Here is a 60,948-nt window from a genome sequence, read left to right on the forward strand (position 1 = left end):
TATGAACCTGAGAGACAGGCCTCAAGAGAGACCAGCTCTAGGGACCTGGAGAGATGGCTCAGCAGCTCAGGGAATGTAAGCTTCTGGAAGAAACCATGTCTTCTTGCCTTGGTTTCCCTCAATGAAAGATCATGATAAGAATGTGTAAACAGATAAGCCCTTCCTCCCCGGCTTGGTTTTGGTCATGGTGTTTTATGATAATAATAGAAATCAAGCTAGGACAGACACAGTGGGGGACAGACTGCAGGACAGACACAGTGGGGGACAGACTGCAGGACAGACACAGTGGGGGACAGACTGCAGGACAGACACGGTGGGGGACAGACTGCAGGACAGACACAGTGGGGGACGGACTGCAGGACAGACACAGTGAGGGACAGACTGCAGGACAGACACAGTGTTGGACAGACTGCAAATTAGAAGGGGAAGTGAATCAGGGCAAACAAAGCAAAAAGCTGCAAACACCAGAGAGTGAGAGACAGCCCTGAATACTTGACTTGGTGCTGAACCACGGCTCACTTAGCCAACCGACCCACACTCAGACTGCTCATCCACCTTAGTGCAAGCCTGACTTACCCACAGCCTTGTCCAGCAGCCCACTGCCCTCTGGGAACTCGGCTTGGCTTTGTGTGCATCCCAAGGCCAATGCCTCCAGCTTGCTGCACCTGACCACATACAGCTAGCTAAAGTCGGAGAACAGGGCTGGATGGCTCTGCTTGCTACCAGCCCTCCTGGACATCAGAAAGTGTCTATCCTGGGTGGCCATCTTATGCCTGGAATAAAGCTTCCCTCTGAGCACCTGTCTCTGCATCGAGGACCCAGGAGCAGAGAGTGGCCAGAGCGCTCCACTACTGGGTAGCTTGAGACTAGATGTCAAGTCTTTGTGGGGACGGGTGTCCTGGCTCTCTCAGAGCTGCCAGGGTGGGCCCAGCAGGCTCTGTATTCTCACGAGTGGCCATCTATTAAGTGTCAGAGGTAATGAGACTGAAGAAGCAGCATTGCCAGCACACGCCACCCAGCTCCCTCTGGCTTCCTCACCAGAGTTGCCAATCCAAGTGCCAATTTTCCAGTTAGGTGCCAGGGCTCAGTTCTAGAGAGGTTTGAGCATTTGGGGTTGGAAATAAGGCTTTATAACTATGTCTCATCATCAATGGGGATGTTCTATTGGGAACTCACCAAGGCCAGCTGGCCTGGGTCTGGAAAAGCCTGGGATAAATCCGGACTCTCTGAACATAGCGGACAATGAGGACTACTGAGAACTCAAGAACAATGGCAATGGGTTTCTGATCCTACTGCACATACTGGCTTTGTGGGAGCCTAGGCAGTTTGGATGCTCACCTTACTAGACCTGGATGGAGGTGGGGGTTCCTTGGACTTCCCACAGGACAGGGAACCCTGATTGCTTTTCGGGCTGGGGGGAGACTTAATTGGGGGAGGGGGAGGGAAATGGGAGGCAGTGGCGGGGAAGAGACAGAAATCTTTAATAAATAAATAAATTAATAAAAAAAAAGAAAAGAAAAAAAACTATGTCTCATCATGAATAACTTACATCAGCCTGAAGGGTACTAGGCGTGAGGGGAGAGGCACCATGACCTGCCTGCCCCTTGCTAATGAGCTGACATGCCACACTGTCCTCAGTCCCAAAGGCAGGCTTGCACTAAGGTTGCTGAGCAGTCTGAGTATGGGTCGGTGGCTAAGTGAGCCGTGGCTCACACCAGATCAAGTATTCAGAGCCGTCTCTCACCCTCGGGTGTTTGCCGCTTTTTGCTTTATTTCCCCTGATTCAAAACCGCTCAACATCATGGTAGAAAATTCAGCGGAGTGTACAGTTTCGCGGCCAGAACGCCCTGGGTTCACAGACTGCTGATGCACCACGATCCACTGCTATCAGCTCTTCCTGGAACCCCTGTCTCCCCAATATCAGGGCTCTGCTCTCTGTCTCATGGGCCACACCCACCACAGCATGGGAAACAGTGGGAAGAAATCTGCCCCTGGTGGCAAAAGGTCCAAGTGTGCCTAAGGCCCTGGCCAACTCCCAGGTATCTGTGTCAGGCAAGAGGCAGGCACATATGACCTCTGCCCCAACTCATGAGGCCGCAGACACTTCTAACCCGACAGTGTGGCAGGAAGGAGCAAGACAATGGAGGACCACACAAGCTTCAAGTAAAAATAAGGACAGTAAGGAAGCCTGTGTACCCCATCACACCCCAAAAGGGCCACTTCCACACCTCTCCGCGCACTTAGTGTACTGTATTCTAGTGCCGCAGCCTGCCACTGGTCCAGCCTCAGGCCTAGTTGGGATAGGGTCCGGGTACAGCGCCCCAGGCTGCTGCAGGGGTTAACAGAGGATTTGTGGTTCCCAGTGAGCATTTCCAGGGTGGAGGCAGGGTGCAGAGACACTTAATGCTGCCTGGTCCACAGGCAGAAGGCTGTGGTGAGCAGAAACTCCACCCCTTGGGCCAGAGAGAGCACCAATGGGACAGCAGCTTCCTGCTCAACACATGGCCACGGTTGGCTCTTCAGCAGCCTCAAGGCTGCATCCACTCAATGTTCTTCCAATTAACACTTCACAAACATCTCTGCTTGAGGGGCTCATGGCATGCAATGTTTTACACACGTGCACACAATGTGTGACCACTCTGGGACATCCGAGTGCAGAGGAGCCCCTACACCAAACCAGCACCCTGTCCTACGGGAGGGAGGACGTGAGCTCAGGCTGCCATCCACAAACTTGCTGGCTGTCTCTGAAAGACCAGAGTTAGAGCCAACAGCCACACCCATGTGGCTTTCCACACTTCAGGCCCTGAATCTGCATCTAAGCAGAGTTCTTTGTGTCCATGAACTCCTGAGCAAAATGGGGAGACTAGAGAATGGGCCCATTTCTGCCCTCACCCCTCAGTAACTCCCCTCTGTGGGGCCTTGCATCTGTCCACCTCCCCTGCTATGGTTGTCTCCCCTCTCACACCACTTCCCCCACTCCGCCCTGAACTGCAGGAGGCCAGGGGTTGAATCCTTCCTAGACTCTCTAGTGTTATTACCTCTGAGGACCTGTGTAGGGGGCCAGCAAATGGGTAGGTTCTTAGCACCTCATACACCCCCTCAGGGCCTCAGATTGTCACGTAGAGGTCCAGGGGAGGTCCCCAGGGAAGGCCGCCCAGCCACACCCCAGCCAGTGCCAGCAGAGCCCTGCCAAGACAGACGTGTGATTTACGTGTGAATTAGGGAAGTGATTAGCACTAACAGCCTTGAGCTGGAGTTGGGTGGCTCTGAGAGAAAAGAACCCTAATTACCCACAGTCACGAACCCTGCACTGCTTAGTCCAATGCTAGTCCTCCAAAGAGAAGCTTCTGAGTGGTCCAGGTACCCTCAGGATTGCCACCAGGGCTGGGCTTCCCAGAGGCTAGCCCTCTCTGACCTTACATTCCTGAGTGTTGACAGTCCTTCCGGGTGCATAAAAGGATCCTTTAGAGCGGTGTGCCTCCATGACCTCCATGACCCACATCCCCGTGCTGAGTGCCATCCTCTGCCCATGGCATCCCATCTGTCTTAGGGCTGATATTTCTTTTTCTTTTCTTTTTTTTTTTTTTTTTTTTTTTTTTTGGTTTTTCGAGACAAGGTTTCTCTGTGGTTTTGGAGCCTGTCCTGGAACTAGCTCTTGTAGACCAGGCTGGTCTCAAACTCACAGAGATCCGCCTGCCTCTGCCTCCCGAGTGCTGGGATTAAAGGCGTGTGCCACCACCACCCGCCAGGGCTGATATTTCTATGACGAAACACCATGACCGAAAGCAAGCTTCTGTAGCCTACACTTTCACACCATCCTCCATCACTGAAGGAAGTCAGGACAGGAACTCAAGTTGGGCAGGAACCTGGAGGCAGGAGCTGATGCAGAGGCTGTGGAGGGAGGCTGCTTACTAGCCTGTTCCTTATGGTTTGCTCAGCCTGCTTCCTTAAAGAACCCAGAACTGGCCCACAAGTGGCACTACCCTGAGTGCATGGGGCCCTTGGGGAAAGTAGCCTTAGACTGGAGCTGTGACAATTGGTGTCTTCGGTGGCCAGAGACCTTCTACCCACACAGCACTGCTGTCAGGTCCCAGAGACAATTCCAACAGAGACCCAGGAAGTGAAGTACGTGTAGCCCCGCACCCTGGAGTGAGCAGAGTGAGACATGGGCGCAGAGGCAGGATGGGACAGGAATGAGTCCCGGCTACGATGCCTTGTGGTTGAGATCGCATGTTAAGGACCAGGAAGACTGGAGGCCCATTGAGTCCCTGGGTCAGAACTTCAAGGCACATGCTTGACTGCATGGCAGCTCCTCACCAGGAGGTTCAGCACCTGCTTCTGACAAAAGTCCTGAGGGAGCAGGGTGCACAGGTTTGCTTAGCAGAGGGGAAGTGAGGAGCAGCCGGACCCTACGTGAGGAGGACATGGTTCCCACAATGTCAGATGGCCACGGAGGAGGCCAGCTGGACCAGAACACTAAGTGCCAGTCAGAGGGTTAGATGATAATTAAGGGGTGTTCTGGCCCAATGGCAACCTCTTCCAAACTTCCCTGTCCCCAGGACCTCAGCACGGGAGTATACGGAGAGATGAGGCCTTTAAAGAAGTGACCGAGATAGTGTAATGACTGGTTGTGTGTGTCAGTTTGACACAAGCTAGAGTCTTCAGAGAGGAAGGAGCCTCAGCTGAGGAAAGGCCTCCATGAGATCCTGCTGTAAGGTATTTTTTCATTTAGTGATCAATGGGGGAGAGCCTGTTATGGGTGGTGCCATCCCTGGGCTGGTGGCCCTGGGTTCTGTAAGAAAGCAGTCTGAGCAAGCTATAAGGAGCAAGCCAGTGAGCAGCACCCCTCCATGGTCTCTGCATCCGCTCCTGCCTCCGGGATCCTGCCCTGATTGAGTTCCTGTCCTGACTCCCTTCAGGGGTGAACAGCAATATGGAAGTGTGAGCTGAATAAACCCTTCTCCCAGCTTGCCTTACGGTCATGGTGTTTTGTCATAACCATAGAAACCCTAACTAGGACGGACAGTGAGGTCCAAGGGCAAACATCACCTAGTCTGTACCCTCAAGAGAAAAGGAGAAAAGAACACATGCACACAGGAAAATTCAGTGGACACAGAGAAAAGGCAGAGAGGCTTCCGGAGCCAGCCTGCCAACACAGTAAGCAGCACCCCTCCATGGCTTTGCACCCACCAACACTACAGTAAGCAGCACCCCTCCATGGCTTTGCACCCACCAACACTACAGTAAGCAGCACCCCTTCATGGCTTTGCACCCACCAACACTACAGTAAACAGCACCCCTCCATGGCTTTGCACCCACCAACACTACAGTAAGCAGCACCCCTCCATGGCTTTGCATCCACTCCAGCTTCCAGGTTCCTGCACTGACCTTCCTCAGTGGTGGACTGTTACCTGGAACAGAAAGCTAAAATAAACCCTTTCCTCCCAAGTTGCTTTTGGTCGTGGTGTTTATCACAGCAGGTGTGCTAGAAGGATAGTCCTTCATTCCCCAGGCTGGCAGAGCTGGACATGGTGGACTGTTTAAGGTATGGGGGGCAGAGACTCTGCCTCCAGGGGCATCCCTAGCGCTGTGGGCAGCACAGGGAAGCTATGGGTGTGACTGTGGACCAGTGAGAGCAAGGATTGGCTTGATTGGCACCAGGATGGGAGAAAGGGAGAGGAGGTCACTCAGAAGGGGCACTGGCTCCTCAGCCAGTGTGAGAAATGGAGGGTCACCAATGCCATCCTCCTGCCTTCTGCCTGCCAGCTGGCTTTCGTCTCAGCCTCACCTCTTAGAACCAAAAGCCTACTTAGTGTCTGGGACTGCCCCGGCACAATGCTCCCCATGCCTTGCCCAGACTGCTTTCTTAGAATACCCAGGACCACGAGGCCACGATGGCACTGCCCACCCTGGCTAGGCCCTCCCACATCGCTCACCACAGGCCAGTCTGATAGGGGCATTTTCTCAGTTGAGGATCCCTCTTCCCAAATGACTCTAGCTTGTGTCAAGTTGACATAAAACTATTCAGGGTACCACCCAAACCTGGCTTTGCCAAATAGCCAATAAATTATTCAGTTTGCAAAATGCCATTATGTGTGAGTTTACTTAATTGAATAGAATAATTTATGGTAAAACCTGGGGAAAGGAAGATCGATGAGGAACGGCACCGAGGAATGAGTGTCAGTGAAGGCAATTTGATTTTTATCCCTCATTATAATAATGTTAAAGGGGAGGCATCAGCTTGGGTCAGAATCAATATTTGCAGAGTGTCTGGGCCATGAATTTTAACTGGAGGTGGCGAGGAGGTAGCTGGGCGCATCAATAATTAATGCTTCGTCTGCTGCCACAAATAACGCCTGGGTTTGGGTACAGATGCCCACCACCCACAGATTCGCTGGTGATCGTAAAAGGTAATTTAGGAATGAGTCTGTTGGTGATGCGTGTTCAACACGCCCAACATGATTCAGGATGTGGCTTCGCACAGGGTCCCCACAAATCACCGAGACAGACCAAGTGCAACTCGGCTCCTTTCCAAAGCCTGTATCTGGGAGGCACACAGCCCACCTTCTGTGCAGCCCAGGCTCCCAGAACTCTCCCTGCACAGCTGACACCCCACTGATCCCCCTGCACCCCTACCCCAAAGGGCAGTGGACAAGCATCTCAGGGAATGGCAGGTTCCAGATATGAGACACAGTCACCCCGAGTAGAACCCTGGGTACATCAATTTTGCTTGTAAAATTTGGTCACCCCCTTTACACGGTGTCTTTGGAGCAGCCCATAGGCTCTGCTGGAGGGGCTGCACTTTCTGCTCTGCTCTCTCTCCTGTCTCCTCTGGTGCGGGTCTGCTAAGACACTCCCACCCCAGCAGGTGTGGACACACACTTACACAGAGGCTGCTGACTCTGGCCCTGTGGGCCTGGGAAACACAGAGTCCAGGTTCCCTGAGAGTGCCTCGCTGAGCCCAAGTCCTCAACTGCCTGAACCCTGGCATCAGAGGAATCCTGAAACCTCCAGGAAGCTCTTTCCTGCCCACTGTGGTCAGCCCTGGGGCTGGGATCTCTGAATGTAGACTCCACCCTGGCAGAGCACAGCCGGAATCCCCTGAACTCCAGCCTGGAGGGTTCTGTGTTCAAGGCCATCACGGATAATTCAGTGTCAGAATAGTGGGGCTGGTGACATGGGTTAGGATGGGTTCTTCCCATTCTATCAGGAACTCAGGCACCAGGCGCTTTCCCAGTTTACACACACAGGGTCTGAATCCTCACAAGACATTATTTTTGTTCTGTCTTTTACATTGTGCTGTTGGGCCACAGGAAGACATCTCCCAAGGAAGGGGACATCCAATATACCATGATTTGCAATAGGGAACGGGCATCTTAGGCCATGAAATATGCCACCCACCTCATAAAATCCTTGTAAAACCCACCACACAGAACCCACAGTATTGCTCCTGTCACCCTTCGGTTGGTCCACCTCAGTCTTTCCCTGGTGCATACGAGTCAATTTTCTTGCTAAGTAAACTGTTCAGACCGTGTCTCTGAGCTGAATTCTTTCCTTCAAGAGGACAAAGGTCAAAGAGAAACCTTTACCCGATAACAGATGGCTGAATGCACCACGGACAGGTGAGAGAGAGTACAGAAATAGTTATTGACAAGACGGGAAGGAGGAAGGAGGCCTGGACAGACAGATGCACAGACAGCGTGTGAGACTCAGCACCGGCCCTCAAAAGGCCAAAGACCACCCTTGTTCTAGTCCAGGAAGAATGGAGACACCCAATAGATAGTTATCAAACAGATGTGTGCGTACTGCTCAGGTGTAGAAACATACTTTAGCATGCACAAGGTCTTGGGTTCAATTCTCAGTAGCAAAAATGGAGGCAGGGAGAGAAAGGAGGGAAGGAGGAATCAGGGAATTGCAGCAGTCTCTGCCCCTTGCCCCCTCCACCATCCTCCTGACTGACAGCAGAAGCCCAGGTTGCTGCCGGTCTGTTTCTCTCAGGTTCTCTGCAGCCTAGAAGGAGGATGGAAGTGGCTGCTTGGAAAGGCAGCAGCTGTCCTGTGGACTGACATGCGCAGGAAGGTTCCTCACACGCATGTCCCACCTGTGCTTGGTTCTCAGCGGGGCACCTGTCAGCAGGGGTCAGGTGAATGCGTGCTGAGGCGGGCAGGCGCTAATAAAAGCCACTGCCACCTGTCACAAAGGATGGAAGCAAACAGAAAGGGCCAAAGGAAGCCGAGAGAGAACAGCCTGAAGGAATGAACTGGCCTCTGGCTTCAGAAAGGAAAGCAAATCTGCTAGACCAGAGCCCCTTGCCTGAGGTACCCTGGTGACCTTACCAAGGCCTACCCTGGCCTTGCCTCCTCTGCTCTCCCTCTCTAGCCGGCGGCAAACACTGCCCATTCCCTCCTTTCCCTAAATTGGTCTCTTGTCTTTGTAAGCTCTCTAGGGCCTACCCTCTCCTGCCCCCATCTTCTCTGTCTATAAGCATCCAAATGTACTAACCTTTTAGCTTGTCCCAACCACTCACTGAGGCCTTCCCAAGGTGCCAGTAAACAGTCCACAACTGTCTCTTTGGCAAAACACGTGTGAGGCAGACAGCTTTGCCTGAGTGTCCCTGCTACAGAAACTGTGTGCGCCCTTCATGAGGGATGAGAGCCACACAGACTGTATACTGCACCTGGCCTCTAGCCATACAGCCAGCCCTATGGCTACCATTCTCATGTCTGACAAATGAAGCCATGTGTCTTTTCCAAATGAAATCAGTTATTAGGTGTGACATGCAATTTACTGTTCGACTGCCCTCCCCCTTACACAGACTTAATTCATTCAACTAAAACTACCAACCATACAACGCTAACCCCACGGACCTCAGTAGCTTCTTTATGGGGCAGGATCAGGACCTGAACTATTCCACATTATTTAGCGGTGAATACTCGGCAACTGACTCAAGCAACCTCCAAAAACATAGCCACTGCGTTTTGGCAGCAGAAGCAGCCAGTAGCCAGTAGGCTCCTCGGCAATACCTGTTTGCCACTGTAAGTGAATGCGTAGGTGGATGGGATGGGTAGGTGGGTGGACAGATGGATGGGTAGAGAGATAGACGTGAATAGATAAATACAAAGATGGGTGTGTGGGTGGGTGGGATGTGGGTAGATGGATGGATGGGAGATAGTGGGTGCGTGGGATGGGAGATGATAGTGGGTGCGTGGGTGGATGGATGGTTAGATGGAGGGATGGGCAGATAAATGGGTGGGTGGAGGGACAGAGGACGAAACAAAGTCTCTCAGCACAAGACACTGCCTCCACCTACTGAAGACATCTCAGGCTAAGCAGACCCCTTGCAGGCCACAGCCTCACACCTTGACTTTTAAACCAGAACCACTGTGGTACCATGGAACCCACAGCCTCCTTGTCACACAGGTCTGGATTCCACTGCTCCATCCCAACCTACTTCCCCCCACACACTGTCACTGTGGGGCAGTACTAGCTCTGGGGTCACCGTCTTTGATGCCTCCCTCAGCACCACCTGCCACTCAGCCATGCCAAGAGCTTATGTTTGGAGATTCAAGAAACCCAAATAAATTCCGGCCTTTTGAGCCCACTATGTGCTGAGAATGCAGGATCATTATACCCAGCTGTCCTTGTCATCCTCCAAGAGGCAGGAATGTCTTTCCCATTTTTAGGAAAAAAACAACTTCCCAGCCAGGACACTACAGAGAGCCCAGCCCACCCTCTACTCCAGAGTCTATGCTGTGGACCTGCTGCTGGATGCCAGCTGCCCAGGACCTATGGCATGCTCCATTCAGGAAGGCAGTAAGACAGGCATTCACTCCAGGGCAGCCCAGCCTGGCTCCCACTGAGGGCTCTTTCGTGTCCCATGATGGCCACAGTCAATGCTCTGTCTCCAGACTCGGCCCTCTACCGCCCACCCCTGATAAATGTCTGTCCTTGGCCAGACGCCTCCCTGGTGTACCTGATTTTTTGGGGCTAATATTTTGTTTCCTTAAAAGAAAAGAATGTCCTTGTAGAGCTGGCCACATGGCTCAGCAGTCAAGGTGCTTGTCCCCAATCCTGATGACCCCAGATCAATTCCGGGGACCCACACTGAAGGAGAACAAACTCCCTCAAGCTGTCCTTTGATGTTCATGTGTGCACATGACCGCAGACACACACCGTAAGTAAATAAATAAAGACTCTGTATACCCACAACAGGCCTAAGTCAGCTGAGCTGTGAGCCCCACTGGGAAGGCCAGGCTGTTCGGAGACGGGGAGCTCTCGGAGCACACAAGCCAGGGATGAGGAGAAACGAACTGAAGGGGTCACGTGACTTCAAGATCAATCCACAGCTGTGTCTTCTTCGGTGGGAAACTGGATTTTAAGCCAGGAGGAACCTTTGGAGCAGTAGGAAGACATCCTCCCATCTCATCCCACTCCTCCTCATCCCACTCCTGCCCACTAGTCCCCCTCCCTAAGCCCTGGGTTCTTCCCGGACTTGCCTCTGAGCCTGGGGGTCTCTGAGGCAGTGGGGTTAGCATGCCAGCCCCAGAGATGAAGGTGAGGAGCCCCAGCCCTAAGGTGAGAAGCAGGTTAGATGTCTACCAGGTACCCGGAAGCTTATGGAATCACAGACCTGGGGTTTAGGAAGAAGGGTCTGGATATTGAGCCTACAAAGGTGATGTAGACAGAGGAGGGGCCTGGGAGCCAAACGGAAAGTCACCAAATAGACACCCAGGAGGCTAAAGAGTCAGGAAAAGGAACAAGAGCAGAGGGTTCACCCTCCCTTGATAGCCGTAGAGGGCTCGTCCTCAGACAGGGGTAGGGCTGTGACACTCTGGGAGAAGGGACAGCATCCCACGCTAGGCAGCACTCCCTCAGCCTTGAGCTCATTTGCAAGTCTGACTGCCCTGTGTAGCTCCGGCATTCACACCACATATGTTAGCACCCAAAGCTGTGATGCTGACTGGATGAATGGCTTTCATGAATGCTCAGCTCAGGACAGACTCACCCCTGCTTAGAGCACAGGATGGAGGCCGTCTCGGCAGGGTGTCTCAGATGGGGCATTGCCCCAAGCTAATGCTGGCCCAGCTGAAGAGCTGCCATGGGGACACAGAAAGACTCGAGCAGCCAGGCCACTGAACTGACCTCTCGGTGTTGATAAGTCTCCCGGGCAGGCATGGAGTCAGGGATAAACTGACCCAGAGTCCTTCTGTCTCCATCTTGCGCAACTGAAGGCACAGTGGACAAGGCCTCTGATCATCACCTGACCCTGGGGTCATGATGATTACCCCAGCGGAGTGCCACAGGGGACCATTCTCCAGCTCCCTCACCCCGACAGGGGACTTCCAGGCAAGCCTGACGCTGTCTGTATCCACACGCACGTGCCCACACGCACACTGGTGCTATCAGAGAGGCAGCTGTCCCTGAGGAGCCTGTCAGCGGGCTGCCTAGGCCTCATAGCCAAAGGGTGCTGGTAGGCAGAGCCTAGGCTTTAGGCCTGTCTTTCCTTCTGACCTTGGGCAGACCCAGCCCCCTGCGTCTCACTCTTCTGGACTAGGAAGCAGGATGCTTGGCTAACAGCGTCCTGAAGAGGAGGGGACCCTGACTAAGGCCCCCGGTGCTGGCAGTGGAGAAGCACACGGGGCTTCCTGGTCCCCACCACTTCCTGCTGTCAGCAGGGCATTTTCTATTCCCTCCACTGGGAGGCAAGTTCAGTGGGTGTTCTGGTTTCATTTCTACTGTTATGATAAAATCCTGTTGTGATAAAAAGCAACTTGATGGGAACCTTGCAATTCCAGGCTAACAGCCATCACTGAGGGGAAGTCGACACAAGATTGTAAGCAGTGGTCACATCACATCCAGTCCTGAGCAGAGAGAAACACGCAACCGCTGCCTGTCGACGGCTACCTCTCTCAGCGAGAGCCCTCCTGGCCCATATAGTTCAGGACCCCTTTCCTACAAAATGGTACTACCCACACAGGGCTGGTCCAACATGCTTCAGCTGACAACCAAGATAATCCCCCTATACTAGGTGGTTTTGCACGTCAACTTGATACCAGCTAGAAGGAGCCTCAGCTGAGGAAATGCCTCCTTGAGATTGAGCTGTAAGGCATTTTCTCAATTAGTGATCAATGGGGAGGGCCCAGTCCATGGTGGGTAGTGCCACCCCTGGGCTGTTGGTCCTGGCTTCTATAAGAGGGTGAGCCGAGCAGCACCCCTCCATGGCCTCTACAGCAGCTCCTGCCTCTGGGATCCTGCTCTTCTTGAGTTCCTGTCCTGACTTTGTTCAGTGATGAGCAGCAATGCTGATGCATAAGCCAAATGACCTTCCCCCGCCGCAACTTGCATTTTGTTCATAGTGTTTCATGCACCAATAGAAACCCTAACTAAGACAACCCCATAGACATGCCCACAGACCAAACTGACATGAATTGCTCACTGGAGACTCTCTTCTAGATGGCAAGCTGACATTTAAAACTAACCAATGGGCAAGCAGCCAGCCCAGGACACACAACAGGGAGGCTGTGACATCCCTGTACTGTACTTACCCACGCCCCACATCTATCCCAGCTCGCTAATACTCACTGTGAGCCAGGAAACACTGAGTCCTTTACACGCCCAGCACATTAGTGGGTTCCCCACTAATCAAGTGCAATTGTGGGTTCATTTCAGAAGAGAATTCAGAGATGTGTCGTGTAGGAATTGGGACATTGGGACATGATAGGTCAGAAAGTACACCTATGTGGGCGTGTGTTTCTGCTCCTGTGTGGACACATGTTTCTGCTCCTGTGTGGACACATGTTTCTGCTCCTGTGTGGACATGGGTTTCTCTCCTGTGTGGACATGGGTTTCTGCTCCTGTGTGGACATGTGTTTCTGCTCCTGTGTGGACACGGGTTTCTCTCCTGTGCTCTCCTGTGTGAGCACCCGTGTGTACTTTGGCACATGTACACAGACCGATGAATTCGGTCACCTTAGGAAGCCATTGCTCTGCCTGGCAGCTTCTTAACCAGCACACAGACTGACACCTAGAACCCCGAGATCAGCATGTTGGGAAATTACCAAACACTGGAACACAAGCTGCTGGATAGATCCTCTGGCCACCTCTCATCCTGGCCGAGCCTTACCAGCAGACACCACAGCCAGTGCCAAAGAGTCCTGGTCACACCCCACCTCTAATGGAGTGAGGCTAGGGCTACTGTCACTTGGGACTGTCCTCTTGATTCCTATCTCATAGCTTTAGGTTCTGAAAACCTGTCCTCCCCAGACCCTAAGCCAATCCACTCTAGAGTCTCCTCCCTGTGGGGAATCTCCTGAGGCCCAGGTGGTAACAGACAGGGCCTACTGGATGAGTCCCCATCCTTTCAGGAATCCAGCTGTCCCAATCCTGACTCCCCAAAATGGCTCCCTAAGGTGGCCAGTTCATTAGGCTGTGTGCACATGCATAAGTGAACACAGGCACATGTACAAGAGAGCACAGAACACAAGCATGTTCATACAGGTATGCACAGGTACCCTTTGAAAACACAGGTGCCCTTCGGAAACACAAGTGCACACAGGTGCCCTTCGGAAGCACACGTGCACACAGGTGCCCTTCGGAAGCACACGTGCACACGGGTCCCCTTCGGAAACACACGTGCACACGGGTGCCCTTCGGAAACACACGTGCACACGGGTGCCCTTCGGAAACACACGTACACACGGGTGCCCTTCGGAAACACACGTGCACACGGGTGCCCTTCGGAAACACACGTGCACACAGGTCCCCTTCGGAAACACACGTGCACACAGGTGCGCTTTGGAAACACACGTGCACACGGGTGCCCTTTGGAAACACACGTGCACACGGGCGCCCTTTGGAAACACACGTGCACACAGGTGCACTTTCTGACCTATCTGGGGCCTAATTCCTACAAGTCATTTCTCTATGTGCTCTTCTGAAATGAAGCCACATAGTCTCCTTCCAAGGGCAAGTCCCAGGGCCTTGCAGGAATCTGGTGTAGATACACTGCTCTGCTGTCTGGGGTTAACAATGGGCTGCCTCCCCAGCTGCCAGCCCACAGTGGGTCTCTGCTAAAGAGGCCATAGTGGGCAGAGGCTAGATATTAGGGGTAGGGCTGAAAATCATTTCTTATCTCTCTCTCTCCCACAGAAGCTTCCAGGCTCCAGGGTTCAACCTCAGGCCGGGGCTGTCAACTCAACAGTATCCAAGCCTAGGGCAGAGGCTGGAACTTTCTGTCCTGGGAAACTCCCTGGCCTCCTCATTTCTTCTTGGAAGGCATGAGCAGAGACTATGCCAGAGCATTGGGCTGTTTGTGGCCATGGCTCAAAGCCATGAGAACACTGAGGTAACTGGGGTAGGGAGGGGTCCTCTCCTGACCCCCGAAACCCTTGGATCCACTGAGCTGTGATGCCAGACCGTAACTGGCAGAAGCAGTCTGAAGCCCTGGCACATCTGGCTTTGGAAGCACAGAGTCTGGACCCAGACAGGCACCATATGCGCTGGCTGTTGTTCTCCAACCAGCACAACACACAGCACCACACACACCAGGGAGACTGGCATGAGCATCATGTCTCTCCTGGAGATGTGGGGCTGTCCAACTGCCCCCCTGTATCACACAGGAGTGTGAAGACACAGACTGCACACCTCTCCCGTCCCAGGCTTGGGGACAATATTTTCTTGGCTGCTGAAGACGTGTCTGAGACCCAGGCTTTTGAACTAGGCTCTGCAGCTGTGCTGGCTGATCCTAGATTCAGCCCAAGGAAAGGCTGGCCAGAGGCAGGGTAGAAGGTCAGGAAATTTATGGGAACGGGAGATGTGTTTGGATGCCTTCCCCAAAGGTGTCACCTGAAGTCTCTCACTTGCAGAGACAGGAACTCCACCACCGTTAATAACTGTTAGCTCCTCTCCCCGCTCCTAGCTGAAAACCTATAATTTTCTAGGAATTGCACCAGAAACCCCACTTACCTTAAAAGCCATGTCCAAACCCTCTTGTGCAATCTTCTTGGCTCCTGGTTTAACTTATCAGATCACAATCACACCCAAAGTCCCCCAAAGCCACCCTATAGTCTTATCAAAAAGAAAGCAAGAAGAAAACAATGTCCCCTAGGATCCTCTGGGGGTGTAAATGGAGAGTCACCAAAATGGTAGATACAGTTACTGCTACGTTAGTCCCTTGAGGAGCCATACGCACACTTGGTCTTACTTCCCCAAGCATCTCCTTCCTGTAGCCCCTGCGTTTAACATCTTAGTTTATGGCTGCCTTTTAATAGCTGTGAGTCCTGAGAGGCCCACATCCATGCTCCTGGTACTTCATTCTTCCCCTGAGCACCTTTCTAGTTTTTACTAAGACCCCAAGACTTTTTCAGACTGGCTAGTCCTGAATTCCTTTCTGTGTTAAAACCACAAGTCCATGTTTAACCTGAACTGAGGTCTCTAAAAGGAAACTCCTCAAGTTGACGAGGCTGACAGTGTGGAGCTGTGCCTCTGTCCCCCCACCACTGGCAGAAGCGTGGTCTCCTCACAGACCCAAGTAACCTGAAGGAAAAACCCTGACAGCCTGGGGGAACCATAGACCCCGTCCATCTTCTTTGAAGCTGTGCGGGCAGCTGACAGCCAATAGGACTAAGCTCTTCATTGAGCCCACGCAGGGGTCCATGTACCTGCCCACAAAGGCTCCTGTGACTGCAGATATATTCTAGCTGGGACAGTCATTGGTGTGTGTGCTGCATCCAGCCAAGTGTGAGCCCCAGTGATTCTATGCCAGAACCCCGAAGAATGTGGAGACAGATGCGCCACAAAGGCCAGCTTCCTCCCAAGGCTTGGCTGCAGTCTGCCTCTAGGGTTTCTACAGTGCGCAGCCTCTGGTAGCTCACCGGGTCCAAAGCTGCCATCTCACAGCCCACCCACCTTCACCTCCACCAGGCTCAGGTTTAGGAACCAATTCCCAGCCAGTTCCTTCCAGGAAGCCCTCAGTTCAGCTTTCGTTACATTTGCAACCATTTCTGAGAGATGACCCACCTAAAACTCAAGCCATGGACCTTGTTCTGGGAAGAATGAAGAGGGAAGGAGGCAATGGGAAACTCCCTGGGGAGCCATGTTCTCTGGACGGGGGAGTGGAGAGCAGAGGCCAGCAGAGGCCGGACGCAGGTATGTATGTCACAAGACCAATTGTTCCTAGGATAGCTACTCTACGTCCACGCTTTTATAGACAGACAAGGGGTTGGGGTGGGGCTAGAGCATCAGTTCTCAACCTGTGGGTCATGACCCCCAAAGACCATCAGAAAACCCAGATGTTTACATTACAACATTACAGTAGCAGAATTATAGTTATGAAGTATCAAAGAAAATAACTATATTGTTGGGGGTCACCACAACATGAGGACAGCAACATCAGAAAGACTGAGAACCCCAGGCTAGAAGGGGAAGAAGCCTGGGCAGGAGGCAGAGCTGGCGATGACTCATAAGGCTGACCTCCATGATACGTTGGATATCTTAGAAGCACACAACAGACTCCCTGCAGGCCACTGCCAGCTTCTGCCACCTCTCTGAGCCCCCAAGAAACCTAGGTTCCCTGCGTGGTCCTGGGACTCGGTCAAATCCCCAAACCCTATTCAGCCCATCCCAGAGCCAGGCTCGAACAGACTAGACGGCTGTGAAAACTCCCTGAAGCCAAATTCCAGGCTCCCAGGAAGAGTGCAAAAGACCAGTATCTTCCTGCCTCAGGATTAGATGGAAGCCAGACCAGGACTGGTTCTGGGAGACACTGGGGTGAATGGTGGAGGGGTCGGGCCAGGCAGTCAAGCTGTAGTTCATGCCAGCTCGTCACAGTTCTCAGCGGAGACCCCTTCACCTCATAAAGATGTCCAGAGCCGGCACCAGCATAGTCAGGACCACAAATCAGTGAAGGCAGCAGCTGAGCGTCTCTGCTAGGCGGACCAGCTCTGAGACAGCCATGAGGCCGCAAGAAATACAGCTCGGCATCCTTGGAGTAGAGCAAAGGAGAGATTTATTCCACCCACGGAGCCCTGTGTGATGCCTAGGACAGCTCGGATGCAGCCTGGAACTGCTCCTCCTACAAGAAGGGAAATTAAGGCACCGGGTGGGGAGAGTTGCCAAGGACCCACAGACCAGTGGCTGCCCTTGGTCACACATCTAAAATCCTCAGAATTTCCTCCCTTGTCCCCACCAGCACAATGAATGGTCCCTGTGGGAGAACCCATGACCCCCAGGGCCTCGACAGCAGGCTCCCTCTGTGGGCTAGGGCTTTTTTCTTTCTTCCACTAACCTGCCTCTTCTCCTTAGCTGTGAAACCAGGACCCTCAGTGGGAGGAGCTACTTTCCTAATTTGGAAGGCAGGAGCAAGTGGCAGCCTGGATGGGAAGTAGGGAGAGCCTGGCCACCTGCCACCTCAGGTCTCCTGCCAGCCCAGTCTACAGGATGTTCTAGGAAATGGCTTGGCCAACACCCACAGATGACAGGTGGCATTAGCGAACCAGCCACTGGCTGGCAAGAGGCCCGGCTGCCCAGGGCAGCGCATCCAGTGTGAACTCACTCCCAAGGTGACAATGACGACAATGGGAAGGTGGCTATGAGTGACATCACCTGGAACCGCCCTGTGGGTTCTCAGAGGCGTCATTGCCTCTTTCTTTCAGCCTCAGGGACAGGCTGGGCTGTCCGGGCCACACTAGTAATTAAAGTGGCATCACCCTGCCCCAGAGGCCAGCAGTCATCTCCCACCCTGTCCCTCCTCCAACTCTGGGCCACTGAGTTCATTGTGAAGCCTAAGCCTGGTGCTGGGCTGCAGCCAAGAATGGTCCAATCGAATCTTAAAGCCTGGTGCTGGGCTGCAGCCAAGAATGGTCCAATCGAATCTTAAACAGTTGCTGGGACTCCTCAGTGCTCAAATATCCCAGGCTGGTCTGAAGCCTGGGGAGGGGTCTTGCTTTTTGCACACAGTTGCTACCCCTAGAAAGTTTCCTTTTCAAGGAGCCCAGACAGGGACAAGGAGAACCTACACCTAATATCACCTATACCTGGGTCCTCGAGAACTTAGCTCCCTAAGGTTCTCATGTGTCCTCAGATCTGTCATTCTGATGTATTCAGGGCACAATAGGGGAGCCTGCTAAGGAAGCTGTGGGACAGCTGGAGCTGAGTGTCCACCCCCAAAATAAGCATGTTGGAGTGGGGATGGCCAGCAAGGTCTCAGAGCCCAGGCAGCTGGCATGACCTCTGGGAGGCCAGCAGTGGCCCCAGTCTGGGACCAAGAAATAATAGCGACTGGTTGCAAGGGCTTTTGGCAGCCCGGCTGGGTTTCAGTTACAGATTAGGAGGCTGGACAGAACCACAGCAGAAAATGAGTAGCTGCAAGTCCAAACTGACGTCAACAAGGAGCTGACTAGAGGAGACACACCGTCACAGAATCCCAAACTATTCATGTGAAGGCTCCATCCTCCCGGAGGGGCTGCCCTGCTGTTCCATCCGTGGTGGAGTTTTGGGCCGGAAGAAAGACACAGGAGGAAAACGAGGCATGACACAAAGGCCATGTTACCGTCACTCATAGCTCAACAGTTACAGCAAACATTACCGTAATGGGAGACAATATTGGGGAAGCAACGTGGGGCATGGGGTCCTATGTCACCCTCAGCATTGTGCTTAAACATAAATTAATGTTAAATGTGGTTCTAGCTAGCTGAGTGCAGAAGCATACAACTGGAGGTCCAAGAGTTCAAAGTCAGCCTGAGTTTATCTTAAAAAGTAAATAAACTATGAAAATTAAAACTAAGATGTGGTGGTTTTTATTACACCTGCAATCCCAGTACTTAGGAGGTGGAGGCAGGAGAATCGTGGATTCAAAGACATTCTTTGCTACATAGTGAATTCAAGGCTAGCCTGGGCTACTTGAGACTATGTCTTTTTAAAATAATCAATAAAATAGGGGTTGGAAAGATGGCTGTGTAGGAAACACTGGCTTCTCTTTCAGAGGATCCAGAACTCTGTGTAACTATTCCTAGAGGAATTTCATGCCCTTTTCTAGTGGGCACTGCAACCATGTGGTACAGACATACATGCAGGCAAAACACCCAGACATACAAAAAAATTAATTTAAAATTTTAAAACACAACAAAATAACTAAGTAAAAATTTAAAAAGACAATTCAGAAACAAATGTAATACAGTAAAGGGCTAAGTTGTGTTTCCAAGGCTGGGGATGGAATCTGGGCCTCACACACACTCAGAAGCTCCGCCAAACTCTCCGGGGCCCCTTTTTACTTTACTTTTATTCTATGTATTTATTTTCCCTGGGTTTATGTTTGTGCACCTGTGTGGGCCTGGTGCTAGGCCTTAAGAGGGCATTGGATCCTCTGGAAGAGCAGTCAGGGCTTTTAACCTCTTAGTGAACTCTCTAGTCCCTGTCTTTTTCCTTTGTAAATTTTGAGACAGGGCCTTACTCTGTAGTCTAGGCAGGATTTGAATGCCTCTGTCTCCCCAGTAATTGAGATGGCTGTCCTGCACCTCACCCCATCTAAAGGGTATGGGGGGCACTTGAAAGGTAAGGAAGGCACCTGAAGCGGCTGCCCAGGGAAGAGCAATGTCCTGGAGAGAAGGGTCAAGGAGACCTGACCTCCCTACCACTCCTGGAGTGCAACAACAGATGTCTCTAGCCCAGCTCCTGGGCATGGCCTCCTTTGGACCCTGCAGAAGGGGAAGCCTTCTGTCCTACCCTATCTGAAGGACTGACAGACTCAGGCTGGGCCTCAGTGTCCCTCCTAACTTGAGAGTTTCTAGGGCCATCAATCTGGGGTTGTTAGTGAATCCCACCACTGGGTAGCTCTAGCCCCCCCCCCAAGACCCCACCATACCTCATCCCACCTCCACCCTACAGGAAAGCCGGCCTCTTGGCAGCTCAGGGAATTCCTTCCCAGCCCCTCCCAGCCTCCAGGGCTTCCTGTGTGGAAACAGCCTGCCTTGTTAAACACAATATCAGGAGGGAGAGATCTCCGTGTGAGCTTCCTGTTTGCTGGGAGCAGATCCCAGGGCCTGGTCCCAGTGCTCCTGGCCCAGGAGAGGAGCAGCCAAGCCAGGGAGGTGGGAAGGTGGGGGGGGTGTCTTACCCCAGTTCAGGGTGGTTTGGTTTCTTGTGGTTCCCCGGGACTATGAGGTAGACCCCCTAAAGCTGGGGCCACTTCCAGAGTGCACTTTTGGAGCCTTGTGAGCCCAAAGCAGCCAAGGCGAGCACGAGGTGAGATCCCAAAGGGGACTGGCAGCATGAACACATACACATGTAACTATGGCATTAGCAAAGGAAGGGAAGCAGTGTCAGGGACAAGCGGAGATGGGCAGAGCCAGTAGAGCACCTGGGAAACCCTGTCACCAGGCAGGTTCAGCAACTGTCCCACAGGGCCTGGCCACAGGGCTTCACCACACTTCCCAAGGTCAAACAAGTTAAGGAAAGGAAAGCTCCTGGCCATCAAACTGGTCCCTGCTTATGCTGACCTTTGAGACGGATGAGAAAGGACCAGACAGGCGGGGGGGGGGGGACACACCAAAGCACCTGTCAGCCAGGCTTGAGACCTCTGCCGCCACGCTGTCTGTTACCAACACCTTCCTCCCTCTTCCCTGCAGGCCACCAGTGTCATCAGATGACCCTGTGTCACCTTCCCTTGACCAGTGCTGTGGGTCACTTCTGACCTCTGTGGTTTTGACCGAGGGAAGCTCACAGGAACCTCTGAGAGCCAAGCATTCACTCTCCAAGATCCTTCAGCCCCAGAAAGTGCCATGAAGCCTACTCCATGCCTCTGACCTCACGGCAGGGTTCTGAATCTGAGGTAAATATCCCTCCTCCCTGCCCAGCGTAGTGCTTGGAGAAGGGGTCCCGCACACAAACACAGATGGTGGCCTCTGGAGGCCACAGGCCTGGCCCTGCTCAGCTAACACCCACGGTACCTCCTCAGGGTTTTAGCCATGCATTTTAGCTACTGCATTGCTGCTGCTGCCTGCCTGTTTCAACAGTCTGCCTCTGGCCTCTTATGAGTCCCCTACTGTGCCCTGGAAGCTTCTTGCCCCTCCTACCCATCGGGCCTTCTGTATCAGGGTGGAGTGGTTAGGGCAAGCCGAACAGGTTCCAACTTGTAGGCTGAGTCAGGCAAGCACCTTGCCTCAGGGAAGAGTGTGGCCAAGTGCCAGGTCAGCTTCTGAGCCTGTGAGAGCTGACACCTGAGTTGCCACAAGCCTGTGTCCCCACAAGGCCCAGGCAGCTGCCCCAGCCCCTCGGGCTTCTGGTCCCTGCTGACTACTTTCCCTTAGGAGCTGGTCTGCATCGCAGCTCTATTCCAGGCTTCCATGGTCTGCACTCTCTCAGAAATGCTCCTTTCAGGGTCTCAATCCACCCTCCTTGGAGGAGAGGCAGGAATACGGCTTGAGAGGCCCCTTCCCCTTCGCCTCAGTTTCCTGTCCCTAAGGAGGATGCACACAGACCCATTACAGGAGGCATAGGGCAGACTGCCATGGGCTCAGCTTCCACTACAGAGCTGGGTTCTGGGCGACTGCTGTGTTCCCATCCATAAAATGGGCGTAGCGGGACTTGCACTGCTCCCCACGGGATTCCCAGCCCTTAATGACAGGGCTGAGGGCTTTGATGTCCCAGATGAAAGGCCATGCAAGGCTCCCAGGCTAGCCTCAGGACAGTGAGTTCCTTATGCAGGAAAGCAAGTGCTGTATGCTCCTCAAGCCTGGACTGTGGGCAGTGGGCTATACCTAGGAGGCCATCGAGAAGCTTGCGAGTCAAGGCCGGGACGCTTCCCTCTGTGGAGGAGGCTCTGGCCCACTCCTGGGACAGCAAGACAGAAGTGTAGTTGAGGGGTCCCAGCTGCTGCCCACCCTCACAGCCCAGATGGCACAACCATGACGGGAGGCACAGCCGCACCAGGGGCCTGTGGGAAGCCTTTCCCAGGATCTCTGTGGGTCCTGTCTGCATCCTATTTGCCCTGCTCCAGCAGACAGTGCCTCTGTGCAGTGCACAGGAGCATCAGGCTGCAAGACATAAAGTGAGCTTCTTGTCTCTCCGGTGAGAAGTCCCACTACCCCCAAACTCAACATACCCTGTGCAACAGAACCCTCCAAATCCAAGGACAAATGCCTTGGATAACACAGACCTAGTTTAAAGCAGCATCCTCCCCACAGTCTTGGGTGCTGCTGGCCTCAGGACAGAAGGGACACGGTACTGGGAGAAGCAGAATACTGGCCTATAATCCCAACCCCACACACCTGCTACCACAGAGGAAACAGGCAGTCCCAGGGGGACGACCCAGAGGCCTGACCCACAGTGGCCACAGAGAACAGACTCTGTGTTAGAACAACTGCTAGGCATTCCGCAAACTGTGGAGTGCTGTCTTCCCTGAGCCAACTCCTGCCCCAACTGGGGCTGTCTATAAGGAGACTCATTCCTTTGTTCATTCATTGACTTTCTTCAGCAAGCCCACCCCCCAGGGCTCAGTGGGGCCCAGCCCTGTGCCACGCAAAAGTGTGATGATGACTCAGACCCTACCCCACCCAGGGGCCCCAGTGAGACCACACAAGGTGTGACTTGCCACCAAGGATGGGCCCTGGAAGCAGGGCCACCATGGAGAGGCCCCCACAAACACTGCCAGAGGCCAGAGAGAAGCATGGGGGCTGCTGGGAGGGGCAGGAATAATTAAAAGCAGAGCTTCCCAGGGCTCGCAGGGTGGCCAGAGCCTGCAAGGGGACCTGGCACAGAGACAAACGAAAGGAGATGGCAAATTAATTCAGTAGGTGACAAGGAGTGTGAGACCACAGAGGGTGCCCAGGCTAGGCCACCCTACCAGAGAAGGAGCTAGCCCTGCTGGGCAAGGGCTCCCATGTGCTCGGCCCCTGGAAGACAAGCCGGGAACAAAGGAAAGAAAGCAAACCCTTTCGGGAGTTGTTCTGGCCTTGCAGGTTTGCCTCTCTCAATAAGCCACCCCGTGAGGACCTGGCAGCCACCACAAAAGGCTGTTTCCCTCCAGCCTTGCCCCCAAGACCACTCTCAGCTTCATCCTTTTAGGTCTTGGGGGTTAAATAAGAAGTGTGGGCTTGAACACAGGCTGCAGCTAGCTACCTTTCAATTTCATGGCAGCTCACAGACAAAGAGAGAGAAAGAACAAGTCCCCCAGCACAGCTCCCTAAGATCCTCAGGTCCCATGGTTGCTTCCCTCTGCCCAGCAGTCTTCTCAGCCCCTTCACTGCAAAATGCGAGCACACCAGGGGCACCCAGTGAACTCAGAGCCACAGGAACAATCAACACATCTTTTATTCACAAATAAAAACTGTCGCAAGATGTTATCTACACATTTGTACAAAAGTCTGGACGCCTATAAAATACACAACGGTCAGAAAGCACGAACCTGCGTGCGGGCCACATCACAGGCTGGCAGGCTCATCCCTCATCTGCATTTGACAAAAATCGCCTCCCACAGACTCCTCCAAACACTGCCCTCAGTGTCCCCCAGAAAAAGCCTGCCCCCACAGCTGCCAAGAGCCCCCGACCTAGGAATACCTGTAGAAAACCATAAAAACTTAGATAATTTGTCTTCAAATTCCCACTGCAAATTCTGTTTTTAGGCAAAATGATATAAAAATATGAAGCTAACAGAACGTTTACAAAACCTCACACCCCGTCTTTGTTGGCGGTGCCTTGTTTCATTGTTTGTGTTTTTTTTTCTTGTGGTTTTGGTAAGAATTCCTGCCGTGGAAGAAAGCATTGTGTGCTCATGGCCCAGCCCCGCTTGTGGTCTTTGGTGTCCTCAGAAGAGAGTGAGGCCCCGACGACAGGAGGGGACTCGAGGCTAGCTGAGACACCACTGCTCCAGACTGGCGGGGGCCACTCGCGCAGGCTGTTGAGGGAAGGCTGCTGGAGAAGAAAATGAACCAATCCTAAAGGAGAGCTGGTCCGAACAGGACCGCCCTGCTACACAAAACTGCTCAGTGGTGAGGAAGGCAAAATCAAACAAACTGGCTTTAGCTTGGCCAGCGTGGCCGCAGCCACCCTGGCTAACATCTGCTGGTGTCTGGAGTCCTGTCTTGAGTCCGTAGCACCAAATTAGAAAAGAAAAGGCCTACTCAAGGTTAAAGGCACTTGCGTGGCTGTCTGGGTGACAACAGTCTCTCAATCCCCGTGCTCTCTCTGTCCACTGGCTGGCCCTCCCCTTCCCCCCTCTCTGTCTCCTCTCTGAGATCCCCCCCATCCTGCACAGACCCTGTGTCTTCAACCCTCCAACCCCCTCCACATCCTCATTCCATCCCACATTCTATGCTCGCACGCCCTGCACTGCATGTCCCTGCCTGTGACCTGTGCTCGCCTCAAACATCCACCTCTTGCGGCCCAGGGACAGCAGTGGTGGCAGCAACACCAATGTCAAAGCAGGTGACCATCATGACGTGGGCCTTGCACAGGTTAACACACTGCTCCAGCGCAGCTGTGGCTTGCTCCAGGGCCACCAGATACTCAGCTGATTCCGGCTCCAGCTCTGGGTCCACCTCGACTGGAAAGAGACGAGACAGGGTCAGGGCGGAGGCCAGGACAGCAGCCAAACTCCTCAAGTTCCCCAGGGAAAAGTGTCATCTCAGTGGATTCTCCCCTCCTGCCACCTACTAATGAGAGCAAAGAAGGGAGAGGCTAGGGGGTAGGGTCTGGGCTCCTGCACCTGCTGGGTACCCCATTGTTCAGCCACAGAGCGACTGGGGCACTCACACTGCTCCAGCCAGCGTCCAGGCTCTACCATCAGCCGGCCCTGGGTCTCAGCCAGCTCCTCACAGAGGTGGTCACGTTTGGCCTGCACTTCCTGCAGCCGCTGCTGCCTGCGCTCTGCAAGCCGCAGTTTGGAGCTGATGCAAACTGGGCCCTGTTGGCGAGGGACACGAAGAATGGGTTATACTAGATAGATAGATAGATAGATAGATAGATAGATAGATAGATAGATAGATAGATATAGAGAGATAGAGATAGACACAGAGAGACAGACAGAAATAAAGAATCTATATATACATCTCTATATAGATATAGATGGCAGGGACTCTCTCCTTAAGGCTTCTTAGTACCCTGGCTTTAGCCATGGTCTCCCCTCCCACTTCAGGCCCTATATAAACACAAGGCCAGGCCTCGAAGGTGAGGAGGACAGGATCTGCAAGGGTCCGCACCAGGACTTCCTGGACTGTGGGTCCAGCTCTGTGGAAACACAGCAGTGGCCTCGAGAGTCCCTCCAGTGACCCACCCCTGGAAAAAGCACTAGGGACTACAAGCTCAGGGATAGTTCAGGCTGGTTATTACCTTCTCCACATCCTGAGAGGGCTGTGGACAAAAAAGGAGATGTCAGGAGCTTCCTGGCCAAACCTTTAGGGGCCCAGAGAGCCCATGTGCTGGCCCTCCCTGACACCCCAGGGCGCCCAGCCTGACACCCCAGGGCGCCCAGCCTGACACCCCAGGGCGCCTAGCCTGACTGTAGCCTCCCTTACCTTGGCTTCGTCCTCCCTGGGAGGCAAACGGTGCCGCTGCAGGCGCTCCACGTCATCTATCTCATACACCTTGATCTCGAAAGGCTCCTTCAGAGAGCCAGCCAGGGGTGGGGGCAGGTCCACCCACTGCCCAGGAAGGCTGGGCTTGCGGCCTAAGGCAGCAGCATCGGGTAGAGGGGCCGGGATCAGCCTCCGTCGCTGTAGACCTGAAACAGGGCCAGGTGCTATGAGCAGAGCCAGGGACACCCCAGGCTCTAGCCGCATCACCTGCACAACCATACCAACTGATATCGCAGCAGCAGCACTTGTGGCTCTAATTGGCACCTTCCCTGCCCTCGGGTCGACCGGGAGGAAGTCAGAACAGTGCTGGTAGGAGCCCCCGGGCAGCCAGGGAGAGCCCAGCCCAGAGCCCAGAGCCTACTGCCCAGTTTAAACCGAACCCTTGTCTCACTACTCTGTCAGAGTTAAGAAGCAGTCTCTGGGGTGGAGTGGGGTCAGGGGAGGGAATACACCAGATGGTATAAACTACGGGGTTATGTACCTCACATGCACCAAAGCCCCAGTAGTTAATAACACGCCAGTTGGTATCACCTGCACCCACAATCTGAAGATCCCTCCCAGCGTTGGGCTTAAGTTTATACACTACGAGGTGTCGTAGGGCCCCATGGCTTATAAACTACTAAGGACTATGCACACCTGGCATTCGTAAACTATCCCAGAGACCACACAGGGTGAGGTATCAGGGGTGGAGAACCCAGGCCCACCGCCAAGAACCGAAAAGAGCACTCCAGGGAGCTGAAAGGAACTACAGGGCTGTAAAGCCCCACCTCTGGGGTAGCCAACTGCATCGTCAAGGATCTCTCAGGCCTACAAACTGTAAAGTGCTGTTCCCAGAGACAGTCACTGCTGCCCACCTGTGGCCCTCTTCTTTGGGGACTTGAGGCTGCGGGAGCGGGCACCCGGGGAGGCGGCTCCACTCTCACTCATAGAGTCAGGGGCTGAGGAGGCACTGCCGGTGGCCTCGCTGTCACGGATCATGCTCTCATAGCCACTGCTGCCACCGCTGTGGTAGAAGAGCGCCGTGCGGCCCATAGCAGGGGGGAGCTCCCCACTCAGCACGCTGCTGTTGTCACTGCCGTGGCCACTGCTGTAGCGCTGGGGCCTCCTAGGTGCAGTCACCTTGCTGTAGGGGGAGGGCAGGGCCGGGCTCACGGGCTGCTGCTCCTCAGCCAGGTTCACGCCGCTGTCATTGCCGCTGTCTGAGTCGGTCGAGCCCCAGGAGAGGCCACCCCGACCGGGAGATCCGCTGGCTGCCAACTCATGGACACGGCTGTGGGCAGCCCGGAAGGCCTGTTTAGTGCCCATGATGGTGCCCCTACCGGCCTTGGTCCCAATACCAGGTGCAGCCCGTGGAGCTGTCCGGGGCCCTGGCACAGGGCCACTTGTCTTACCTGCCACAGGGGCCAGTGGCTTCACTGGAGCACCCAGTGCCCGAGATGTACTAGTCCCTAGATTACGACCCTTGGCCCCACCAGCTGGAGGCTTGGATGCCCCAACACCCTTAGCTGGGCTGCTCCTACAGGCAGGAGCTGGTCCAAGTGGGGGGCTGGCGGGTGGTACACCCAACCTGGGCACAGCCCTCGGTGGCCGTCCTGGGACTTCTCTGACCTTGCTGCCGCCATGAGTCAGGCCCTCGTACCGCTCCAAGGACATGTGGCCAGGGGGACGGTGTGCTACCTCCATCTTGCCAGCTCGGGCTTTCAGGCTGGATGTGGCCTTGGGAACAGAGTAATCAGACCGGCCACTGGGCCTGGCCTCGTCGTCCCCTCGGAAGGCAGAAGCAGCCCCTGCCCGGGTCAGCCCCAAGGCCTGGGTAGGGGTCAGGGCCGTGCTCTGTTCCAGGCTGGACTTGCGCACAGGTGGGGCTGGTGGACCTGCTCCACTAGGCCTTGGAAAGAAGGCCCCCTTGGGAGACACATTCTTCTTACTGCTGGAGTTGGTCTTCAGGCTTCCTGAGTGGACCACTGTCTCCACTGGAGAGTCCCCACAGGACGCAGCAGGTGTGGTCACTCCCAGCGTGGTGGCTCCTCTCCGCAGAGGTGGGATCCGAGCCACAGCTTCTGGCCTCCGGGACATTCTGGTTGTCACCTCACACCCGTCCACCACTCTCTGGGCACAAGCCAGCATTATCTGAGCCTCGGGCAGTCGAGGGGAGCCTGGGGTTGGGCTTGGGATGCTGCCTGTGGAAGCCATCTGGTGTATGTCACAGTCCTCTGCCCGGAGAAGCCAAGGGTCCTCAAACAGGCCTCCGGGGCTGTATGGACCCCGGCTGGGGCGAACACGGTTGGTTGAGGTAGTCCTGGGTTTCCGGGGAAGACTGGAGTGGATGGTTTGGGTTGAGGCTGCCTCATGCGGAGACCCAGCCCGAGGCTCTCTGCTGGATCGTGTCTGAGTTGCTGTGACTGCCTCCACAGGGTGGGGACACCGAGCTGAGCCAGGATTGTCTGGTCTTCCACACTCTGAGGACCTCAACTTGCTGTCATCTAGGGAGCCGCTTGGGGTAGGAAACTCTGGTGGACCAGGCCCTGCTGCAGAGTCAGGGCTGAAGGGAGGCTGTGGTGTGGAACCACGGCTTTCAGCCAAGCAGACACCAACATCGCTGAGCCAGGAGCCAATTGATGAGGCTGGACTGCCACCAGGCCATGCCGTTCCCTCTATGAGCTCCCCAGGGTCTCCTGGGCCCTCAGTAACCTGTGAGGTATAGGCGTCAAACTCATCATTGATACTGCTGATGATGCTGACTGGCCTTGAGCCTGAGGCCAAAGCCTGCAGGGAACAGTCACTGCCCAAACTGGCCAGACTGGAAGGCCGTGTGGCCCCTGCAAGTCCCCCCAGAGGTAGCTCCTCTACCACTGTGAACACCAGCTCATCCTCGCCATTCAGCTCCACTGGCTGCTGCAGGGTAACCGTGGTGGTCAGCAAGCCCCGCTCCAGATGGCGTCCACGAGCAGATGGACCAGGATAAGGTGTGTCCGAGAGCAGTGGGGACAAGGCCATCTGCCCACTCATACCCACGGGGGGTGTCCGCATCACACCGTCAGGGCCTTCTCCCACAGGTTCGGTGGGGACACCGCGAGCTTCTGGTTGCCGAGGCGGTGGAGGAGCTGGACTGGGCAGTGGCCTCCTGCAGCCACCTCCTGCAGTCTTGTCTGGGGCAGGTGGCTCAGGCCGGGTACCATCTACTCTCTGATCACTCTGGGTACCAGTTTTAGAGGCCTCTGAGGTGCTCCGGTGAGTATCTTGCCCAGGGCTGCTTCGAGGGGAACTGGTGACCATAGGAGGGCCCATAGCCTTCCTGGGGGACGTGGCCTCTGGTAGCGAGGGTTTCCTGCCTCCTCTGGCGGGGCTGGCTTGGGCTGCGTCGGAGCCACCCTGGAGACCAGGGAATCCCTCACTGCCATCTATGCACTCTAGACGCTCCTGCAGTTCCGCAAATGTACTGCAGCGGAAGTGGTCGGCATCCCGGGGTCCCTCGGAGGGCCTGCGGCGGCTCAGCGCAGGGATGATGGGCACAAAGTCAGGTGGGCCCTCATTGTCGGTGAGCTCACGGTCTGACAGCGCTGCCCCGCCAGGACCCACATAGATGACTGTGTCACAGGACTGCTCACTGCTGGATGAGTAGTCGGGGTCTCCAGACAGGCTAGGAGCCGAGCGGTCAGCGTCCAGGACCATGGTGCGTGGGTGGAAGGGTCGCAGGTGTGGGGGACGGCGGGCCCGGCCCTCTTCGCAGGAGCTCTCCCCTCCCGAGGAGCTGGATGCATACTGAGGGCAGAAGGAGAGGCCCTTGTGAGTGGACTCACCCTGTCTGCACGCAGCCCTGATCTCATCTCTTCCTTGGACTCTGCCCTCTCAATGTAAGAGTGTAAACTCTGTGAGATGGTAGCAGCTGAGCAAGGAATTACACCACAGGGCACAGGATAGAAGGGGGCCTTCTGGGGAGTTCTGAGAGGTGATCATGGACCATGTCACAGGTTGGAGAGGGAGCTCAGGCAGAAAAGGCCATGTTTCACCAAGTGCAGCATTCAGACCCAGGGCAGTAACCTCAGGACACCCAGCATTCCTGAGAAGTCTCCTGCTGGGATGGTGCTCATGTCCCCCTACAACATAAACCCTATTGTAAACAGTTCCACCCCTGCCCAGTGTGCCAGGGACTTGGGCCTGGGCTCTTCTCTGGAGGCATAAGAGACCCTCCCACAGATAAATACATCTACTGCCTCCTCTCCCTGACATCCAGAGGTGGGGGCTATGGAGGATGAGGGCCCTCAGGAAGGAGCAAGAGCTGGGGCTTACCTTGCCCTTCTTCCTGCGCAGGCGGTGGATGCGGGCAGCCAGCTGCACAGTGCTGAGGGTCTCTGCGTGGTGAGCTGGTGAGTCGGAGATGTGTGCTATCATAGTGGTCCGGCAGTTGGTAGTAGCCAGGGACTCCCTCAGCAGCATGGTGAGTCTGTGGTCCCTACAAGCCAAGGAGGTGCTCAGAGGCTGGGGTGAGGGGCCATCTAGGTGGAAGGCCAGGTGAGGCGTAGACCACTAGGCTGGGGGATAGGGGCTATGCCTGAAGCTCTCACTGTGCCCTTGAACCTATAACCTTGCACCTGTCCCTGCACCCAAAGCTCCAGGACACACTGCTGGCCCTGAACTGAGGCCCCCAGAAATACCAGACATCAAAATAGCCAGCTCCCCAGAGGTCACCCTGCTTGTACCTGCTCCCATACTCACCTGTAGGGCACATGCTTGGCCCCATTGACCAGGGCCAGGATGACACTGCCCAGAGCGGACAGCGACAGACACAGGGGTCCTCCAGAAGCCTCCCCGCCTCTGCTGAGTGCTGTCTCACAGCTGCCCAGGTCGATGAGGTGCAGGCGGCTACGACCTCCAGACACTGAAAACAGTACAAGCAGGGCTGAGGTCTGGGCACCCACCCATGCAGGCAGAGATGCCCACAAGGTCCCCCTCAGTGGGCTGGCAACTGCCTGGAAGTGCACCTACTTCCTCCTTGGCCACACTTCTCCACACGATACTGGTACACATGCAACGTGAAGAGCATGTGAGAGCTGCGCCGGGTGTCCTCCCCGGAGCCGGCATGACTAGTGCTGCGGGCTGCCAAGGCCGCATCCAGGTAGAAGGCTGCTTTCTCTGCGCTGGGTGCCCGCAGCTCATTCTGGTTCTGGAGCTGTGAGAGAAAAGGTGGAGGACACATGTATTTAGTGGCTTGAGACCAAGCAAAGTGCTCCCTCTCCTCCTCCATAATTCCAGAAAGGCTGAAAGCACTGGCGTACCTGTGTCCCACACACGGGGTCTTCCCGCAGATACACGCCTGGAGACTGGGTGTCCTGAAGGCTACCGGAAGCCACCTCAGCAAGCAGATCCCGCAGACTCTGGTCATGGCCGCACACTTCCACAGCAGACACACGGATGGAGAAGCGTGTGCCCATCCTTTCCTTGCGCTCATCAATGAGCCTGAAGAGCCAGGAGATAGCACAGGGCACGATGCCCAGGCTCTGGGGTGAGCTGTCCTTTCCAATCATGGTATATGACTTCCCTGGGAGACAGCGGCATGTGAGAACCACCGCTAACTCTCCACAACCTGCCCTCAAGAACACTTCCAGGCTCAGCAACGTGCCCAGGGTCCTAGGACCAACCCAGATGGTCTTGATACCACACCCAGCCACTCTGAGGCCTCTGCCTTCTGGCTCTGCCTGCCCCAGCTTTGCTGTGAGACACCCACTCCCACATCCACATGGAGAACCTCAACCAGGGCTAGGCTCAGCGATGGCAGCAACATGCCTGCTGGGGGTGGACGACGACAGCTAGAAGGCAGCATGGGTGCACAGGAGTGACAGCACTTACCGAGGCTCATGTGGCCGAAGGAAAATATGCAGCCATCAGCTCCACCAACCACAGACTGGAGCACGTCAGCCACGGTCCCTGAGCAGACCTCAGCCTGGGGAGGAACCCAGTGGGGATTAGTCAGGTTCCACAGCCTAAGGGCCATGGCCAGTGTCTTCTGCTACATCTGTAAACCTAAGGCCCATTAGTCCTGGTCACATGAAGGCGGGCAACCCCACAGGGCACATGAACCAACAGACACAGGGCCAGGAACACAGGGCCCTCCCACACTCACATGGACAGTACAGAACACATAAGTCAGCAGACGGGACACGTACAATACAGGTAGGATTTCCTAGCTAGGCACATGCGCCTGGACACCTGACCCAGCACTGAAAGTTGGAAGCAAGAAGAAGTCATGGTCATTGCTCAGTGTTCCTAGTTTCCAGGAAAGAGCAGAGCTGCTTCAAAGAGTTTCATAGGAGAAGGGGCCTAAAGAGCTCAGTGCTCCCCAACACTTGGCCTGGAGAACAGGCAGAGGCTAGGGAAATGCCCTGGGCTAGGACTCCTAGGGAGGCAGACCTGGCAGCAAAGCTCCCACTCTGCAGAGGAACAGATTTTATCATATCACATGCACCCAGGAGTAGCCCTCCACTGTACCTGCTCTGAGTCCTGGGGGAAGATGGCATCGAAAGCAAACATCTTGGGGACTGGTGCTGTGGGGGCGTGGCGGAGGCCTGCACAGCCTGGGGGCCCGGCGGCAGGGTCATAGAGCGTCACCTGCTTCTTCCGAGGGTCCACCTTCAGGTAGGATGTAGACTCAGCTGAGCGCTGGACTCCTTGTGCTGGCCAGATGCGCAGCATAACCTTTACCTGGGGGTTGGCAGAAGCAGGCAGCTGAGCTCCGCCCTCCCCCCAGCTGGTTACTAATTACAGGGCAGGAGAGCCAAGCAAGAGTCAGGACAGTAGACCAGGTCTCAACATGGGCGCCCACACCACAGGAATGCTGCCTGAGCAGATCCTATATGAGGTCAGCAGGGTAGAGGGAAAATGAAGCCCAGGGTGGGGTGGAGTTGGTAGGGTGCATAGCCGGTCTCAGCAAAGCGGGAGACAAGGCGAGGCTGGGAAGGAGAGGGCAGTTAGCAGGGACAGGAATGTCTAGGCCGGCTAAGCAGTTCTCCCTCAGAGGGCCAAGACGCTGTGGGGAAATCTCCAGGCTTGCTGCCGCTGCCCTGCACAGCTCAGGAAGCCAGGCCCGAGAAGCTCACGGAAGGGAGAACTAGGATGGGCGAAACATGGAGGAAATTACATGGGACGAGAATCCAGTCTGAGAAGTAGGAATTCTGAAATCCTGCCTAACAAGCCCCAATCTGGGTAAAATGAGGAGGGGAGGTGTGCGGAAGAGGAGAGGGCAAGGATGGACCTGTGCTCCTGGGGTTCTGCTATCGGCTAGTCAGCCTGGGCCATGGCGGAAACAGGAGATTCCATTGTGCCTAGTGACCATGCCAGCCAGGGTCCAGAGGATCTGGAACAACGGACCCCAAGACCCTCCATGAAAACGAAATGGAAGATATGAGGATGCCAAAGGAAGCTGCGCTGCAGCACCCCAGAACCTGTGTGGAGAATGGATACGCCCACAGGCGCAGCAATGGACAGGAGAGAGGGAGGTTGGGGAAGGTGGGAGACAAGCAGGCACTATTTCCTCAATAGCCACCCTGAGTTAGGGCTCCCCTTGGCTGGAGGACATGCCCTTCCCTCTCCAATGAAATCCGTGATTCCACATTGGTGTAAATCAAATTACCAGGGACTCATTTCAGAACCAATATTTCTCAAGGATTTAATCGTAAGTGACAGATACATAATGCTGCAAAATTGGTTTAGGGGGGCAGTCTACATGAGCCCCACAGGCTCACTCCCAGTGGACAAGGGGCACATTGATATGCAGAGCCTCCCATGGAGTGGAGTGTCCCACCCTCTGGGGAGAGAGAGGAGCAGAGAAATACTTGGCTATTGTACTACTGAGAACCTGGGCTCCATCAGGCGAGAATCGATTCTTTTATTCCCCGGTGACAGGAACAAAACGATTTCATTTCCAAACGCTGCTGCAAAGCAGACGAAAATGTGCACTTCCAGGTAATTTTTGGCAATTTTTTTTCCAGTGTGAACTCCTCACCACTTCAGGAACCAAATGGGTTCTGGAGATATGAGAGAGTGCCTAGTGGGGAGGAGAGGCCTGGAGAAGCTACGATTTGGCTCTGATGTCTCCTGAGGCCTCTTGAGCAGATACTAATCCCGAGTCTCCAGGCAGGGAGGGGATTGAGCAGGGCACCTCGTCCAGCCTGCCCCCTACTGCCCCCCCCCTTCATTGTCTGCTGTAAAGAACCTGTCATTACCTCAGGGAAATGACAGGGTCTCTCAGGAGACAAGAGCATCCTCACCCCCCAAATGTGCAGATATCACAAAGCCGCTGAAGCTGGGGGGAGGGGAAGCATATTTTACATAAAAGCAGGGCTTCCAGCTCCCCAGAGGTGGACCAATCCGAGGAGGGGGAGGGGCGCCGCTCAGCACCCAACACCAGAGAGATGTCTTTTTTAATACCACGGTATGATGAATTATCTTAAGTAGCACATTAATGTCAGACACCGAATGTGATCTAACTTCTTTTCTGTGGCAATATTAAAGGCCTTTCAGGAAGCACTTCTGATGATATGACATTAGTGCTAATAACACCTGGAGCCGGGGAGGGGCACAGAGGTGCGGGGGACAGGGGCTGGTTAACAGGCTGGTGGCCAGGACATCTCTGGGGAAAGCCCTGAGTGATCCAGGGTCAGCAGAGACCTGGCAGGCCCCCAAAATACAGTGACAGCAAAGAACAACTGCCGTTCTGAGCTTTAATGTCCAGAATGGAGTTTTTACTCCTTATCCCATCGGTCCCCACGGCAGACACTGTCCCCACAGTAGATGGACAGACAGGCAGTGAACAGGCTGGCCCTAGGCTCAGCCATTCTTCTCCAGGTCTAGCCTAGCTCTGTACCTACACAGCCAGAATAGTGATGGCCTGGTCAGTGGGAAGCACCTGTCCATCCTGGAGTTGTGGCAGGTAGAGGAGCTCGGTGCTCATCAGTCAGGCCTGGGTCCAATCTCCCTCCTTTTTCCTCCCGATACCACCAGCTTCATCTACTAAATACTGCCAGTGTAAAAGGTGGGGGCAGTCAAGGACCGGCAGGCACAGGTTGTGGGGGTCAGAGACACCCCTTCTCCCAAAAGAATAGGGCACAGAGACTGGTGTCACCTGTCTCTAAGAACTGTAACTGTCCTTAAAGAGGCAGGCTGCCTTCGCCCAGTTCGCAGTCCACTGAAGCTGAACAACTGTATACACACAGACCTTCACAGAATGGTCCCATCAGGTCCCAGACAGTAAAGCTGTCCAATGAAACCCACCACTGCAAGGCAGTGGCCTGGGACCGGGAGCAGGTCCCCACAACTGGAAGTCCATCCAGATCTGAGAAACGTTCTGATCCTACTCTAGGACACTCTGGGCTGTCACAGCCCTGCGGGCCACACCGAATACCTTCGTGGCTCCCATGCCACATGCTGTCTGCACTCAACCCCAGGCTAGTCTCTTTTCCACACTCCACCCCAACAAAGGCCACCTCCAGCAGACTGCCTTGAGGAAACCATGGGGTGTGTCTCCATCCCAGGGGAAGGGAGGAGCCAGGAGGCCTGGCTTCCAGCCACAACTAGCATTCTGAGAGGAGGCAGAGGCAAGGAAGGCTGCCTGCAATGCTAAAAGGGTGCACAATGAAGTCAGCTGGGCCTGAAGGAGCCCCAGACCCTCCCACTAGCCTGCAGCTGCCTGTCTGGGCAGCCCTGTCTAGAGGGCTCTTCCTTCCTCTGGCTCTGCCACAGAAGGAGGCCTCCCTTCTGGAAGGAAGACTTGCAAACACAGAGCTTCCTTTCTGGTCCCTATTCAGGAGTCTACTCCCGCTAGCCAATGCTGACTACTAGTACAGGGCATGAGCTGGCAGGGCTGGTGCCAAGTCAAGGGATGGTTGCTGGGCATAATCAAGAAGGGACCCCATAACTCTCAGGATGTGTGGTAGGGACATTACCCTTGGAGTGGCAGAGGCTCAGCGAAATGTATGTGCCAGAGAGCAGGACCCCCTTCCCACAATAGTTGTGAAAGTCTGGTTCTTTACCCAACCATCTGCACAGTCCTGCCACAGGGTACCCCACTGGGCCTGGGGTACAGGGACTTCTCCCTCAACAGGGTACCAATCATAGGAATCCAATCAGAACTCTTAGAAGGTCTGAAGCCAACCAGCTTGTCCCATCACCAACCACACAGGGCTCTCACCCTCTCCACACCCCTTTCCCCAACTGAAGCCATCTGGCTGAGCTGCCTGGATACCCTGACTCAGAAAAGCTGAGGGGTCCCACCCCTTCCACCTCTAGGCAGCATTCAAGGGGGAGGAAGCAAGAATGAGACTCTCCAGGTCAGCTCCCATCCCAGGCCCAGATGCCCACCACATGGCTATCCTGGAACATGCCCCTGGGACCTGAGGGACGAGCTTCTTCCCGTCATCTCCCACACCAGTTCCACACTCTCTGTGCCCTTTGGGGCATTGCTTCCAGGGCTCAGGCTCCCCCATCAGCTGTCCGAGTGTGGCACTGGAGAAGGGGGTGGGGCCCTCTATCTCCTACATGTTAATAGATAGCCCTGGCCTCCCATACCCAGGCCACCCGACCTCAGGTAGGATCTACCTTTCCGAAGCTGCTGGGGTTTTCCTTGGCCTTGGAGGCAGCCCTGAGCAGACAGGGGGGCACTGGGGGAGGCCACAGCTGCAGCGTGCCACTGAAGTCCGTGGGGTAGGTAGACGTGCCACGAGTGGTGGGTGCGGGTGGTGGGTGATGCTTCTTGCGCTTGGAGGCCAGGCTGAGCTTCTGGGCAGCCCTGCGGAGGAGAGGCAGGGATTACCCCGTCACTGAGTCCCTGTGTCTGTCCACACCAGGCCGCCCCACTCTCAGACTGCATCAGCCATACGGGTAATCGCTCTGAGAAAACAGCCAGAAATTCTTACGGCTGCAACACCTGAACTCCATTTTTCTGAGTGGGGTCCCACCCTGGGACCCCAGCAGGACAGGTAGCAGATGGTCCATGTCCACACAGGACTGCACTCTGCCCTGGGTGAGCCCTGATGTCGTAGTCTCCATTCCTAACCCTCCACCGCTTTCTTCAAGCTGACCGTATTCCAGGGATACATCCCAAAGGTCGGGTCTCTGTCCTGGAGTGGGTTTCCCTGCAGCCCCAGACCACGGAACAGTTGTCCCCACTGCCCTGCAACACCCTCCCCTGCAAAATCCTCTAGCCACGTCTCGGGCTTCTACCATATCTGAGCTCATGAGAGCTACAGGGCCCTGCCCCACACCTCTGGTACAGGAACCCAAGAACATCACCACTGTAAATTCACACCACGGTGACCCTGGTGGAGCCAGTCTCTCTGCCTGTCACCATTTTCCAAAGGAAGACCCGGGTTTGGGCCAGGTGAAAGATTCATGGATGAGAAGTTATCCAACCAGGTCCACCCCTCCTCCACATCCCCAAATGCCCCAGCTCCTTCTCCCCATCCCAGTAGGCCTCCCAGGTCCATTCTGTCCTCCTCAGAAGGACCCAACATGCAAGAGCCCAGAGCCTTGGGCCCTCCTCGGCACCTCCCACCACGCTGCTGGTGCACTGGTAAATCCTCTCATCTTTAATAGGAGTTGTCTTTTAGGAGGCCCCAGGGACAGCTTCTTCCTAGTGCAGTGTCATCACAGAAAATAAAAGTAATCTACGGTGCATGGCGGAGTCCTTAACAGAGCCGCAGTGGTAGGGTACCCCGTGCAGCAGCCAGGGCACAGTAGGGAGTGGAGGGCTCCTGCCCAGGACTCCTGCACCCTGAGGTGCAGACTCGAACCTCACACAGCGCCTTAAGCATTTGCCTGGTATCTGCCTGAGCCTGTGTGTTTGCAAAGCTCAAATGAGCCTTGCAAGGAAGTGTTTGTCAGTTTCTCAGCACCTTCACAGAAGAAACACGCAGCCAGACGTGGGCAAGGGACGCCCACGCTGTCACCTACCAGACTGTGTATACTGAAGAATGAATGGCCAAGGCAAGAAGGATCCCTGAGCTACAACCCAAACTGTACTCCCACTTGGGTCAAAGAACATGGGCAGGGCCTGGGAAGGGCCACAGCAGACAGAGCTATACTGTCCAGGCATCCCTCAGGGGCTTTCTCCGCCTCCCTCCTCCACTATCTGGGAGATTCCACCCCAGCGGCCTCATGAGGAAAAGCCTCCTTCCTGCCTCAGAAAGCCATTATCTCTGGGTACAATCAAGGCAGGGCAGTCACAAGCCCCTTACCTGGTACTGCCCAGTGCTGGGAACTAATGGAAGAGCTATGCCATCCAGCTGGGTAGGTCCTACAAGACAGTTAAAGGGACTTAAGACCTGACTGGAGGGAGCTGCCACTTAGGGCTCCCCTGGGCCTGCTGTGCCACTGTCACCTGAGGGCCTTACAAGGGAGGCTGGAGCAAGCAAGAGACTATGTTGTCAAATCCTTCCTCCTGGTAACCCAGCTTGGAGCCTCTACACCTCTGCCAGTTAGGCCCAAACAAATGTCCAGAAAGAAACTTGGGGCTCCACAGAGGCCAGGAAGCTCTTGAGTACCAGACAGAAATCCCTGCCCCACAACTACCTGAAAGATGCCTGTCCCAGCAGAGGTTCCTGAGATACCTAGATTCTGGGTACCAGAGGTAACCCATCTTTACCAAGGGCAGAAGGATCAGGGCTAATGAGAGCATCACAGAGAGGGAAGGCTGTGAGATGCAGAGCAATTAGGATGCTCAGAACATGGGTGTCAAGGTCATGGCAGCCCCCACAGAGTATGGTCTCAAATTTCTTAACCAGGGACATACATCCACTCAGGGATTAAGCACCCAGGTTCAGCTGAGGGGAAGTCACTCTACTGCCTGGGTTCTCTGGTCCCCTTGGGACCAATGTACTTCACTGTAGACATGACTCAGAGGTGACTGAATTAGGTTTGCGCTGGTTGTTCAGCCTGGGCAGCCCAGACTCACCCCAGGACTATGAGATTTAAGAACCTAAACTGTTGAGCCCACCCACTGTTGAGATGCACCTGGTGGACCCCTCCTCAGGCCCTGAAGCCCCCTACCCCTGGCCCTCAAGGGCAGCGCTCTGATCAGGCCTCCATCCAAGGACACCTTCAAAGATTCAAGACTTAGTTAGCCCCTCTCCCATCACGCAAACCTCCCAAGGATGGGCAAGGGTCACGCTACCCATTCAGGTTCAGAGGATGAGGGTAGGAACAGCATCTACTCAAGATGAGCCAAGGGCCGTGGGGTGAGGCCAAAGTTCCACTGTCTCCTGGTGCACTCTGGGCAAGCCCCTCTCCAAGGCCACAAGTGCCTCCCCTTTGTCCGCAATGCCAGGCAGTGGTCACACAGTTTCAAAACTCCCACCAGCAATCTCAGCCCTCCTGGGACACCTACCTTTAACCCGGCCCTCAACAGGTCAGGAAGCCACCGAGATTCAGGGTGACTTATAAACTGGAAGTAATGGAAGCCAGTACTGCTCCCCACCCCCGCCCCGCCTGGGAAAACCTGATACCAGCCCCCACCCAGGTCCACTTGCTTCTTTGTTTCTATGGAAACTTTCCAAGGTCAGGGTGCTGCTCAGGCAGAGGAGTTGAGACAAAAGGCAGCCAGCACCTGCTGCCTGCTGCTGGGCAGGGTAGCCAATGAGTCCGTGGGAGAGGAACACACCACACTCTGGGTGTCAAGACCCTCCTCAGGCCCTGGGGGGCCTCAGAATCAGGGTGCTGGCCACTGCCCAGACCAGCAGCCACATAAACTCTTCTCAAGAGATCCGAACCTTTCTAAACCTCCTAACAAGTACCATGCCAGGAGAGTCGCTGCCCCAAACGCCACCAAATCCTCAAGGCAAAGATCCTTGAAGTGAGAAGTAAGCAGGGTAAGGACAGACAGCTACCCGCCCCTTGTGCCCAGCCTCCCAGACTCCATCCTGTCTGCTGCTGTTACATGGAGGCTGCCAAGCAGGCTGAAAAGGACTCGTACATGTCCCCATCTGGAAGGTCCTAGCCAGGTTCTCTGCACCTAATTGGGGTGGCAACTGAGGCCACATCAGTCACAGGAGGTACCGCAGCACGGCACAACGGCCCTCATCAGCCAGCACCGACAAGGCCCTAATCACATGCCCCGTCACGCCCCCCATCAGGCCCTGCAGTCCCCCCGGACCAGGCTGATAAGACGCCCTCTGCACACTGCCCAGCATGATACAGACAAGCTTATCAGCGCCCGTGCGGGCTGTTAATGGGACAGTGACCCCCAGCTGGCTGCCATTACCTCTCATTATGGCGATTACATCCTGTAATCCCTGTTCCTCAGGCTGCTGGAGGAGAGCAGGACTCCAGCCTTCGGTCTACAGAGCCAAAGGCTCTGCCTTGGCCCAGAGCCCAAGCTGGGGAGGGGGCCCTGTTCCCACCTCCCACATTGAAGTACACCGTTCCCTTTGGTCAGACCGACACGCTACCCCACATCCTCAAGCTAGGCATCCTGGAGGGAAAGAGTCAAGTCACAGCCCTGTCACTTCTATGCACCTGAGCTCTGAAAGGTCCCCGGGAGGCCAGCCAGGCCCTCAGCTGAGCTGCTCAGTACGATGGTTCTCACAGTCTTCCCTCTTTGACTGACTGAGCCACAGTTCTTCCAAGAATATGCCACAAGCCACCAGGGACCAAGAACTCAGGGCCTCCATTCCCCCAACATGCTGCGGCTCGTGTGACCCCGGAGGACATACCTTATAAAGAAAGAGGCAGCAGCAGATGGGCCCGTAGAACCCCCTGCTGAGGGGACTGGGGCTGGAGTAACCAAGGCTGAAGTGCATGCTGCCCCTCGGCCCCACGCCTTAGACATACCATCAGGGCCTGCTGCTGGGGGGCAGTCTCGGACTGTGTCAGCCACTGCAACAGCAGCCACAGCTGCCTCAGCCTGGAAGAAGGAGAAATCCAAGTGAGGAACAAGCAGGTGACAGAGGGACACCGCCCCAGGCTGAGGACTCTCACTCACCCTCATCCCACCCGCATGCTTACAAGATCCTGCCTGTGTGACTGGAAAAAAATCACAGCCGGGAGCCTGGGACCCTGCAAGAGAGGCCTCGTCCCCAAAACAACCTACAGTGACCCATCTCCCCAGCTGAGGGTACGTGACGGGTCTGTCTCAGCCACTGAGGAAAAGGCAGACCCCACCAGGGACAGACGCTGCAGCCCTCATCAAGGCCTGCAATGACCACAGAGGTCAGGTAGACAGACCTTTGCCCTACATCCCTGGGCCATCTGGGATCACCCAGAGGTACAATTATACAAGACACCACAATAAATATTTGGCATGAGCGCTAATTGCCCCCCATGTGATAACGGATGACACGCCACTGTCTGAAATACAACTCTGGCATTTCCAACTAATTAGCTAAAATAAATTCTAGAAAGGGAGAGGCCTCGTCATGGAGCATAGATGTAATTAAACGCTCCCAAGACAGCTTCCACGTGATGTTTACCTGTCCCTTGGGCTCTGGGGGTGGAGGCGACCCAAGCCCTAGCCAAGTAGGACAGGCAGCGGGTCTCTTCCTGAAAACTCCAGGCCCCTCATCCTCTAGTATATCCTCCCACTCAGCCTGAGTCGGGAGGTCAACAACCAAACAAAATGGCCTGTACCCAGGCTGGCAGATCCTGGGATCCCCAGGCTCAGAGGGCACAGGCCTGGTCCGGGGACCTTGGGCAGAACTCAGTATTCCTAAGGTCTCTCAAAGGATGCAGTCCCTGAGTCCAGTGTGGTAGCTCTGTAGAAAAAGCCACTCTGGCAGCACTAACATGGGGCAGTTACCCTCCTCACAGGAAAGGCCTCAGCTACTCAGCTCCTGAAGCTTCTAACACCCTCCCACCCCAAGAGAAGGAACAGACTCTTTCTCTCTGCCTATAAAAGCCCAGAGCCCAGGCCAAGTCTTCAGCCAGCTCAAGCCCAGTACCCTCTCAGTCCCCAGCGGTATCCACTACCCCTGCAAGAAGGAAAGGGCAGCCCTGGAATAGCTTACCAGACACTGCGCTGGACACCTTATCAGTCACGTGACCATAGGTGTAGAGGTACATAGGACTACACTCTAAACCTGCCTCAGAACCCAGCCTGGCCAGCCCCCTTCTTCTCCAGGTCACACCGCACTTACTGTGTTTTCTACAGAGACTGGGTTGCTTAGCTGGGAGAGTGGCACAGGAAAGCATAAAAATGTTTAAGCTGCAAGGCTGAAAGCTGCGGTCTGAGCCCTTCGGAACAGAGCTGGATTTGGCTGAGGATCTACTGGGCACAGCAGCCAGAGCCCAGGGCCAGGAACCCTTGGACAGGCTGGGGGAGGAGGGGTATCCAACCCACAGCCCCCCAGTACCTACAGTTAGCTCGGCACTCTGTGATGGCAGTGCTGGGGCCCAGGGGCCGGAATGGCTGACCCACACCCCACACAGCCCTTCTACCCACTCCCATAAGCCCAGCCACCCTGGGGCATCTCCCAAGGCACCAGGGCCTTTGACCGGCTGACCCACCTGCACCGCGGGTCCTCCCCACACTGACCTGTCTCAGGAGTCCCGCACGTGACTTGGCTCCACCGTCCCACCAGCTGCCATGACACGGCTCTGTCCATCGGGACAGCCACTGCCAACTCCTGCCAGAAGCAGAGCCCGGACATGCCAAAAGAAGCCGTCCCAAAGCAAGTGCAGAGCAGCGGTGGTGTGGGCAGAAGGGGACCACAACATGGGGAGGAGGTGGGCGGACGGCCAAACAGAAAGTGTGATGGAGGCACACAGCAGCAACGAAAGGAAAAGCGTGGAGAGAGGAGAGCATGAGGCCAGCACTGGCCAAGGGACAGCGAGCAGAGCCCTGACTCCACCTGTACCCACACAGAGGTGAGACATCGCAGAATCTACCTAAGTGGTCACCCAATGTCAGCCGACCTCTACAGAACACCGGGCTAGTTTAAGAAACACAGACTAGCCCACAGCAGCAGCCCTCTGGGGCCGACCTCTGCACCTGCAAGGTTCTGGCCTGTGAAGGACAGTGCCCTCTAGGACCCCCTCCCCCTATAATACCCACCAGGCGCTGAGGTACTGGAGAAGCAACCTGGAGGCGCAGGCTACACTTGAGGGAGTAGTGTCCCGCAGAGAATGTTAGATCTTTAGTGGGACCTCTCTGCGACTCCCTCCTCTGATCTCACCACCCAGAGCCTCACGGCCTGGCAACAAGGTGCAAAGTCCTACACTTTCAAGGCCCATTGTCCCCACTCCTGTCACAGAAGGAGCTTCACTTGGGCTTCACATGGAAGAGGAGGCCACCCTGCCAACCCCCACTACGTGGGGGGTAAAATAAGGCCTACACAGGGTGTCAGCAACACTAGAAAGAGTCCGTGGAGGCTCAGGCCCAGCTGGAGCTCTTCCACCCTCCAAGAGCCATTCCAGGTCTCTATGAATGGCAGGCAGCAGGCACCCTGAACAGCTCGCAGTGGCGGGCAGCAGGCACACCCAGAACGGTGCTATGCAACCACCCCAAGTGGGGAACCCTGGCTCCTTGAGGCCTCCCTCTGATGGCAACTGAACCACCTCTATCTAACTATGGGATCAGGAGGTGAGTCCTATCCTGCAGCTTTTGCTTCAAGAGAACGACAGGTTTCTTGACCAACACGAGGGCTTCTGATTGCGGAACATGCCACATGGCTGGCACCGGAGAACCACACACACAGGTGCTCCTCATCTGTTACAGAACTGGTGTCTCCACCTGACAGTCTAGGGCGGTGGTTCTCAACCTTCCTAACATGGTGACCCTTCCAGTTCCTCATGTTGTGGTGACCCCCAACCATAAAATTATTCATTACGAAGTTGCTACTTCATAACTGTAATTTTGCTACTGTTTTGAATCATGATGTAAATATCTGATATGCAGGATGGTCTTAGGAAACCCCTGTGAAACGGTCCTTCGACCCCAAACGGGTCACGACCCACAGATTGAGAACCCCTGGCCTAGAAAGACTAGTAGGAATAGTCCCCCAGGAGCTGAAGAGCAATGGCTGGATACTCCACAGGGAAAATGGTCAGGAAAGGGACCCTCTTTGATCAAGGGTTAAGGGGAGCCAGGCTCACACAGGGCTCCCTGGTGGGAGGGGAGGTTTGGAGGACATCCTTCAGCCTATAAATGTCAGTGCCTCACTGTGTACTCCAGGCTCTGTCACCCATCCATGGGGCAGGCTTATGTCACCTGCGCTGTGCCCTGAGGACAGCCTGTCATGGCTGCTCCAAACCCGAATGAGATGTGGCTATGACTTGGGTTAAAGCTGTGCAGGCCAATAGCTGTGCACTGGAACTCGGGACTGTGGGCAGCTGCACCACAGTAACACCCAAGTGGAGGGACCAGGGTAGCTCTCAGCCACAGCATCTAAAATGTTCTAGGCCTTGCCTGTGGTTTCAGGAGTCCATGAAGACACACACAGGTCATAACATCCCCTCTAAGGACCAACTGTCCAGCCAGAGCCAACCACTTTCCCCAGCCTCTACTGCTGACCTCAGCCAAGGTGAAAGCGCCCATGGAACCCAGACCTGGCCCTCCACTCCTCAGCCCAGTATGACAGGGGCTAGGCTGCCTTTCCCACCGGTGGGAACCCTATCAGACTGCTTACGATCTGTAACAAATTCACAATGCATCTCTCCAGATGTGTTTAATACCAGAGCACCCAGGCGGTACTTGATCATCGGCGATTGATGCCCTGCTTCAGGGGAGATTGCCTCATCTGCAGCCTAAAGTCCTATTTATGGTTCTAATAATCTCCCTATTGATTGCCGAGACTGTTCTCTAATTATAAATCCATTCCCACCTTCCCAAACACAATCAATGTGCACGTGAAATAGAGTGAGAGCCTTAAATGCCCACATTTTATGACAAGCAGGCCACAGTCAGGTTTACTTAACTAGAGGCCAATGACCCTCCCAGCTTCCTCCCCAGTCCTCATCACCACACCAAAGCATAAGGCAATGGCCAGTAAATCTGTGGGGCCACCCAAACCCCTTCCCACCAGGGTCTTAGGTCTGAGCATATCACCTGAGGCTTCCTTTGAGGTCCAGCTCCATGCCACTTCCTCTAGGAATTACTTAATTCACCTGAAGAGTCAGTAGCATCTGTACCCTACACCTGGGTTCTGTTCCCCACTCCTCAGGCAGCCCAGCTGTTGGGTCAAAGCCTGAGGAAGACAGAGCAGCTGGCCTCCCTTCACTATGGTAAGATGGATAGACGGCCTCAAAAGATCAGCCCCTAAACAAACCCCAGGGACCAGCTCCAGCTTGAGGCAGAATTCTCAGCACATCCAAGAGCAAGTCTAGCCAACAAGTTTTACCTACCTCAGAGATGCCTAGAGTCAGAAAACAGGAGGAATCTTCCTTACATGGGAGCGTGTATAAACACTGCCCAGTGGCTCTGGGGTCCCTCTGCACCTAAGCAAATCTCTTTGAAATGCCACTGGACACACAGACCAAGGGTAAGAGCCTACACCCCACACCAGAGACTTTGCAAACTTCCCAGGCCTGCATGGTTGGCTGTTGTTTGCCTGGGATGCATACCTGAAACTCTACCACAGAAGCACGACTCCTTGGAAAGACCCACAGATCCTCTGCAATCAGGGCTCCAGGGAGCAACTGGGGGAGAGGGGGGCTTCTCCATGTAGCCATTTACACACACTCCACAACAGCCTGCCCCTGCCCCCTTCATCTCTCCTCCTCCTGCCTCTTCCCCAGAAGCTACCAGTACCTCATTCCTGGTAGAACTATTTCTACCTTCTTTCCCCAGAGGATCCATCCCACTACGGTCACTGGGGGAACTCAGACAAACAATACAAAGTACATTGCCCTCCCTGGTAGGCACCGAGGGCCCTCAGACTAAGTCCTCAAGGGGCAGGTGGCTGTGCTCTCAGCATGGTGCTCCTGGAGAAGGGCTAAGTCGAGCAGGTCTCATGTAGAGGGGCTGTGCCCTTGTGGTGCCCTCCCTCCCCAAAGCCCAGAGATAATCTCTTATATTCCCAAAATCTGAGCCCCATCTTCCAGCACCCAAGGGCACCTCAAGGCTACCGGCACCGCTCTCTTGACTTCCACCCTTGGATTTCTTGAACCAGGTAGAAAGCTGGGGACATGGGATGTTGGGAACACTCTAGGAAAGACGATGAGAAGCACCTGTGCAAGCAATGCCCCAGACAGCCACTCCTGGGCATGGTCTTTAGGTCTGGATTAAGGGGAGCCAGGTAGGAGGGGAGGCTTGGAGGACATCCTTCGACTTATAAAGATCAGTACCAGCAACTGTGGGCCTCACTGTGTACTCCAGGCTCTGTCATCCGTCCACGGGGCACCCCATCTATGGCCCCGCTCTATGGCCCTGAGGACAGCCTGCATGGCAGCTCCCCAAAGGTAAGACACTCTCTTTAAACCCAAGCCCAAATGAGCAGATGAGGGCCATCCCGGGAGACCTTGGGTTCCTCCATCAGCCTACAGCGTCACAGATGATCTGAGAAGCAAGCTAGCCAAAGGGATCCCCGAGTTTCCTGGGTTTGCACTACCAACACCATGCTACATAGCACCCAGATGTGGTCAGGAGCCCAAAAGGAAGTCAGCTGGGATCCAGTAGCCCACATAGCCAGAACACTCACCAGGCAGGTCGGCGGCAAGAAGCTGTTGACCCTTGAGAGGCTCCACACACCCTCAAGGCACTGCTGGGCCTGGATGGTGACTGTGCTCAGTGCTCCACCAAGGCCTGCTGGTGCCACAGACACCTGGACGCTGGGGCCGGGTGGCCAAGCTGTTGCCTTCCTCCTGTCAGGTCCCACAGGGGGCTGCCTCCCTGTAAGGCCCACTGGTCCAGGTGGGTCCCTAGGGCTGGGAGCCACAAGGCCTCCTCGGGAAGCATCAGGGTCCTCGTGGCTGGCGGGGGTCTGTAACAGGCGCAGGGCTTCCCGAGTGAGCTGGTGGAGGTGCGTGGTGCATACGTCACAGCGGCTCTCAGTGTCAGGGCGGCACGCTGGCTGAACGCCAGGCGCTGGGAGCTTGTCAAGAATCAGGGTAGAAAGGCAAGGGTCCTGGGGACAGCAAGGAACAACAGTTAGCATCCAGGTACACAGGGAGCCCATCGCTCGAGCTCATGTGGGAGCCAGTGCAACACCATCCGTAACGTTATTATGGCCCAAACTATTTCATCTGCATGAGCCCAGCGGGAAGGTAATTGTCAGAGTTAATAGGAGGTTCCCTGTGCCCCCGACAGCCAACCCACCGCCTCACCATCATTAACCATGCTGGTTCACGACTAATAAGATGCGTTTGTAGCTCCCTGACAACCAGCTTGTGGGTAAAGGCACTGGTCCAAGGCCTGGCAGGAGACTAGCGAGAAGTAGCTTCCAGGGTTCCCCCTTCCCAAGATTCTCTGGAGCAGGGGCTCAAACCCTATCCCTGTCTTTGCAGTCTCTAGCTGGCCTTGGGAGTACCTAGGAGCACAAGGAAATACGGTACTACTGTGGATGGGTCACTCGGCAGTCTGCAGAGTGAGGGTGCTCATCCCTGCCCTGATAGTTGGGGACAGCATCGTTCATTTTCCCGAGCTAGGGGTGCCCAGGGATCTCAAGCAGGCTGTAAGTCAGGAGGATAAGAACCCCACCTAGAGGAGGCAATACCTCCCAGAAGAGACTTGCCACCCTCTGTGGGGGCGCTACTCCCACAGAGAGACGGGAAGGGACTGGTCTCAGAGTAACCTCACTAGAGGCGAAACACTGTCCTGAGCCAATTCCCTTGGTCTCCTGGGCCAGCCCCAAGCATCATAGCCCCTTCAACAAATATTAGCCTGCCTACAGATGTCACCGTGATGAGAGCCTGGGATCATTTCTCCGCGGTCCACTCCATCAGCTCCAGCTTGGCCTCCTTCTGCCCACTTTCAGGCAGTTCCTTACACTAAGTTGGCCACAATAGAACCCAGGCCCCCAAGGGTTTCCTTGCAAAACCTGACTCCAATACAGCTGTCACCACAGCCTCCCCAGATATACCCATTTCTCAGACGAGAGGGCTGAGGACAGCCACTCCCCCAAAGTGTCTCATTTATCCCAGAAATGCTTGTTCCTTGAGTGTGCCCAGGGGCTGGTCACCTCTGCCCACCTGTGCCTAGGAGGTTCGAAGTACTGAAGGCTGTGGCCAAGACAGCCAATGAGTGAGAAGCAGGGGGACTATCATGACTAAGATATTTCTTCTTTGACCCCATTTCCGCCCAGAGCCCACGGCAGATCAAAGAGTGACCTCTGCCAGGCCCAGCATCATGCCAGCTGCCTGACTTATGGGCGAGTCCATAAATTCTGGACGGTTTCCAGGCCCAGAAGTGCCTGGCAGACCAAGTCCCTATTAGCTGATGCCCCCGGATTTCACCAGGGAGCCTTCAGGGGCAAGAGAGGCCTCCAGAGATGAACCGCGGGTGGGGGTAGGGGTGGGGTGATCCCAGCCAACGACCCAGCCCCAGGCCGAGGGTGGCCAGGCCTGTTTCCAGTCTGGCTCTCAAGCATTAATTTTCCACTCAGCAGGAGGCTGCAGAGGGAAGGAAGTGTGGCCTGTTGCAGCCATTAGCTCAGCTTGAAAGAGGCCGCCCAGCTCCAGCTTAGAATCCAGGCCCAGCTACCCTTTGTTCTGGGCCCTCTGAACAGGCCTGGAGGCCTCTGCCTGTCTCAGCCTCTGAAATGATCCCCTTTCCCCCCACAGCAGGAGACAAGAATGAAAGGTGAAGGACAGGACCAAGAGAAGAGGGTGTCCTAGCCCCCAACACAGTTTTGCAAAGAGCAGGAGGGAAGTCTGGCTGCTCAGGGGCAGAGGAGGTCCATCCAGTCACTGGGGGTGACCAGAGATGGGCCATCCTGCTCAGGTCTCCATTGCTCAGCCATGCAGTCAGCCCCAGGCATCTCAGACAAGGTACCTAGTTCCCAACAGTTGCCCTGCACCCCAGGCCTTGCTGCACAAGCCCCTAGTGGGCCAGCATGCAGCCAAGTCAGCATTTTGGTCCCCTCACCATCCCAGCCCTTGGGGGAGAAACTGAGAGTTGGGCCCAGCTAAAAGCCAGGGCCACCTTTCCAGTCCTGATCTCACAAGAGAGTGGCAGACTGCTGGGGGACAAGCTGCTCGAACACGCTAACCTGCAGGGGTCGGTGGGAATCACAACACAGCACTGAGGTCCACAAAAAGCAGAACCACTGTGTCATGCAGCTGGGTCATTCATTCGGAACCACACAGCCCACTCCGGAGAGACCCAAGACCTCCTTGTTTTAGGGACTAGCTGGGAGACTAGAGGAGGCTGAACAGAGACCGGCTTTCTATAGTACAGTCAGGGCTCTGAAGAGGGGGCTCCCCGCCCCACCCCACACAAGCCTGCTGTTCCCTGCAAGGCCCTCAGACCAGACAAAGGCTTTGCAGCAGGCCACCAGATTCCCCTGCCCTGCCCCCTCAGCAGCCACCAGCAAACCCTGCTGGCTTGAACTTCCTTTAGCTGTAAGAAGCTCAGCACAGAGGGGGAGCCCAGGAGGAAATGCCAGGACCCTCTCTGCCCTGGCCAGACTTCTTTTCCCACCCACCGGAGCAGCGCACTGTGTCTGGGGGCTCAAGCCCCTGGGGTCCCTGGGCCCAGGTTCAGGATTAAATTCAGAAGCCCCAGCCCCTGGTCCTGTTACCTCTGAAACACATTGCTTTCAGACAGACAGTAATTACTCCACTGCAAAATATTACTTTTAATTTCCGCTTTATAGGCTAATTAAACAGATATTTTACTTGTGTTTGGAAAGTATTTTTCTTAATTTGATTCAATTTAGCACTGTGCACAACCCACCCATCACACGGCGGGTTTTAGGGCACCTCCCTGTTTAAAAAATGATGACTTTTCGGTTTTTATTTTGTTTCTAGGGTCTGTAAATTGCCTTAAGTAATCCTTCCATTTTCTCCTGTGAGGATGGAAGGCAGTGCCCAGGCTTCAGCACTGCCAAGCTCCGCCCAGGGGTCAGGGAAAACAGACTGAACCTTCCCCAGTCACTGGGAGACTGGAGGACCCTGCTTCCAGTTCCTGCCACAGAAACAGAGGCCTTTGCTTGCCATGTGAGACCATCCATCTCTACAAAGGGAATCCCGGCACCCATGGGAGGCCCAGTGAGAAGCCAAATAGGCTTAGAGTCCCTTTATGCCTGACACCCTGGCTCTCCCCTCCCCACACTCTCCCCTCCCCGCACTGCACTGCCACAAGAATGCGGGAGGGAGCAGACATGAGGACCCCATGACTACAGTACCTGCTACCTCAACCTCCCTTCCTTCCCAAACAAAGCATTCTGGGCTATGACCCTGTACAGCAACTGTTTCCGGAGATGACAACAGGTCCAGGAAGGGATTCCCAGTGGCTTGCTGTTGAGGACATTCCTGTGTCTCGTGCAGCCTGGCAGGGTGGTTCAGGGCTCAATTTTCCAGCCTGGAAACTGGCAGGCACACCCAGGCTGCCCTGGTCCCCCACCCTCCCAGGGACCTCACCAGAGGTCTGGCTGGGCTCTCCATCTTATCGACCTATAGCCCAGCCCACCCAGCACTGACCAGCACGCACCCATAGCCCCGTGCCAGGAACAGTCCAGCTGGGTGACTCAGGACAGACTCACCCATTGAGAGTCTCTCCCTCAATAGCTGTCCTGTTTTCTACGAAGAACCCCCAGGGGTTGCTAGAGACCTGGGGAGCACCAATCGCCTCAGCTGTGGGGACACAGTGGCTAATCAGGACCCCACCTGAAAGGGCGTAAAATATACACTTTGCCTCCACCAGACAAAGCACAAAACCCCATGCCTCAGTTTCCCCACTGGACCATGAGGCAGCCAAGCATCCCCTGAGGCTGTATCAGGTTCACACTGTCAGGTTAGGGTACATCCCCTCCTGAAGCTGGGAGAGCTGGGCCTCTGCAGACAGGTGAGCAACAAAGAAGCCAAAACTCACCAGTAACCAACTGGAAGGGCATGTGTGCAGAATCAGGGCCCTGCCTCTCTCCAGTCTGTGGGCAGACTCCTGCAGAAGCCCACAGACTCCTGCAGAAGGCCACAGAGGAGCCCCCATCTATTACCCTCCCTCCAACAGGGGCTGTTTCAGAGTCCTGGATTGGGTCACAGGCATATTTCCCTTTCTATGGGCATATATCCAGCTCTCAGCAAAGAATTCTAGGGACAACCCAAATTCCAGCCATGGCCCCAGGGCCTGAGCAGCTCTGTCCATGTCACCCTGAGGAACTGCCACCTTATGGTTCCCAGCCCTATCTGCCAGTGCTGGCAGTCTCTACATGAGCCTGGGCAAACCCCTCCCACAGTCTGATGCCGGGTCTCTGGCTGCCCTTGTACCATCCTACAGGTCTGACTCTTTTCTGCAGATGCCACAGGCCTCGCGTGCCCGGAGCTGGCCTCACGTGCCTGGAGCTGGCCTCCAGGCCCTCGGCACTTTGCTCAAGAACACAGCCGGGAGGAGAACGCAGAGGAGGAGCTCAACCAGCCTTGTGGCCTTTAGCAAGCTGTGTCCTGCTCCATCTCCTCCCTGACTACACAGGAAGAGTGACCTAGGTGCCTGCACGCTAGAAGTCTTTAGCCTGCATGCTGGTCCTGGCCTCCAGTACCAGGAGACCAGCTGGAGTGCTCTGGCCTTCCCACCCACCCAGCTCTTCTCCCCAGCAGGTCTTAGGGTACCTATAGAAAAAGAGGGATCCTGACCACATAGGAGATGCCCTACCATAGCATCAAGCCCAGCCAACCCTCCTGCCAGACAGGCCCAGCGCCCTCTCTGCCCATCCAGCACTCAGGCTAGGCACCTGGTATCATCCGGAACCCAACAGCCACCACCAGACAAAGCCCTTCCATCCACCTCTATCAGTACAGATATCCACCAAGAAAATGCCCTCCTTAGGAAAACCGAAGAAACTGAGGCACTTACCTCAGGCCACACAGCCTAAAGCTCCAACCCTAGGGTCCCCACTCCCAGGCCTCACCCCTTCCCATCTCCTGGCTGGCCACCTTTTAAGGGACCCCCACCTCTGCCTCATGTCTATCAGATTTCTGGGTCTGGGATCAAAAAGCAAGAGCCAGACCTTTCTGTACGCTTCCTCCTGTGGAGGTAGGAGTGGGGACAAAGGAGGAGAGGCAGACAAGAGAAAGACAGGCCTTAGGGTTACACTAAGAACAAAAACAGAGTTGGCTTCAGGACAGTCTCTGGGGTTCCAACAGGAAGGAATTCATGGCCTCCGGGAGGCAGAGCTGGGCTGGGGCCATGAGCTGGAGCAACAGGATGGAGAGGAGCCTACCCAGCAGCCCAAGCCCCTGACATAAGATCTAGCGTGGCACGCTCCACCCAGGAAACAGGAAGCAGCTCGGGCTGACCCTGTGGCCGGAGTCAGAGGTCAAAGCAAGCATTCTGTAGAAGCATCCATCTAAATCCAGACCCAGTCAGCACCAGGCCTGGCCCTGGGCCACACACGACTATAAATTTGCTAACAGTGACCTGTGAAGCACGCCCATGCCCTCTCCCAGCAGGATGCCACCACAGGGCAGGAACGAGACTAGGCTGGGGGCCTCTCACCGGGCACCAGATGCCTAACAACCAGCCTTCGGCCTCCTGACCACAGAGGTTCGCATCTAAGAGCCGCTGTCCAGAAGGATAGGGTGCATTCATCTGCACTACAATGAGACCCTGCAAGGGTCCCAAACCACAAGGAACAATGGTGACTCCAGTTTGGGCCCTGTAGGAGCAGATGAAAAACTACGGCCTCTGGTTCCTGCCGCAGGCTCCCCTTGCCCACTGCTTACTCCAGCAGGAGGGAGAGACTAAACTCAGCAGCAGAGCAGAGAGACCAGACCACCCACCTGGCTGCCAGCAGGAGCCCACGGGGCCAGGCCAGTCATGCCCACTTGCCCAGCACTGCTCAAGTTTCCCATTCCATCAACCAAATAAACGGTGAAGTTATTAAATAACTTTAATTATTTAAATAACGCCAAGGCATGCTCCGCGTTGAGGTCCCACTTACTTACTCCAGGCCTTAGCACAAAGAGCGTGTGGTAGCTTCCAGGAGCTACACAACGTAAACTAAAAACAAAACGATGTGACTAAGATAGAGTCCGAAGTGACTACACAGGAACGACCACTCTCCTTAAGAGAACAGTCCCATGAGGTTGGTTGTCTGGAGTGGAACAGCTATCGTGAGCTTCCTGGCAGGCCGAAGTGAAGGAGAGCTAGGCCTTCACTGCTGTTTAAGACAAGAACCAGCTCCCCTGACTTCTGCTTACAAGGTACTTTCAGGACACCAGAGGGAAGTTTCAGAAAACCCTACCTACTCCAAACCATTCCAAGGCCCTTCAGTTTGCCGGAGCCACCACTCAAAGAGCAGGGGAGTCCGACATAACCCCCCTGACCCCACATTACTCAGCTCAGGAGAGGGGAGTGAGGACATGGATTACTCAGCTCTTGTTTGTTAGCTCTATGTATGAAAGACACACACACACCTCTTTAGACATGAAGCTTCTACTGGACCCCAGACGTGCACAACAGCCATTCCAATACTGCCCCAACAGAAGTTCTGAGGACAAAGAATCCCACCCGTAAGCCTAAGTCCTTCCCCAAGTGCCACCTCCACTCCATGCATGGAACAACAGGCAGTAAAACAGGCAGGGTGGACCCTGTAATATACCTATGCGTTGCCCCACCCTGAATGAACAGACGCACGAGAGGAACTGCAGAGGTTGGAGGGGAATGCTGGCGTTACCAGGATCCTCCTGATCCCAGCTGAACCCTAGAGTAGCCTGGATCTCTGAGCACCTACAGTCAGGGCCTGGAGTAGACACCTCCCTGCTGAGTCACCTCATCCCCTGCCAGCCAGCCCCAGGGAGCACCAGCCCCTCTCACACCTCCCCTAGCAGACACCTGGGCTCAGCTGGGAACCAGTGCTGACGCCAGGGCCCCACCCTGAATGGCCCCAGGCACCTATCTGGCCTGGCTCCAAACATCAAAGATGGCAGCCCACAGGAGTGGGGGAAAACGCTAGCTATCCCAAGGAACAGCTTCCGAATCAGAGGAACCAGCCTCAGTCCTAGACCACTCAGGGCCACAAACTGTTGTGGGGGAGCATGGTCTTACCTCCCCACAAGTTCCAATGCCATCAGAGCTAGGAGCTGTGCAGCCAAAGCATGAGTGCCCCTGCAGACCCCCCTCCCCTCAGCCCAAGTAGAAGGTGATACAGTGAGAAAGGACCAAGGCACACCACAGTGTCATGATGGAGTGAGCACATACCACGGCACTGAGGCCAAGCCACAGGGAGGGCAGGAAGGTACCAGAGCCTGACCCTCAAGGGCTGGTTCCCATGGGTGTGGAGGCTCCAGAACCAAGACAATGTGATCTGGGCTGGATGGGAATGGGAGGAACAGGCACCAAGAGACCCAGCCTTTGGCAGCCTTGCTCACTGCTCCAGTGATGCAGCCACAGGCCGCAGCAAAGGAACAAGGGCCTCAGGAAGCAATGGGATGGAACTCTGGCTGGATGAACGGGAGGCCTGCTAGACCTAAATGAGAGTCAATCATTTTCCCGTTGGGGAATCATTAATTCAGCTCCAGTATTGACAGTCTGAAAGAATGTCACTAGCCCAGGAAGCATCACCACCTCGGAACAACCCTCTCTAAGCAACAGCAAGACATCCTTTATCGGGGACAAGGACCATCCTCCTCTGGGGGTGTGGGAAGGCGTCACCCAGGGACATACAGACAGAACGCAGCCCAGCAGCCCTCAGGGTGATCACCCATGAGGTATGAGAGGAAAAGTCTGGCCACTCAGTTGTTTAATAAGCATTTCCATGCGACTGAGACCTCTTCATAACACAGCGGAGCTACTGCGTGAGGGTGGCACCCCAGACTGGGATAGAGATGAGGGGTGGCACCCCGGACTGGGGTAGAGAGGAAGGAAAGGGATCATCTGCTGGAACTTTGTGGCCACTTCACTGCAGCAGATGTAGACACAGAAAGATGGGGCTGGGGGACCTGGGCTTTGGCTCTCAGGGGGAAGGCACTGTGCTCCGAGTCCCAAACAGGCCGCACAGGCAGGAGTACCTGAAAGGGACCACAGCAGCGTGATGGCAGGGCATCTGGGCTTCCAAAGTCTGGGTTCCAACTGCAGCACCCAACGGCCATGACCACCCAAAGACCCACAGTGAAGATGACTGTGGAGCCCACCTCAGAGCCAGAGCTCACCCCATACTGTTATGTGCACCTGAGAGGTGGGCTGGAAGGTAACGGGGACAAGCCTTTCTTAGTCACAGCATGGCTAGAATGCCACCAGGCTGCCCCCACGGCCCCACAGTTCCCTTAATACTGAGAATAGACAGAGACCCAAGCCAAGGACTCTGAGGGTCCTTGGGCCCTCAATCTCCAACCAGCAGTGAGAGCCTAGCAGGCCTTCTGCCTGCTCTAAGAACCACAGAGATAGATGTGAGATTCCGGCAGCCTCCTCTATAAACTGTAAAGTGCTATCCTCATGGGAGAGCTCCTTTCCCCATGGTCAAAATTAAGAAGTAGACCCCTCAGAGGATCCTAACTCTCCACCCTAAATTCTCAACATCATCTTGACCTTGGCGCATAGAGATACTGGAGCTCACCCACAGGTGAAGATCAAAGGTCCCCCATCCGCCCTTCAGTGGGCTAACTCCCACCTCAAAACAGGCCGTGTGTGCAGGTGGGTGTATGGGTATGTGTGCGCGTGTCTGTGTGTATGTGGTCTGTGTATGTGGTGTGTGTGTGTGTGGTGTATATGTGTGCGCAGTGTGTGTGTGTGGTGTCTATGTGTGTGTGTGTCTGTGTGTGGGGTGTGTGTATGTGTGGTGTATATGTGTGTGCAGTGTGTGTGTGGTCTGTGTGTGTGGTGTGTGTGTTTGTGTGTGGTGTACATGCGTGTGTATGTGTGTGGTGTATAAGTGTGTGCATGTCTGTGTGTGTGGTCTGTGTATGTGGTGTGTGTGTGTGCACACAGTGGTTAACAGAGGGCTATGGTTGCAGCTCCCTGCTGAGAAGGGCTCGCCACACACTGGTAACACAACAATGGCACCTATTGAAATACTGGGCCACGGGTCCAACCTGTGCCCCAGGGTTTTCAATTATCTCTGGAGAGAAATGGATGACAGAGCCTTCCTGTGCTGGGCACAGAACTCCACAGGTTAGATAGTATTCCCAGAATAGATAGAGGGCACCCTGTGCGACAAGAGGAAACACATAGTCAGAGATGAGGGGCTCAAAGCCACACAAAGCCCTGCAGGGCCCTGGCCAGCCCACCAGGCCCAAGTCAGGACAAGTGAGCCTCCGCTGAGTATGGAGCAGCCTGCATCAAAGGCCACACTCAGCTTGGAGAGGGACAGCGGAGTCTACAGCAAGAGCCCACAGCCCTCCATCGATGGCTCTCCGCTCTACCAGTTCACTACCATGGCTGCAGCTTTCTTTACTAGGCCCACCCACCAGTAAGCAGCCAGCCGGCCGGGGGGCCTAGGCTGCACACAGCCAAGGCTGCAAGCTGGAGCTAAGAACCAGGCTGTCTGGGTAGAGAGTATGGCAGAGGCTGGCCGCCATTGACAAAAGCCACACAACACCCGTGGTCGTCACACTCCATACAGGCTCACAGATCCAGCCCCCACCCTAGGATATGTTCCTGCTCTTTACAGATGCCCGGAGGGATGGGGGAGGTGCCCAGAACAGACACACCTGAAGGCATCCACCACATCTGCCCTGGCCCAAAGGGCACTCTGGGTCTCACCCTAAGCACAGCACTGCTTGGAGGACTGTATTTGGACTGGACGGGGATTTCAGGCACTTCCCAGGGCCTCCTTCACGGAGGCTGAAGGTCAGGAGTGGCTTCCTGTGGAGACCCCCACACCCTTGCCTTGCACACTTCCAGGGACCATTGTTCCCTGGAACAATGCTCCGGCTCTTTACATGCCTGGCAAGAAGAGGGGCCTGGCCGGAAAGCCCAGTAGACTCCTCTCCCATCGACCAGCACTTGCCAGTCAGGCTGAAGCCTGGCAAACCCAGAGGCTCAGTAGTCACTACCCACATGAAAGGCCTAGGCCAAGAAGCAGATATCCAGGGCAGGACACAGGCCCACGACAGACCCTAGGCAACTGTGGGGCACCCACAGTTGCAGAAAGAGGCCCACTCTCTCCTTTAATGCCTTCTGTATACAGGCATGTCAATGCCCAGGTGCCCAAACTGCCACACCATGCCAAGACCTGCTCTGAGTGAAGTCAGTCTCCCTCTCTCACAGTATGGCTCCAGATACAGGACATCTGTAGCTAGGAAAGAAATCTACCCAACCCCCTCTGACATGCAGCAGGGTGGGTTACACCCTACATCCACTCTTGCAGACAGGGAAGCTGGGTAAGACAAGTGGGCTCATGTTGAACCCGCCACGCTCCAAGCTCCATCCCCAAACTCTACCTTATTCCAGCTCTGCTTTGTCTGAAACATGGCCTGAAGGAGAGTCACTTACCCGAAGGGGAGTCCCGGGGCCACTGACCAACTTCCATGCCTGTCGTTTGAGCTCCACGAGCTTCGTGTGGCAGTGGCGGCACCAACCGCCTCCACCAGCTGAGTGGCCCTGCTCTGCGCTGGCCCCAGCGCCCTCCGGAGCAGGGCGGCTGCTGCATGGGTCTTGGTCGAGCCCGGCGGGCAACCTCTTGCGCGGTGATACCTCAAGCGGCTGGGGCTCACGAGCCAGGCCACACTCAGCTACCTGCGGGGAGTGCGGGAGAAGGAACAGTAAACCCAAGCCTTCGGGAGGCGCTACTGCAGTACTCCACGCGGCCGACTCCAGACCTCTCACGACCCTAAAGCCACGCTCTCATAAAAGTTGCCCTGGGTGCAACGCCAGAGGTCCCTGGCGGGCGAAGAAGCCCCAGCAAGACGCTCAGGGGTCCCCCGCAGCGCTTCGCTCCAGGCCCCACCCCTAGAGGGCGCCGCGCATCCCTCGAGCATCCTTGTTGTCCCGGGCTCTGAACCCGGTGCCCGCCGGGCCCTTCCGCCCGTTCCTTGCCCAGTCTTGCATACCGCGGGCTGCACCGCACACAAGGAAGCTCCGCGGCCGACCATGGCCCAGACGCAGGAAAGGATGCGTTGGTTCTCGGGGCGCCGTGGCTACGTGATCCGCCCCGGGGGCACCCCCATGGCCCGGCCTCCTGCTCTGAAGTTGGTTGAGCAAGCGACTGGTAAGAGAGAGCGCTGTGGCGGCCGCAGGCTTGCTCCGGGACAGGCTGGGCGGGGGCGGGGGCGGGCCAAGGCCCGTAGAGGGAGGGAAGGGGGCGGGACACCAGAGCACCGCCCCCACCCCGAGTAGAGCCAGGTGGGCGGTGGTCCTGCGCCTCCTTGCGGCCCCGCCCACTGCTAGGACCCCCAACCTGTTAGGTGAGTACGGACGGGGAGGGAGGGAAGAACGGGGGTGCTGCCGAGACACTAGTTACGCGCACGTATGCGCTTCTGTCCCTCCTGAGCGACGATAGGGTCTGCGCGCCTCCTGGGAAGCACCTAACCTCATCACTTTGCGAGCGGGGAAACTGAAGCTTTTTCCCAGGATCGCATAGCAGGGAAGGGGGGGTGGGTTGGTGAGTAATGGAAAAAGCGGGATCCCAGCTTCCCCAGCACACCCAGTGTGGCTGGCCATCCTTTGGCTCCAACTGTCTCAGTGGGTGAGGGTCAAGAAGTGCAGTGTGCCGCTAGGAGCTGTCTGGAAGTATCTTGGCTGCCGCGTGTGCGCCTGAAAGTGGATTGCTCGCTGTGCCGCCTGGGAAGTGGGAGGAAGCGGTGCGGCTGGCTCTGGGGGTGTGCTGGACCTGTTGTTAGTAGGCCTGGCAGATGGGAAGTTAGCTCCGGAATTAATTGCCTGTTTGTCTCCGACCCGGAGGTCTCCCCCGCTTCCCCAGCGACCAGTTGCTCTCGCTCAAGTCAGACCCCAAATGTCACCGCCATCTGAGGTCGCAGGGGGCTCAGTCCCCAGCTCCGGATCAGCCCGAAACCCCCAGATAGGAGCTAGATGCGAGCTGCGGCGGGGCTCCCCATGACACAAGCGCCACCTGCTGGCCTTTGCGCGCACAGGATTTGAAGGCGCAGAGTCACAGGATGCCACGCGTTCTAAACGTAGAGCTTTTCGCTTTAGGCTGAGACCTAGGACAGCGAGCCAGGATGATTCAAGAGAAGAAAGACCTGGCCGGACACTCCCAGAGCAGTTAGACCCTCACACCGTATAGGGTCTTTCAAGTACCCTCCTTTTCGTTTAACTCCCCTTCCCCACCCACCCCCACCCTGCTTACTTAGCCCTCCACTCCTACGCACTGTTGGCCAAAAGTGGGATGAATGATCCGGTTTTCCAGGTCATCTATGACTTAAAAGAGTCTATAAACACGACGGGAGCCATAAATAAACTGGGAGCGGGCTCCCCACTTTCTGCAACCCCCAAGCCTCCAGGCCTTTTACTTCCTCTTCTCAGCTTTGCAAAGGCGTCCGCCCACCCTGGGTTCTGGGTAGCTTCAAGCATCACCCTCCCCAACCCGTCCTTGCAAACCCTGTAAACAGCGTGACCCCGCCCCTCTACAGCACTGAGACAAACAACTGCAACCCAGGAGGTTCGCACATCTATATCGACCCCCCTCTCCGCCCGCTTCCCCCCCCCTCACGTGCACACGCAGAAGCATCACCGAGAAACCGGGCCCTGCGCTCGTGATGGGCCACACCCGCAACTTCACTTCCCTGCACCGGCGCGGCTCTCCGGGAAGCATACTCTATCTACACCCGAGTTCCCAGGGGACACAAAACACAGCCCCGCAAGACTCTGGGGTGCACCAAGCAACTGAAATCATCACAGAAACTCAGATCACCTCCGCCCTAGCCTTTTCCTGCCCATCCTTGCAAGGTGAGAACCGGGATCTCTGCGCTAAGCTCTCCTCCCTGGGTGACCGCTGCTCAAGGCTTTGGTCCCAGAGCAGCCTGGACTAGAGAGGAAGAATCAAGCAGCACCAACCCAGGAAAGTGCAGTCTCCATGCGACATGCCAGACTCCGCCCGGGACCTGCCGCGTTTTCTCAGTGCTGCGCAGCAAAGTCGCGGGACAGCGTCACCGCTGCTAGCCGGGCCCCGCCAGTCCTCACCTTGCCTCGCCTCCGCAGGAGGTGACTGGTGAAACCCAGGATGATGTCCGAGTCCAAGCAGAGCGCCCCCATCTCCAGCAGGCTTGGAACCTTGCGGGGCGCGCCTCGGGGCGGCTCGGGGGACCCCGGCAGCGCCATGGAGGAGTGAACCGTAGGCAGCGGCCCCGCGCGTCTCCCGCTGCCGCCGCAGCCACCCCGCCCTCGCGCTCCCTGGCCGCGCGCCCGCCGTCGCCGAGTCCCGCACGGCGCAGGCAGCCCACCAAGCCCCCAGTCCTCGGCGGCCCGCGCCCCCCAGCCCTGCGCTTGCTCCGCGCCGCGCGCTCGCGCGCTCCAGCCCCGCCCGCCCGCCCGCCCGCGCCGACAGCGCCCCCTCAGCCCGGGCGGCGAGCCGGACACGCGGACCCGTGTGGGGAGTGGTGTGTATCGGAGAACGGGTGACCAAGAGCCCGCCAGGTCCGCACCTAACCGCCTTCCGTGCCCCAAGACTCCAGAACCTTATCAGGTAGGCCCTGGCCCCAGACAGGCCTACTGCCACCAAGTTGGGCTCTTGGAAACCTCTGCAGATAAGGGGCTTCTTTCCAGCTTCACTCTGTTCCGTCCTAGGCGTCTTGGGGTCCGAGCCTCAGAAAACATCCAGGCAGATATCCTTGTGCTCCCCACCTGCCCATGTTCCAAGGCACCCATGCCTCGGACGGCGCTTAGGAACTCTACCCCCTCCGAAGCCTTGGCCAGGGATTGGATCACGACGTCTGGGCAGGGAGTCAGTCATGGGGAGAGGAAGGGTTGCCTAAATAACATAGATCCCCGGGGACGATCTTTAGAGGTAGAGGGTATAAGAAACAAGAGGCACAAGAACTTGAAACAGGACCTGGAAGGACACCAGGTACCGGAAGGAAATGTCTTCAGAAGCCCTGCTAAGCGACTGAGGCCCCCTGCCCCCTCCACACTTCACTAGGGAGAACCTTGGAATCTCTCCATCCCCATTCCTCCAGGTGGAGACCTTCCGGCTCTGGGGTGCCTCGCTAGACTCCCCCCTGTGGCAGCAGGAGAACAATGTCTCAGCTTGACAAGCCAACACACTAGTCTGAACACCTTAAGCAAGCCCATAAAGACAGCCGCCGGGTGCCTTCTAAACAGGAAAGAAATAAGAGCTTTGGGCCTTTCTACCCCAACAGCCACCCTTAGTCTGGAGCAGATATCAGGGCAAGCCGGAAAGAGAATGGAGGCCCTCTT

General features: G+C 55.6%; 1 protein-coding gene across 2 annotated transcripts; it reads right to left on the reverse strand.

Moving 5' to 3' along the window:
• Positions 1 to 23,700: 23,700 nt before the first annotated feature.
• Positions 23,701 to 57,805, reverse strand: Kif26a (kinesin family member 26A). Of its 2 annotated transcripts, XM_075947786.1 has the most exons (16): positions 57,627 to 57,805; positions 57,070 to 57,312; positions 46,184 to 46,609; positions 40,265 to 40,455; positions 36,156 to 36,345; positions 32,052 to 32,264; positions 31,413 to 31,506; positions 30,842 to 31,104; positions 30,552 to 30,735; positions 30,282 to 30,444; positions 29,856 to 30,018; positions 26,420 to 29,327; positions 25,506 to 25,711; positions 25,321 to 25,341; positions 24,745 to 24,895; positions 23,701 to 24,535 (listed from the first exon to the last, which is right to left on the reverse strand). In XM_075947786.1, exons 1-16 carry the CDS (start codon positions 57,666 to 57,668, stop codon positions 24,354 to 24,356), a joined length of 5,640 nt encoding a protein of 1,879 aa, XP_075803901.1. In that variant the 5' UTR covers positions 57,669 to 57,805; the 3' UTR covers positions 23,701 to 24,353. The 2 variants fall into 2 exon arrangements, with proteins under 2 accessions (XP_075803901.1, XP_075803902.1); XM_075947787.1 differs by lacking the exon at positions 25,321 to 25,341.
• Between the last annotated feature and the right edge of the window lie 3,143 nt (positions 57,806 to 60,948).

The sequence above is a fragment of the Microtus pennsylvanicus genome, chromosome 14 (genome assembly GCF_037038515.1).
Source record: "Microtus pennsylvanicus isolate mMicPen1 chromosome 14, mMicPen1.hap1, whole genome shotgun sequence".
In the NCBI taxonomy this organism is placed as follows: Eukaryota; Metazoa; Chordata; class Mammalia; order Rodentia; family Cricetidae; genus Microtus; species Microtus pennsylvanicus.

Coding starts and splice junctions, on each gene's coding strand:
- Kif26a (XM_075947786.1), bottom strand. CDS start 57,668: ATGGTCGGCCGCGGAGCTTCCTTGTGTGCGGTGCAGCCCGCG. Junction 57,313..57,626: donor TGTGTGCGGTGCAGCCCGCG/GTATGCAAGACT, acceptor CACTCCCCGCAG/GTAGCTGAGTGTGGCCTGGC. Junction 32,265..36,155: donor ACCCCAGCAGCTTCGGAAAG/GTAGATCCTACC, acceptor GCCAACCCCCAG/GTAAAGGTTATGCTGCGCAT.